General features: G+C 31.9%; 1 long non-coding RNA gene across 1 annotated transcript; it reads right to left on the bottom strand.

Moving 5' to 3' along the window:
* Positions 1-886: 886 nt before the first annotated feature.
* On the bottom strand, positions 887-29,019 carry LOC126875904 (uncharacterized). Its single transcript, XR_007693761.1, has 2 exons — positions 28,630-29,019; positions 887-973 (listed from the first exon to the last, which is right to left on the bottom strand). It is a non-coding gene; the product is annotated as an uncharacterized LOC126875904 (long non-coding RNA).
* Positions 29,020-60,948: the final 31,929 nt, after the last annotated feature.

The raw sequence follows: 60,948 nt of genomic DNA, 5'->3' as shown, positions 1-60,948 counted from the left end.
TATAGATAATTTTAATATATTAATTTATTATTAATGAAAACTTTTATAATTCTATTATTCCTTTTATTTATAAATTTAAATATTAATTTAATTTTAATTTTAAATTATTTCTATTTAAATACCTTTATATCACCTTTAAAACAAATATTATATTCAATTTTTTATATTATTTTTATAAAAATAAATATCATTAACATATAAACAAATAATTTCATTAAACTTATATATCTTATTAATTATTTTTATTAGAGGAATTTTAATTTTATTTTCTTATTTTATTAGTTTAATTAATAAACCATTTACAAAAACCAATTATTTAAATTTATTTTTTACAAATTTAATTTTAATATTAACTTTTTTATTCTTAATTAATCATTATGATATAAATATCAAAATATTAAATTTTAATTATTACAAAAATAATAAAATTTATAATATTAAAACATTATATTTAAATCCCAACTATTATATTCTTTTAATATTTATTATTTTCTTAATTATTATATTATTTATTATAACAAAAATTTGTTATATTAAAAACAAAAACTTACGAGCAAAAAAATGAAAAAAGTAATTTCATCAATTTATAAAATTCATATAATAAATTTACCAATATCATTTATTAATTTACCTACTCCAATTAATATTAATTACTTATGAAATTTTGGATCAATACTTGGAATATTTTTAATAATTCAAATTATCTCAGGATTATTTTTATCAATACATTATTGTCCAAATATTATTATTGCATTTTATAGAATTTCAAATATTATAAAAGATATAAACTCAGGATGATTAATTCGATTAATTAATATAAACGGTGCATCGTTTTATTTTTTCATTATTTATTTACATATTTTATTTAACTTCATTTTATTTACATTAATTAACTTACAAATACCTTACATCTTAGGTGATCCAGATAATTTTAAAATAGCAAATCCAATAATTACACCAATTCATATTAAACCTGAATGATATTCTCTATTTGCATATTCAATTCTACGAACAATTCCAAATAAATTAGGAGGAGTAATTATACTTTTTATATCAATTTTTATTTTATATTTAATTCCATTAATTAATTTAAATAATTTAAAAAATAATACATTTTATTTTATAAATAAAATTTTTTATTGATGATTTATTAACATTTTTATTATACTTACTTGATTAGGAAAACAAATAATTGAATATCCATATACAAATTTAAATATATTATTTACATCAGTATATTTTATATATTTAATTTTATCATTTTTTATAAATAATATTTGAGATATATTATTAAAAAAAAATAATTAGTTAATAAACTTGAATAAGTATATGACTTGAAATCATATTATAGAAATAAAGTTTTCTATTAACTTTAAATAAACAATTATCTAATTATAAATTAAAATTTAATTATATAATTAAATTATTATAATTATTAAACATAAATAATATATTTAATTTAAACCAAAATTAATTATATTTACATTTTTTTTAAATTTTAGATTTATCTAATAAATTTATAATTTATTTAATAAAACCTATAAATAAAAAATAAAAAATTTAATTTATATATATATAATATCTATAAATACATATATATAAATATTATAAAATTTAAATACACAAATTTATGTATATATATTTAATATATTTAAATACACACACAAATTTACTTATTTATATTTATATATATATATAAACACAAACTTACTAATAATATTAATATATTTATATAAATAGATACAAATTTATTAATATACACACATATTTAAATATATATATAAAATACACACACACACACACATATTTAAATATAATTTTTAAAATAAAATTAATTTTTTAATTAATTAAATTTATATAAACAAACTTTTATATATTTAAATATAATAATTAAAAACTTAATCTATATATATATATACATATAAATTTTTATAATTTTTAAATTAATGAAATTAATTTAAAATTAATAATAATTTATTATAAAAAAATTTTATTAAAAATTAAATATTTTTTAAAATACAAATTAAAATACTATCGAAACAATAAATTCTTTTATTAAATAAATTAATATTAAATATATTAAAATTAACACTAATAATTCAACCCAACATATTATTATTAATTTATCATATCGAATACGAGGTAATACACCACGAATTATAATTAATAAAATTAAATGAAATAAATAAACTAAAATAAAACTAAATGATCATCAATTTAATCCAAAAAACATTATTGTTAATAATAATCTTATAAATATAACATTTAAATATTCAGATAAAAAAATTAATACAAATAATCTTCTATAATATTCAACATTAACTCGAGAAACTAATTCTGATTCACCTTCAATCAAATCAAATGAAACTCGATTTAAATCAATTAATGCTCTAATTATAAAAATAATATATAAAGGATATATAAAAAAAATATATATATTATATTGAAATTTTATAAATATAAATAAAGAGTAATTCTCAATTAAAATTATTAGTAAAAAAAAAACCAAAAATAATAAAATTTGAAATGAAATTATTTGAGAAACTGAACGTAATGAACCTAAAATTGAATAATTACATAAAGACACTCAACCAATTATTATAATTGGATAAACCATTAATCTCAAAATTAATATTAAAAAAGTAATTCTATAATCAATAAAAAAAAAAGAATATATTCAAGGATAAATAAATCATAATATTAATGATAAAAAAAATATAATTATTGGACTATATAAATATAAATTATTAAAATTAAAAAAAAAATTCCTTTGATATCAATTTTAAAGCATCTCTAAAAGGTTGAAATAAACCTTTAATTATTAATTTATTTGGACATTTCGTAATTGAATATAACCTAATATTTTACGCTCAAATAAAGTTAAAAAAGCCACTCTAATCAAAATTATAAATATTATTAATAAAAAATTAAAAAAAAAATTATATATTATAATTTTGTTATAATTTATTTAAATTCTAAATTTAATGCACTAATTTGCTAATATAATCAAAATTATTAATTAAAATTAATAATATAATTTAATTAAAAATTATAGTCCCTTCGTACAAATAATTTATTTATTTTTATAGATAGAAACCAATCTGACTCACGTCGATTTGAACTCAAATCATGTAAGATTTTAAAAGTCGAACAAACTTAATTATTAAACTTCTGCATTTAAAATTTATCTTAATTCAACATCGAGGTCGCAATCATCTTTATTAATATGATCTTTAAAAAGATATTACGCTGTTATCCCTAAGGTAATTTATTCTTTCAATTTATAATACAAGATCATTAATTATTCTTTAATTAAAGTTTATATTTAAAATAAAGTTTTATGAATTTACTAATCCTCCCAATTAAATATTTATATTTAAAAAATTTAAAATCTAATATATATAAATATAAAATTCTATAGGGTCTTATCGTCCCATAAATATATTTTAGCATTTTTACTAAAAATTTAAATTAATTATATATATATATATATATATATATATATATATATATATATATATATATATATATATATATATATGAGACAGTATATATCTCATTAATTCTTTCATTCTAGTTTTTAATTAAAAAACAATTGATTATGCTACCTTTGTACAGTCAATTATACTGCAGCCATTAAATAATTAAATCATTGGGCAGATAGACTTAAAATTAAAATCAATAAGCCATGTTTTTGATAAACAGGTGAATATATTTAATTTGCCTAATTCCTTATATATATATATATTTCAAAATTTATTAAAAAATAAAAATTTTAAACATAAAATATTACTAATATAATCATTATACTTAATTTAAATAATTTATAAATTATTTTTTTTTAATAAATATATATTATTCAATTTTATATAAATTTCTTAAATTTTTAAAATAAAATCATTAAATTATTAAGTATTTATTAATAAAAATTATTACTAAATCAATATAATTATAATATAAATTCTTAAATAATAATAATAATTCAATTATATATTTAAATTTATAGATTATCCCATAAATTTTTTATATGAAAATAAAAAAAATTATAAAATAAATTTTTTATATTTTTTATATATTAATTAAATTCATTTAAAAAAAACTAGATATAAAAAAATCGATTAACATTTAATTTCTAAATATATATTATAATTTTTTATTCAACAAAAACATAATTATATATTTAACTCTTTTTCTTTCGAGAATAATAAAATTATTAAATTATATTAACCCTGATACAAAAGGTACAAAATTTATTTTACTTATTTAATTCTTTAAAATTTCATTCACATTACTAAATCTATAAATCATTATATTATTTCATAAATTATTACTTTAACAATTATTTATTATACAACTTTACAAAAATATAATTTAATAAATTTTAAACTAAAATATTAAATTTATTATCTTAAAAAAAAATTCAATTTAAATAATTTTCATTAAAAATGAAATATTATAAAAACTAATTTTTTATCTAAGAACATTTTCCAATATTTTTACTATGTTACGACTTATTCCACAAATGAAATTGACGGGCAATTTGTACACTTTTCAAAACTATTTTCAAATTAATTAATTTATTAATTTTACTTTTGAATCCTCTTTCAAGTTAATATTAAAATATAATTATTAAAAAATTAAATTTATTATAACTCATAAATTCTTAAATATACTACATTTTGATTTGAATTAAAATTTTTTATTAAATTTTTATTAAAATTAATTTTATATAATAATATACAACAATACATAAACATCTACTTCAGTTTATCTTATCGTGGATTATCAAATTAAACTACAAGTTTCTCTAATAAGAATGAAAAGCCGCCATATAATTTAATTTTAATGATTCAACATTTAATAATAACACACACACATTATATATATATATATATATAACACACAATTTTTTTATATATATATATTTATTTAAATATAATTAATTTATATTAAATTATTTTTTTATTAAAATTTTAATTAATAATTAATCTTTTTATTGTAAATAAAATATTTTTACTTAAACTATAATTTTTTAATAAAATTTATATTAATATATATATATATATATTTTTATCCTATTTTTATCTATTTTTTATTCTAATTTAAAACTTATTAACAATATTATTATATATGTTTTATTTATAAAAAATTTAATTTTAATTCAACTTCCGCAAGGAAATGCGTTGCACGTCAAATCAGACACACACGGTGACGAGCAACGTTTCAATTCGCGACAACAAGGTATGCTCGTTCATTGTATTGTCTTTACAATCCGCTATAACATTTTTTTCATCTTTATTTTTACACTGCGATTTAAGGCAAGAAAAATGATTGAAAGTTTCTTTTGTTCTTGTTTCAAATCATTTTTCCTTCTTAAAAAGGATTTTAAGAAAGATAAAAAATATATTTTTCTCAAAGTATGATAGCGTTTGTGATAGATCATGTATGATCTTGTCCTTTCTTTGCAATGCTATATCTAATGTCCTTAAATGTTCCATATCTTTTCATTTACTTATACTCTCATCTTATTCTTCTGGTCTGAAAGTATAACTGTAGCAGCTTTTAATGGTGTTTTGTTTTTATCTCTTCAATATATTCCGCTTCATTTATCACTTTTAATTTATCGTCATCCCTTCGAGTTCATCTATCTTATCTTGTAGTTTCAAGTTTTCTTCTTTTTTCTATCCATTTTATTTCCTTATCTCCCGTTATTTTTCTCTAGCTTAACATCTTGTATTAGGTGTAACTAAATATATTATTTGCCTTTCTTATCTCCTTTAATTTGTCTTTCATATTTCTCATTTCTTCTCAACGCGAGAATTGATTGTAATTTCAACAAATAAATAAAAAAAAAAAAAATTTCTCATTTCCCTAAACATATCTATCTTTTTCAGGATTTCAAATTTCATGCCTTTATTCCCTGTGTTCACAACTATATTTCCTTTGTTTATACTTGTTGTTATCTATTCTTTGTCTTTTGTTGCCATTTTGCTGTTTATGATGTGTTTTTCTAATTTTCCTCTTGTGTTTCTTTCCTCTACCATTTTAGTTGTAACTGTCTACTTTCTTGAGATTTCTTTGTTCCGTTGTAGTTTCCTATTATGTGTTTTATCTTTTTCTGTTTTTTTTTATTTATTTCACTGTTAGAATTTCTTGCTTCTTACAACATTTTATCGTATTGTCTTGTTCTTCTTTTATTACACTCTACATGTGGGATTCAGCCAACTGTGGATATTGACAACTGTATGTGGAAAGTAATGAAATAATTCTGGAAATCAATGTTTCTGAAATTTTCTTTCAGATATTACTCTTTATGCCACATTTAAGTATAACTGTGAAATAAATTTTTATCTTTTCTTGTAAGTGTACTTTTACACATCGTTCCTGGTGATAGTGGTATAACAATATTTTATTGCACACACAAAAACTGGACTTATGCTGCAATAAAATGAAATTATAACACTAACTTTTGTTACAATGATTATAAAAAATTAAATAAACTGCGGAGGTCTATGCAGTAAATATGCAAAGTATATGCGATGTTATACCCGTTGAGTCCAACAAGAACTTCGGGATATTTTGTGGTGGTGTAATATGGTCCAGTGGCAGATAGCGCGGAGACAATGTATCTATGTGCTGAATCAAAAGTAAAACTTTTTTATTTCTAACTTTTCCAAAATTAAACTTTTACTAATATATTTGTGATGTTAGATTTACTTATTGATATGTATTTAATTATCATTTACTCAGTAAGCAAATATGCTCCAAATTATATCGTGGTTGGTCTTATCTGAATGAGAAAAGTGTGACAAATATGTTGGTAAATGATTTCATTTACCACAATGAATCAAAAATAAAAAGAATTTGATTTATGAGTTGAGGGTCTCAGCTTGTGGGAAGTTTTTAATGTTTGCGTAATGTACGCCTAGTATAGGTGCTCACATAAACGTTGCACTTCATACTACCATTTATTGACTTACAATGTAACCATTCCTTAGACTATGAACTTACAAACTAGTATAGGGAGGCCCGATATTGTATTATGGATCGCTGACATTTTAGGAGGGGGAAGAAAGAGAATAAACGTATGAGATATATAATTACGTATATATGATTACACAATTGCAGGGAACATTTTCTTAATTTAACTGTGTTTGTATAACGTCAATTCACATCAGAGACCAGGCCACACACCGCGGGCAGGATGGCGCCCAGATGTCTGCACATTCTTGGCGCGTGCCCTCAGTAGTCCTAAGTACCCACCAGCGGTCTTGGAATTTTCATAGTTAAGGTCCTTCAGGCCAAGCGAGTATCTCTTGTCTTAGATTTCCTTTTACGTTTATTGTTTACTACGGGTTAACAGGGAAAGTAGGTTTTCCTCGCGTCTGGTATGTTGCGTTAGCAACTTTCTCACGAGGGCGGCTAAAACCCTTCCTGGTCCACCAACCGTCTTATTATCCAATCGGAGAAAGATGTCTACTACCCTCACTTCCTTAACCAAAATTATCATCAACAAGTCCGATAGTCCCGTGTCCTTAGACACACCCATCCCTAGCTTTCCCCAGACACAGTATCGTCAGTAAAACTTCACTTATTCCGTATCCTTAGAATAGTCAACATATCTTTACCGGTCTCTATCCTTATAACAGTCGCGTACTTAACGTATCAGTGTAACTAAGTTTTACATAAGGTGATTGGAGTGAATTGTGATTTGTGTGTGTTAATTCAGTGTGTATTTCATTGTGATTGCTGAATTCATAATAAAGATTAATGAAAACAAAATTAATAGTTGTGTTACGACTCAGCTATTTTATTTTATCGTCTAACCCTCAAGTTTACGTGACATTTGCATTGTTCTTTTGTGATCTTTGCTTACAATCTTTGGTTCATTTACTAACTAAACATACGGTTTTCTTATCGCTATAATTTAATTTTCTACGGTGGTTAGCCACCTATATTTATCTTTATTGTCTTTGAGTGTCTCACTTAAATCTACGGTTGACAATTTATACATAAGTCTTATATTGCTATCCTTATGGTCTATGTCGCTATCGTACAGTATTTTTTATTATTACGTTTCTGCTGTAGTGATAGAATAATGCTAAGTTATTATTGTTTTGGATTAATTTCACGCTATCTAAACAGGTGAAGGATTCCGGGGGGAAATAACCTGTTTTTTGAATGTGTTTATGGTATAACGGGTTTGACTATAGATTGTGGGCGACGATGAAGTTTATGATTATTTTGTGTATCTTTGACCAGTGGTCTGACTAATTTAAGAATGAAGAATCGATATGGATTAATTTGGGCTCTTCGTATAGCTTGTGATTTGCTATATTTGCTAAATTTCAATTCTGGCAATCTATATATTCCTAAACATGCTGTGATGTATTTTCTTTCAATGATTCTTAATTTTTCCGTGGCGTTGACACTTACATTGAAACAGATTTAACGACCATACATTAGAATGGTTGGTCTAATTAGTGTTTTGTAGCAGTGAAGTTTCATTGATCTGTGCGAATCTTTCGAGTAAGGTAGTCTTATGAGGTATAAGAAGAATTTATCTGCTTTCTATAACTGTGTCTTTATGTTGTCGTTGTGATTTAACCCGAAGTTTAGATGGACTCCGAAGCATCTAACTTTGTTTGCATCGGAAAATTTTCCGTTGATATTTTCTGTTGTATGGAAGAATATTTTCGAATTTATTCTCACGTCGTACTTTGCTTTTGAAGTTTTTGAAATATATGGACTGAACGAGATTGTTTCACATTTATGGGTGTAGATTCTTAGCTTCCGTGTTGGAAAGCGTAATTTTCTACTTTCTTGACTAGGTCTTGCAGCTGGATTTTTATTTGTCACGGTTTATTGTTTCTGATGTAATTAACATATCATTTACGAATGCTATTGCTGATTTATTATTTTGATTGCCGTTCTTGTTCATGCCATACATTTATAATAGGACACTAAACATGGATATTGAACAGGATAGGCCGGTTTACCGTGTCTTACTGTAGATCTCGATGCGTTTGGTCCTTTTGCTTGATCCCTCTGAGAGGTAGAAGTATCTATCATTTTCTTTTTAATTTTTCCTTTATTAAACGTTCTTATTTGTTTCTACAAATACTTACATTTTTGTATCATTTGCTAATTACTATAGCATGGGGATTTCTGTGCTATTACCCATAATAAAAAAAAAAAACAAAATAAAATAAGGAAGGTTTTTAACGTTTTAATTAGAATGTATGGGTGTGTGATTTGTTAATAATTGAGGATGAGTAAGGATAACTATCATCATCATTATCATTATTATTATTATTATTATTATTATTATTATTATTATTATTATTATTATTTTCTGTGTCCCTTGGTTCTCCTGTTATTTCTCATTCTTCTATTACGTGTCTCAGGTCTTCTTCTTTCTTTTTACATAGCTTGCATCTTTTTTCTCCCTCTTCTTTCCAGTATTCCCTTGATTTAGTCTCGTTTCCGCATCTGAATCTTGCTAATATTTTTCTGTCCTTCCACTTCATCCTCCCTTCTAAGTATTTTGCTAACTCTTCTTTGGCGATTTTTCTATAATGTTTGTCATACTTTGATTCCCTTATCCTTTCCCCCCTCTCTTCTGCTTCTCTCTTTCTCCTTTCTTCTATAATTTGGTCTAGTGTCATCTTTTCTTGCTCTTCTCTTACTTCCATCTGTGTCCCTCCATTTCTCATCCTTTCTAGTCCCTTCTTTCTCTTTCTTGCTCTTTTCCGTTATTGGCCATTTCCCCAGTTTCTCTCTCTTTCCTTTATGCACTTCTTTACTAGTTCCTTTTTTGACTTTATGGCTTTCCCTTCATACCTTGCTGCTCTTCCTAATACTTTTTCTTTGATTTCTGTTAGCTTACATTCTTCTATCGATATATAATTCGGTGTTGTCATATCTAAACCTAAGCTCCATTTCACATATCTTCTTTGTATTCTATCCAGCCTTTCTTCCATGTTCCAGCCTCATACCTATGCTCCAAACAGCGCCACGTTCTCTACCAGCGTTCCAAACATCTTCATTCTCCTCTTGTTGTCCTGTTTGGAAATTTTTTCTTCCACGCCCCATGTTTTCTTCATTGCTATTCTTGCTCTCTTTTTCCTGTCTTCTATGTGTTTCTCATCACTACCGTTTTTTCAGTAGTATGTACCCTAGGTATCTTATCTCGTCCACTTCTTCTAATTCTCGTTCTCCCCATTTCCATTTTCTTTGTCTCCTCTTGTTTTTTCGTTTTTCTCGAAAACTACACTCTTGGCCTTTTTCGTGCTCAGTTCCAATTCGGTTTCCTTTAAAAATATTTCGAATCTCTTTAGCATTTCCTTTAGCTTCTCCTCTCTATCAACCATCAGCACAATATCGTCTGCATATGTCAATGACCATACCTTTCTTTCTCCTACCACTATGCCCCCCCCCGACTTGTCCTTTCCTTAATTCTTCTTCCAGCCCCGCCACGTAGATGTTAAACAACGTAGGGCTCAACGGGCATCCTTGTCTGACTCCCCTCACTGTCCAAAATTCTTTTGTGTTGTTATTCTTGATTCTTACCACATTCTTTGTTTCTGCGTATATCTCTTTAATCCTTCTGGTTAAGTTTTCGTTAATCCCCATGTTTCTCATTTTCTCCTCCAATTTCTTTCTGTTTAGCCTGTCGAACGCCGCTTTTAAGTCCGCAAAGCAGGCATGTAGTTTTTCTTTTTCTCTACTCAACTGTTTGTCTATGATATGGTTTATCACAAATACCGCGTCCTTCTTTTCTGAATCCGAATTGGCTCTCTTTCAGTTTGTTTTCAATCTCTGCCTTCAGTCGTTCGTGCAGTATCCCTGCACAGATCTTGTATGCTGTATCCATTAATGTTACTTTTCTGTAACCCTTCCCTGCTCTCTTGTCCCTCTTTTTATATATCGGACATATTTGCTCCTTTTTTCCAATCTTCTGGTATCCCCACCCCATTCCATATTTTCCTTAACAAAGCCCATAACGCTTCACCCACTTCCTTCGGTGCATACTTCCATACTTCATTTTCTAACCCGCCTTCCCCCATTGCTTTCTTCTCCTTCAAGTTTCTTAGTTTGTATATCCTCTTCCTCTTCCTTCTCTATATATTATCTTCTCTCTCCTCCATTATTTTCTCTTCTGCTCGATGCTCCTCTTTTTTCCTGCCCTCTTTGTGCTCTGTTCCTTCTAAAATTTCCATAAAATGATTTTTCCACTCTTCCTCGCTTATTTCATATAATCTTCATCTATATTCTCTCTTCTTCTTCTGTATTTATTTATGTATTTCCACGCTTCTTGTTCTGTTTTGATCTTCTTGATTTTCACCATTTCTTCTTCTTCGTATCTTTCCTTTCTTTGTTTGCACCTCTATTTGAATGCCTTTTTTCCTCCATAAGAGCTTCTCTACTGTATTTTCCTTTCATAAACTTTGTCACCTTCCTTCTCATCTCTCTTTTACTCTCTTTTCCTCTCTTTCTATTCCTTATCTTTACTTTCTTCTTTTGCATTGCTTCGTTTATCTTCTTGTTGATTTCTGTCCACATTTCCGCTACTGTTCTTCCGTTGCAGGTCCAGTCTTTACATTCGTCCAAGTATTTTTCCACACTTTTGTTTGTCCATTCCCTCTTCTCCTTCTCTTCTTCTTCCTTTTCCTCATTTTTTTTGTAATTCCGCCCCCCCCCCTATTTCTATTTCTAACGGCATGTGGCCTGACTCTGTTCTTTTTCCTATTTTCATGTAAATTATTTCTTCTGTCGCCTCCTGATTGCCAATCACATAGTCTATTACTGAGTTTCCTCTCTCGCCAATATAGGTCCGCTCCTCTCCTTCTTTATCGCTGCCATTGATTATCTTTAGCAGTGTTCTTCCTTCCATGTTTATTGTCTTGTCTTTTGATCGTCTGTTTTTTTCTTTCCCTACGTCCTCGTTTATCGACCCTCCCTCTTCTCCCGTTCTTGCGTTCCAGTCTCCGCCGATGATCACCACTTGCTCTTCTCTTCCGTCTACTCTTTCCTCTATTTTTTTCCATGTCCCTTATGTATCTTGATTATAAACCATCATTATCCTATACGTCTTGTAATTGTATATTATTTTTCTTCCAACTATATTATCACTAATTCCTTGATATCCTATTTCTCTTAGGTTTTTATTTATACCCGTCGTTATTCTTCCCTTTGCTCTTCCTTTTTTCCTTACTGTCATTGCTGCCCTGCATTTCCAGTCGAATTCTTTGGGTAGTCTATATTTTAACTTTTCTCTTTTGTCCTTACTTATTAACCCTGCTACATTTCAGAAGCACGTTTTCATCCCCATTGTAGTCCCCCCTCCTGTTCCTCTTTTTTCATTTTCCTTCCCCTCTCTTTCTTTCTTCCTCCAGCCTCTCTTCGTTTTCGTTCCACCTGTACCATTTGTTTTCTATTGTTAGTTTCTTGTATCCTGTCCTTACATATTCGCCTTGTTCCATTCTTTCTCTGGCTACTCTTCTTATGTGTTGCTTCCCATCCCTTTCTTTTTTTGTCAGCCTTTTCCCCCTTGCTTTTCCCATTTGCTTTTCTCCTTCATTATCCTTATTTTTTCCTCCATTGATTTCATCGTTGCCACTTTTATTGTGTTCTTGCCCCCCCCCCCCCCCCACCCCACCTTTATCATATGTGCTTTTTCTACTTCTGCCCCTATCCTCATTTTTTCGTTTATAAACTCCTTTACTGTCTCTTCATTGCTTCCTTCGTTCCAGTCCACTCCCTTGATTACTATGTTTCTTCTTCTTTCCTCTCTCTCTGCCCTGTCCTGATCCTCTCCAATTCTTCTGATTCTACCCAATAATTCTTTCTTTTCCCATTCCCACTCTCCTTTCTCTCTGTCTGTCTCTCTTTCCCTTCTTTCCCTTCTTTCCCTTTCCTCTTTCATTTCTCTCTTCAGCTCCTCCACTTGCTTTTCCAATATATATATATATATAATTTATTTCCTCGATCATTGCCTCGAATCCTCTTTCCATTTTCTCTATTTTTTCCACCACTGCCTCCATTACTTTCTCTCTGGCTGGTGTCTCTTTTTCTGTCGAGCTGTATTTGTCCAGTGTATTTTTGAAGACTGCTTTACCAGTACTCCTTGGTCTTCCCCTGTTTGTCGCCATCTGCCGTTTCCCTACCTTACTTTGTTTTGCCGCGCTTCTAGCCTCCTAATCTCTTCTTTTCTAGTTTTTCTTATTTGTAGCTTTCTCTCGTTCTTGTCTCCTTTTTCGCTTTTCTTTTGCCTTCTCCTCGTATGCTCACTCTTTATTTTCCCTTCTTCATGCCTCTTTATGCTTCCTGTTCCTTTTTCCCTTCACACTTCACTTTTTCCACAGAGATCTCCGTCCGTGTGTTACCCTCGGCCCGAACCGAACCGAAAGCCCAAGTAAGGATTACTATTTTTGGCAAGCGAGTTTATGTAATTGTCCATTTTGTCGTGATATGCTTTAGAGAATTTTGTGTGTACTTAGTATCGATGTTAGTATAGTTGATTGGAAGGTTTCTGTTTTCTTCATATTTGATTTGGCAACCATGCCCCATTTTTGTAGTTCATAAGACCAGGCTGCATATGTCTGATTTAGATTTTCTTGCTACGAGCTACATGGAATTTCTGATTAGATGTAAGTGTTTAGTTTTTTCTTGTATGTGTTTCTTCCAGTTCAACTTATGACCCAGATGTAACTCCAGATGTATTTAACGAAAGTTGTCTGTTGGATTTCCTGATTTAACAATTTGTTTGAGTTTGGATCTAAGATAAGGTCACTGCAGCAATAGCTTAATGCGTCAACATGTGACATTTTCACATTCAATTTTGTAAGATCACCCATTGCGCAATGCGTGGGTCGACCGTTTGTTTGCTTAACGTGAGACGCGAACTATCGTAATGGGTAACGATCTTAAAATGAATCCCATAAATATCAATATGGAACCTATTGATGGCATGAATAACGGCTAAACGTTCCAGCTCGAAGCTGCAATATTTTGACTCTACGATAGTGGTTCGTTTACTAAAATAAAATATAAGTCGAAAGAAACCGTCCGTTTGTTTTTTAATTAATACCGCGCCGAAATCACTTGCGATGGCATCACAATGCAACTCTGTTTTAAAATCGGGGAATAGATAATCAAAACCGGTTTATCAGCTAATTTACCTTTTTAAACACGTAAAGGCCGTATTTTCTTTCGCGCCAAACTGGAAATTCGCATCGTTTCTTAATAATTCATATAGGGATTTCGTTAAAATAGAAAAATTTGGAATAAAATACCTAAAATAGCTTGCGGGGTTCACAAAATGCAGTACGTCTTTCGCCGTTCGTGGCAGTGGATAGTCTCGGACATATTCAATGCCGTCTCGACTGGAACGAATACTAGATTCATTAAAATTAGTTAGCCAAGATATGTAACTTCGCGGTATGAAAAAAGAAAATCTGTCTAAATGGAATTGTAAATCGTTTTATACAGCTAAATGAAAAATTTCTTCAAACATTCAAAAAATCAAAATATGTTCTTTAAGCGTTTCTGTAGCGACTAAAATATCATCTAAATATAGTACGACTTTATTCTTTTTAACGAGATTGGTAAATACAAAATTAATATATCATTGAAAAACACGCGGGGCATTAGTAAGCTCTAAAGGCAATTTCAGGTGTGCGAACTGTACAAAAGATGTATATTTAATAGATGATTTTGAAACCCTTACGTGATGGAAACCATTCTTTATGTAGTTTCGACCAATCGCGGGGAGACGTAATCGCGAGGAGAGACGTCAACGAGAGTCGTAAATTCCCGTTACGATTATAGCAATCGACGCCACGAATTGACCGATCCCCTGATTTCCGTTGAGATAATAGGGATGATTTAGTTTGTATAACACTGTGATTCACAGAATTGTAAATTATATATTTCCAACACTTAGATTACACTGTTGAGCATAGATAAATAGATAATCACTTATCGCACGAAGATAAGATAGATGTGTACGTTAGAGCAGGGCTCTTATAATTGGATTTAGTGTATTAGTGGACGTAGCACTATAATATATTTAGTAGAGGAGATGTATGTTCGACAATACCGAGAACCGACTAAAATAGTTTACGTGAATTATGCTACTCTAGCGTTATGCTTAGACTGCCACGTTAGGCGTTAGCGTTAAACTGACTAGTTGACTTGACTCTCCCGATGTCGTAAGAGAACGAGGTGACTTTTCCAACGGTGTAGAAGAAGTGAAGTTGAGTGACGATGCTGTGTCGGAGGAAAGCTAGTGATGGGTGTGTCTAGCGCACGGGACCATCGGATTTGTTGATGACGATTTTGGCTAAGAGAGTGAGGGAAATAGGCTTCGTTGTTAATTGGTTAAACGAAGGTTGGCGGACTAAGAAGGGTCTTAGCTGCCCTCGATAGAAAGTTGTTATTAGGAAGCATCGTACGTGGAAAAACCCAACTCTCCCTTGGCAAGCCGTGGTAGATAACAGTCTAAAAGTGATTGAGAAAAATACATTTGTTGAGTCGGAAGGACCTTAGCAAGCAAATTACTCGGATTTATGACGGGTGCTTAAGGCTATTGAGAGTACGCCGTAAGGATGAGCAGTTTTTGTGTGGTATGAGTGCCCCTTTGTTTGCTTTTTCTCTTACTTGGAATTTTCGGCAGTGTTCTCTTTCTGTTGGGTCGATTTCACTTAACTTGGGTCTGAATAGTATGGTTTCGCATTTGCTTGTGTTGATTTTTAGTTTCCACGCGTGGTAATAGTCGTTTATTTTTTCGAAAAGTTCTTGCAGTTCAGTTTTTATTGTCTTAGTTTTGCGGCCTGTTACGTAGATGATTAGATCATCTGCGAAGGCTATGGAGCGCTTGTGGGTGGATGTATTGAAATTAAAGAGGTTTAGAAAGTCACTATTGTAAATACTGAAAAGTAGCGGGGAATTTACTGTACCTTGTTGCAGACCATTTGTTATGGAGAATTCTTTGCTTGATGTGTTTGAACCTTCGGTCATTACGAATGTTCTGCTTGTGATCATGTCCCAGACTATTTTAATTAGATGTTTAGGAAGGTTTATCTTGATCAATTTGTATATGAGATCTGGGATCCAGACTGTGTCAAAAGCTTTTTCGAGGTCTATTAAGCAGGCGGCTACTCGTTGTTTTGCGTTTAGGGCCCAGCAGATGTCCGACGTAAGTTTGTTTATTGCGTGGATTGTGGAGTGGTTGTGCCTGAAGCCAAATTGATTTTCTGCGATTATGTCATTTTTTGTGCAGATGGAAGTTAGGGGGTTGTTTATGATTATTTCAAGTACTTTGCTTATGTTGGGGAGGAGACTTATGGGTCGTAGGTTTGCGGGCGATGAGCCGTCTTTGTCTTTTTTTGTAATAGCTATCAATTTGGCTTTTTTCCATTTTCTGGGGAAATATGTGTTGTTTAGAGCATTGTTGAAGAGTACTGTGTAGTACCATTTTATTTTGTTCGGTAGGCGCTTGAGTAAAACGTTTGGGATGCCGTCGAAGCCGGAGGATTTTTTGTTGTTTAGTTTGGAGAAGATTGTGTTTGGTTGATTGTAATTTGTGAAGTAGTTTATTTCTGGATCTGGTTGTTTGGGGTTGTCTACGGTGTTTTCGTTTGAGAATGTACAGACTGTTTTGTTTAGCGTTTTGTCTTGTTCCATTTCATTTTTAAGTTTGTTTCGGTGATGATAATTCTGTTTAGTTGATCTCGTCCCATGTGTTCGTTTTGTGTGTGTATTTTGGAAAAGTGGGTGCCGATGATGTCTAGTTTTTCCGTTGTTTTAGTTATTATGAAGTTACCCTCGATGTCTTTGGTGGTGTTGTGTATTGTTATACCTGCTTCTTGGATGAGGGAGGTTTCTTCTGGGGGCAATTTGAGAGGTGGGATGGAGCTTTGTCCTTTTGGTCTGAAGATTTGATTTATTTGTGGGAACATGTTGGCTGAGTCGTTTTTGGAGATGTTTCTTATTTTATTTGTCCAGTAATGGTTTATAGCGTTTGCGAATTCTTGTTTCATTTGCGCTTTTATTTTGTATAGTAGGTACTTTAGGAATTCTAATTCTTCTCTTTTGTCGTAAAAGGCACCGGAAAATTGTCTTTCACGGTGATCTTATTTAATTCCCCGTAGATGACGCAGAGATGCATTTTTTATTCTTTTTCCGCACTAATACAACAAGGGATTGCGTATGGTGAATTGCTTGGTCTGATCATTTCTTTCTCGTACAAATCGTCCAAAATTGAAAAATCGGCCGATATGCCGACAGCAATGTCGCCGTTCGGCCCTCTTTACGGAGTAAGACCTGCCTCGCCGTCCGCCACGCTCGTGGGTAGACTCCCTCCCTCAGACATCTCGTGTAGAGGCGCCGAAGTTTGACAACGAGATGGTGGCGTACGGTTTATATATATATATATATATATATATATATATATATATATATATATATATATATATATATATATATATATATATATATATATATATATATACACAAACATATATATAAACATATATACAAACATATATACAAACATATATATAAACATATATACAAACATATATATATATATATGTCGGAGATGAAATGAAAAGCCGGAGCCTTCCCTATGCAATTTTGAGGAAGCCTTTTAATGCTTTAGTTTAGATTTTATTGTAACTGTAATTAAGTAATTGTCATCTGTAATTGTTTGACATTTGTGAAAAGTGAAAGTGGGTTCGAGGTGACAACTGGTCGCTGAACGTAGCCACGGTCACGGGATAAACGTTTTGCTTCATGAAGACAGAAATTGCCTAGTATCGGCGTTTGGATCTTTCTCGATGTTTCCAAAGAGTATACAACAAACTTTTGACAGATATTGCTTAGCAACAACGTTTGGAACCTTCTCGATGTTTCCAGCGAGAACATAACAAACAAATGCAGTCGTATAACGAAAAAGATTTTAATCAGATATTCATTCGTGAGATTGCCTTGGAAAGTGATACATCGAGTAATTTACCGAGTGATTCAGCAAACGTATTCTGTGTTATAAAATTGTTTAAAGTTTTCCCGTTGACCGTGGATTCGTTTGAACCCCGGATCTTTGTTTAAAGCATAAATTAAATTTAATATTTGTAAATTTATCAATCGTTAATTTTCATTATTCGTTAAATTAGTAATTCGTAAGATATATTATTCGTTCCTATTATTGTTTGATAAAACTTATTATTCTTTAATATAATTACTAATTAATTTATCATTTGTTAATTAATCATATCATTTACAAAAATTCATTATTCATAATATTTTGTAAAACCCTGTTTGTTCGTATAAATATATTCTCTGTTTTGTAAAACGATGGCTAATTCAAATGAAGAAACATTTCGTAATACAAATTCTAATGACAACCCGACATATATATATGTATATGTGTATATTAGTTAGTTAGAGGAGGTAGGACAAGAATTTTCGCGTTGATGGATTGGATAAGAATGTGAATTTTCGTTGTTTGATATAAATTTATTCCTACGTTTGCCTTCTTCTCTTTTAATTTCGCTATAGTAGTTTGTCGTTAGAACCAAAGCTCAGTTCATTTACTTCGATGGTTTCTATTGCCACAATTTTCTTGCCCTTCGAGTTTAATAATCGAGGATGATTCCAACGATCCTCTCTGTGTGGGGTTCGTGTGGTTTCGCAAGCCTTGCCCAAAGACGGGCAATGTTTTGCCAACAATGGGAGGAGGAATGCGAAGATCAGTGGGTGTTTGAGTAGCTGAAAACACCGTTCGCACAAGCCGACACAGCGGACAACCCCTTTGTTTAAAGTTTAAACAATGATTCTATCTTCAAAACCGTTCACGAAAATAAAACGAGATCGATGATAGGAAGTTCTAATTCGATTCTCGAGGGCAACGAAATTATCAGTGAAGAAGGAAATTTTCAAAATTAATTTTCTTACCTTGAGGAGTAGGTGCTGTCTGGCGCCATTACCTCAGCTGCTCCGGTGGTCGTCGATGTTTTTGTTGGGTTTATTACTTGAACTCGAATATAGTTTACTATCAATGTTTACTTTATTTATCTATTTCGATACAGACTGAACAATTTACTAACTGGATTAATACCGCAATTACAATGCCCGTTTCTGTCTAAGCGATGAAATGAGGACTTCAAAGATAAAATTTTCTTTTTACTTAGTCGCGGCTCTCTTTTCTTGACCGAAAAACTAAAGACCCCGAAACGCAAAATACTGTACAAAATTTTTAAACGCAATGATGAGCGCAATAACGAACGTAGTAACAATGAACACAAAGAGTGAACAAAATAATAATGAACCGTAATAACAATGATCACTAAGAATGAATACAAAAATAATGAGCACAATATGGTACGTAAATTATAATGAGCACAAAGAATGATTAAAATAATAATGAGCGCTGCGTTATGTTGCTACGCTTATTTATAATGCCATCCCCCACGGAGTGGTGGTCCACTGGGGCTTCACTTCCGTGGGAATCGGGATGTTGCAGTTTGGGTTTCCTGAAATCGTACGTGAGACTGTCTTCTCATATCTATGATTCTTACCTCTGAATGAAAATCGACGCATCATAATAGTGTGATGCTGGTAGTGAACATCTTAAGAGAATCTTAATTAGCCTAGGCCCTGTTTTTAATATTTGATTTCATTCGACTGCATGTGGCCTTCTTTCATCTACTGGCCGTCGGTTTTTCGTAATCGCCACGCAAGCACGTGTTGCCGTACGGGTATATGTGTCGCTATCGAGTTTTACTGCCTCGGCTCCCATTGTTGGCATAACATACGGTCAGCGTTACAGTTACGTAATTATTTCATTCTAACCACTTCTAGTTAATTATGATTGCGACAATAGATCATGGGAGTTGTGGTGTCTTCACAAGAGATACCCTGCTTTCTCCCATGGGTTATTTACATTTTCCATTTCTGCTGCTATATTTTTATTGATTGTAGTATAATTTGACATTAATTGATGTACGGTACAAGGAGAAATGAGAACATTCTCCCATGAGAATATTATATGTTTTACCAGTTTATATTTTTTAAATGTTATATTTTATAAATTATATACATGCAGAAAAGATATGAAAGTTATAGAAGGAAATCTAAATAGAATCTTGTTATATTTTTTATCGATTACTATTAAGGTGTTTTGAAAGCAAAATGATAGCTTATACGCAATATTTTATTGTTTTACTTCTCATTAAATTATGCAAGTAAATCAGTTTGTCAATCAAAGTAAGACTATATATACATTACAAATAACTGTAACGTCTTAAAAATTACAAAATTCATTAATGGATATTGAAACATGGTAACATAATCCTTAGAAAGGTCTGTGAAATATAACACAAGGGTGAGCAGAGAGCAATCGCCGGTATCAACGAATGCCAAAGGATATGCCAAAATAGTAGGTCTTATTAAACGATCTTTTATTAAACGATCAACGCTTTTGCAACGATGTAAACATTTGAAACATCCAACATTGAAACGCTGGATATTTCTCGCCTCTCGCCGTAGAGAAAAGCTATAGAAATTACGAAAGTACGTATGCAGTGTAGGAAGTATCGAAGAAAGGATGTATTTAGTGATGGAAAATAATTTGACTCGAATGCGTTAGATGTTCCTAAGAATCATGCAGTACTAAACCATTATTCAGATAAAAGAAAAGGAGAAGAAAAGTGGAAAGATTAGAAATGATATACTTGCGTTGCGAACTTTGGGACGGAAACGGAAAGAAGATGCGCATGATACGTTTAGAATATGAACATGTTGAGTAGTGGAGAAATAACACTTATAGATATATGGAAGGAAAAAAATAATAACGGATGGATTCTTTCGTTCGTGCACTTAAATCAGATGATCATGTGGTTAGTATGAATTTCTGTAATAACGTCATTGGAAGAAATGGAGTTAATTATTCCTGCGCGATATAAAACGCAGCATACGCCAACCTCCTAATTATGGAAATTTTCATCGCTTTATAGACGAATATATTTGTATGATTTGAATGTACAACTATCTCTAAAGAAATTACATGTAGAATTTTAGCATGTTTCTCTTGGCATAAAAATTGTGCAATATGATCAAGCAACAGTGATATAAAATAATATCACGTTGCAGTTTATCTGAACGAAAAAACGAAATATTTACTTGTGTAATATTCACAAATAAAACTATGCAATTACCAGAGATATCGCAATCGATCGAAAATGTTGCACGATTCAAAACAGTTTCTTAAAAAAAGTGGAAAGAAGTGTTGGTTTATTAGATCATGTGAAACAAGAAAGTATTCACATAATGACAACTCCGAGGCTCTACTTCCTAGGATTATAGGATTTGGAGGTGCAGTTCTACCCCAGAAATGCTTGTAGAGCCTCTTCACCTCCCTTGCCTCTGGCGGTTGCCTGCCTGGTTCTAAGTAAGCCAAGTCATTGTTAACAATTACATCGGCCAACATCCTTGGACACATTTTAAAGATCTCCTGACAGCATGCGTTGACCCAAGATGACGGCATGCAGATAGGTTGTGTTCGCGTCGCTTCGTACACTGTCCGTGTGTACAAACAGTACGCCACGAATGTAATCCAGATGTCTTCACGTGGGCAGATGCCACCCGCCACCCGCCACCCGCCAGGAATGCAAGCATGGTTTTGCAACCCTTGAAAACGCAAAAGCCTGAAAAAGGGGCAGAGTGGTCAACCCCTAAAGATACTAATATAAGCGCTACATCGATAAAGCAAAACAGCCCAGAAATCAAGAAGCGGTCTGATGAAGAGAACGAGGATACTAAAGCAGAATCGCGGCCAATACCCGACATAAGGGAACGAGCTAGCGATATGGAAAAGAGGGTCCTACCATTCTGCCACGACCCGAGCAACAAAGTTAACAAGGGCAAACCGCAACGATAATGCGTTACTTTAAGGATATGGGAGGATTTGTGGAGAATCTCCTGCCCCACAACTGTCATCTAGCCGGAAGGCTAGAACAAGCTAAAAGCTAAGAATAAGGAAACTGCGATATTAAGCGCTGTGAGTAAGTCGCTGGAAGCCAGCAAGCGGCTTAAAACGGCCGTTAAGAAAACAACGAAGGCCGAGCCAAAACAGCTCTCGTACGCGGAAAAAGTGAAGATGGCCAGCAATAAAGCGGACAAATGGCGGTAAAACCACCGAGAAATGTGGTTATAATCCGGTCGGAAGTTGAGGATGGTGAAATAAGAACCAGCGGAGAAGCGAGCGACGCGCTATTCACGCTAGTAATCCCCCGTAAAGGGGGAATACAAGACACAGCAGTTGAAAAAAAAATAAGCGACACCGGCCTAATCGTGGAAACGACGAAGGACTGAAGCCGGAAGGACTGAAAGCGTTCACAGAGGATGTACAGAATACACACATAACGTACGGACATTCGGAGAAAAAATAAAATAATCAGATGACTCATGCGAAAAATCGTTCTTCACATAAGTGGATGAATATCTGAAAAATATTCGAAATTCGAACATCTTACACATGTTCGCACATTTATCGAGAAGTGAGTTGTGTATTATACAATTTTTCTAGATGTATATGTTTTTTTGTCACATAAATGTTATTAGGCCGGTTGCTGAACAAGAGCATAAAGATTCATCACTTTGAGCAGAGGCATATGCTTGTACGAGTTTAAAATAATCTTCTTACCATTGAAATCTATCCATAGTTACGCTATAAATTATAATACAATTTGTATATTGTATTTGTATTCAACGGTACATCTCAACTGAACAAATGTATTGCGTAACAACTAAAGCGAAGATGTCTAACCCAATCGAATTTTATTGTCAATGTTAGTATTATTTTAGAAATGATATAAATAGTAAAAATGAAAAGGAAACAACTTTTAATTCTCTGATAATTTAATAAGAGGAGCATCTAACGCTCCTTTTCTCTCGATCTGTTTAGCAATAATTTTATTCACTAATTTTTCGAGAGCTTCAAATATGATCTCACTGCGCTCAAGACTGTCAATAGACAACGTGCAGAGAAAACTTTGGTGCCTCATCTGTGAAATGCTGTCAAAAAGGCTTTAAGTGAAAACATACATACATGCCTGTATGAAAACTGCAACTGCTCATGAATTCAATTTCGACTCGGATTTGAGAATCCTATAAGATATCATTTTAAACTATACTAAATATATAGAGTACGCTGTCCCGCGTATCCTGAAGATATCTTTAAAATGACGGTCCTACCAAATTAAATTCAGACTGTTTTCTGAAACTGCTTAATCAAATGATGCATTGATTTATTTATAGTAGTAAATGTGGGCATCAGAAATTTGCTCCGTCCATTTGAAAGTCCATCGAACTCGGTCTATTTATCACCGTTACGAAACATATATACTCTAGTAGGAACATTCCTAACACGATAATGCTTAGAGGAAAGCACGCCAGAATCGCTGTCTCTCAAATCCATTCAATGAATAAGAGACGAATGAAGATGCGTATTATAGTTATATGCAAGTATCCGTAAAGTGGTGTGAGACGTTCGAACAGGTTTGTTCGATGAAAATCAGCTACATACTCTGTTCCGGGTGAAGAAATGAGCCGCAAGTGGAAAATGGTGAAAAGGGAAGGGGAAATAAGGAGAATACAAAGAGTTGATGAATGTAAGGAATGGAAGCTGAATCTCAAAATAAAGAACAAGAAAAAACAAGCTACTTACGATAACACGATTGCTAGTCATCTGTTCTCGATGACGATTGCCTATACCACCGCCCTTGTTGAATATTTTAGCAGTTCTAGTATATTTGAGCATATTATATTTATATTTCGATGCACACTACCACTTCGACCATTTATTTCCGTGATTATGACTGAGGAACAAACAGAAGATACTTATCGTAAATGAAATTTAAGCAAGAAGGAACTTTTTGCGATGTTAACTCCAAATGAGAAAATATGTATATATCAGTATGGATCATGACCTGCCTATTTTTACATTAAATGTTTTGAAAAGTTGTATTTCAAAGCATGGCGTGGTTTTCGTCGAAGGAAATCGTTTCGTGGAAGGAAATAGTTTCAAATAGTGAAAGAGCAAAATTATATAACTCTGAAAGAATAATATAATTTAACATGAAAATATTAAAAAACTGAGTACATCGAAATATAATAGATATTTTACAAGGGAAGTAAAAATATAGGTAAATAAATATAAGTAAAAAAGTATAAGAAATCATTTATTTTTTCTAAAATATATTTTGTATGGCGCGTGCTATCATTTTGTTATCTCAAATTTATCTTCTATTTATATTTCTTTACATAATTTTCACAATATATTTATGAATTAGATGTATTTTCATAACCTACTACTAGCGTTCTACTAGCGAGTTTTCGCATGCTCAATGAGATATTGAGTAGTATAGGAAGTGCATAAATATGTATTTTTTATGTATCTTCAAACACGAACTAGAATATCGAGCATGTTATCATTTTCCTGTGGATTGTAAAATGATCAACCGTGGTTGATAAATTAACAAATTGTAAAAATTTGTCGATTTGTAGTACGAGTGCGGAGTGCGAGTAGTAACGATAGTGAACACACAATTGAATACCCAAACGACAAACTCCTGAGCTTTATACTTATTTTTACGTGGGTCCAAACTTTATCGATTCGATATAGGTTCCGACCGCTCTGGGTTATTTAAAATATATGTCGGGTTAAGATCGGAATTTTGGGCGCGTGACAACTCTTTGCGTGGACTAGCCAATGTATGTCCCATTGTATCGGCACCTCCGAGGTAACCTCACACGTGGCTAGGCCCGCTCTCGAGGCCGCATGCCGCCACAATCACACTTCTCGGAAAACCCATACAACCACTCGTCAGACCTCCGTTAGGCAAAACGTTTATCTCGTGACCGTGGCTACGTTCGGCGACCAATTGTCACCTCGAAGCCAATCTCGCTATCACTAATTTTAAACAATTACAGCTATAATAAAATCTAGGCTAAAGTACTAGAGGATGTTTCGAAAATTTCCAAGGAAAGGCTTCGGCTTTCCTTTCATCTCCGACATATAGGTAGAGAAATAGGAAAGGATAGGGGAAGACGTTTGGATATAGTGGATTTGAAGTACAATTTCATTCGCAAAATATAATGAACCAAGAAAGAACCGTGGAAAGATTTGGACATTTGTGCGCTTCATGTGACGCTGGAGAGAAGAAAAGAAAAAAGAAACGAGAGGGAAGAGACCAAAAGAATGAAAAATAAAACCTTTCTTCACAAAAGACAGAAAAGATTCACTATGCATATTATTCGCTTCGCCTTATCGTTATCCACGTACGCACGCACGCACGCACGCACATTCACGGTTTCACCTTATACACTTGTTGTGTACTATCGTATCATTTTACCGACCAGTAGCGGTTGAAAATCCTATGTACTGTCTACCTCTCACTCGGTCGCAGATACATCGTTGAAGCCAGTTTAGACTCTAGCTCTGTTTAGACTCTAGGATATCGCGCGGGAATATACGCGCTTTTTCTCATACCTATAGAAATGTTAACTCAAATTTGGCGAAATTACTTATAATATTTATATTGATATTTATTTGATCTATTAGAATCGTTTTTAGATTAATATTTATATAATATTCCATAATCCATACAATGATTTTCCTCAAGCAAATAATAATTTAATATTTTTTTAAAAGTGTGATATCGTCCAAAACAATCGCTTCTGTGTAATGGAACATTGCAAAATTTACAGACAAAACATATTCTACTTCTTTTCTTTTTTAATTGTGCAAATTCTACATTGGGGTTTTGGGGCTTTTTTACTCCGACGACTAGACACTATGTTTATAAGTTTATGTTTTCCGAAATTTGATAGTCTTTGTGGGTGATCTAGTCTGGATGATCTGCTTGTCAGCTCATAAGTGTTTGCTGTACTAGATATTTCTTCGTCGTTTTCCTTTGATCCACAATCTTCTATCCACGAAATTATCACTTTTTGCAGGAAATTTTTTATATGTATTCTTATTCTATGGCCCATAATCATTCCCGTTGGGGCCCCGGGAGCATCTCCTTTCGTCCCCTCGTAGTGGTGATCCCCACCGCTTGCCCTTCACCGTCGTTACTTCGGAGGTGATGGGCGTGATAGGTATTGAAGGAACACTCGAATATGTTTAACAATAAGTATTTATTAACAAAATATATTCGATGAGTATACTTGACGTAAAACTCGCGGTTATTAATTTTGGTTCGCGGTTCGCGGTTCGCGATTACAAGTTCGAACTCGGGTAGATTCGGGTAGATACGATTCGATATGCGCTACGAGTTCGGACGATGATTGCCTGAGATGTCGAGCAACTCGGATCAGTGATTGCTGCCAACTATCAACTATCAATTCGGACAGGCGTCTCGCGACTGACTTTCCGTCACGATGATGCTGGATAGGAAAAACTATGATGGGGTGTGTCTAAGGATACGAGATCATCGGATTCGTTTAGGAAAGCGTTGGTTCGGAAAGTGAGGGAAGTGGACGTCGTTGTTAATTGGCTAAATTTTGACTTGGTGGTTGGAAAAGGATACTAACCATCCTTGAGAGAAAGATGCTAGTAGGAAGCGTCGTACGTGAGAAAAGCAGATTTCCCGTATCTTCCCGTAGTAGGTGGTAGATTTAGGGACTATTGGGATAAAGACTGTTTGTCCGTTTGAAGGACCTTAATTAACAAAATCCTAAGATTGGGGTTAGGTTGGGGTTAGGTTTAATTAATTAATTTAAATAATTTAAAAAATAATAAATTTTATTTTTTAAATAAAATTTTTTATTGATCATTTATTAATATTTTTATTATACTTACTTGATTAGGAAAACAAATAATTGAATACCCATATACTAATTTAAATATATTATTTACATCATTATATTTTATATATTTAATTTTCTCATTTTTTATAAATAATATTTGAGATACATTGAATACGAATTAGTTTGAACTTATTAACTACGAAAATAGGAATGGGGAAATATGAAAGAAAGTAGGAAACTAAGAAGTATGTTTTCATGCGGTCATAAAATTTGCTAGGGTATAAAGCCAGGTATAATTCCGTAGGAAATTTTGAAAACATTTGAGGGGGTGCAAACCCTTGGAGGCGGAGCAAAAGACAATTTTGCAATGTCCGTCTGTTGCGATTCTGTCCTGCTTCTGTCGTCCTGTTTCTTAAAAACTCTATAATTTTCACTGCTTTAATACTTTTCTTGAACTATCAATATTATACAGCAGTGCACTATATCCAATTAATAATAATAGCAGGATACTCTGAATTGAAATTAATACGTACGGTACATTGAGTACATAAAAAATAAATATTATTGTTTAATAAAATAATTAAAATTAATAAAATTAAATTCACAATAACAAATTCTAAAATAAATTTAATATTAACCAACTTAAAAAAAATTAAATTACTTAATTTAATATTAAATTTCAAAAAAATTTTATAAAAATATCTATAATTCCCAATATTATTATTTTAATTTAAACTATATTTTGTTAAATTAATATTTTTAGTTATATAGTTTAATAAAAACATTAATTTTGTAAATTAAAAATTTAAAAATATTAATATAACTATAGATAATTTTAATATATTAATCTATTATTAATGAAAACTTTTATAATTCTATTCTTCCTGATATTTATAAATTTAAATATTAATTTAATTTAAATATTAATTTAATTTTAATTTTAAATTATTTTTATATAAATACCTTTATATCACCTTTAAAACAAATATATTTAATTTTTTATATTATTTTTATAACAATAAATATCATTAACATATAAACAAATAATTTCATTAAACTTATATATCTTATTAATTATTTTTATTAGAGGAATTTTAATTTTATTTTCTTATTTTATTAGTTTAATTAATAAACCATTTAAAAAAACCAATTATTTAAATTTATTTTTTACAAATTTAATTTTAATATTAACTTTTTTATTCTTAATTAATCATTATGATATAAATATTAAAATATTAAATTTTAATTATTACAAAAATAATAAAATTTATAATATTAAAACATTATATTTAAATCCCAACTATTATATTCTTTTAATATTCATTATTTTCTTAATTATTATATTATTTATTATAACAAAAATTTGTTATATTAAAAACAAAAACTTACGAGCTAAAAAATGAAAAAAGTAATTTCATCAATTTATAAAATTCATATAATAAATTTACCAATATCATTTATTAATTTACCTACTCCAATTAATATTAATTACTTATGAAATTTTGGATCAATACTTGGAATATTTTTAATAATTCAAATTATTCTCAGGATTATTTTTATCAATACATTATTGTCCAAATATTAATATTGCATTTTATAGAATTTCAAATATTATAAAAGATATAAACTCAGGATGATTAATTCGATTAATTCATATAAACGGTGCATCGTTTTATTTTTTCATTATATATTTACATATTTTATTTAACTTTATTTTATTTACATTAATTAACTTACAAATACCTTACATCTTAGGTGATCCAGATAATTTTAAAATAGCAAATCCAATAATTACACTAATTCATATTAAACCTGAATGATATTTTCTATTTACATATTCAATTCTACGAACAATTCCAAATAAATTAGAAGGAGTAATTATACTTTTTATATCAATTTTTATTTTATATTTAATTCCATTAATTAATTCAAATAATTTAAAAAATAATACATATTATTTTATAAATAAAATTTTTTATTGATGATTTATTAACATTTTTATTATACTTACTTGATTAGGAAAACAAATAATTGAATATCCATATACAAATTTAAATATATTATTTACATCATTATATTTTATATATTTAATTTTATCATTTTTTATAAATAATATTTGAGATATATTATTAAAAAAAAATTAGTTAATGAACTTGAATAAGTATATGACTTGAAATCATATTATAGAAATAAAATTTTCTATTAACCTTAAGTAAACAATTATCTAATTATAAATTAAAATTTAATTATATAATTAAATTATTATAATTATTAAACATAAATAATTTATTTAATTTAAATCAAAATTAATTATATTTACATTTTTTTTTAAATTTTAGATTTATCTAATAAATTTATAATTTATTTAATAAAACCTATAAATAAATTAAATATAAAAAATAAAAAATTTAATTTATATATATATATATCTATAAATACATATATATATATAAATATAATGAAATTTAAATACACATAAATTTATATATATATATATTTAATATATTTAAATACACACACAAATTTACTTATTTATATTTATATATATATATATATATATTAATATATAAAATAATATATAAAATAATAATATATAAAATTTCATTCACATTACTAAATCTATAAATCATTATATTATTTCATAAATTATTACTTTAACAATTATTTATTATACAACTTTACAAAAATATAATTTAATAAATTTTAAACTAAAATATTAAATTTATTATCTTAAAAAAAAATTCAATTTAAATAATTTTCATTAAAAATGAAATATTATAAAAACTAATTTTTTATCTAAAAACATTTTCCAATATTTTTACTATGTTACGACTCATTCCACAAATGAAATTGACGGGCAATTTGTACACTTTTCAAAACTATTTTCAAATTAATTAATTTATTAATTTTACTTTTGAATCCTCTTTCAAGTTAATATTAAAATATAATTATTAAAAAATTAAATTTATTATAACTCATAAATTCTTAAATATACTACATTTTGATTTGAATTAAAATTTTTTATTAAATTTTTATTAAAATTAATTTTATATGATAATATACAACAATACATAAACATCTACTTCAGTTTATCTTATCGTGGATTATCAAATTAAGCTACAAGTTTCTCTAATAAGAATGAAAAGCCGCCATATAATTTAATTTTAATGATTCAACATTTAATAATAACACACACACATTATATATATATATATATAACACACAATTTTTTTATATATATATATTTATTTAAATATAATTAATTTATATTAAATTATTTTTTTATTAAAATTTTAATTAATAATTAATCTTTTTATTGTAAATAAAATATTTTTACTTAAACTATAATTTTTTAATAAAATTTATATTAATATATATATATATATATTTTTATCCTATTTTTATCTATTTTTTATTCTAATTTAAAACTTATTAACAATATTATTATATATGTTTTATTTATAAAAAATTTAATTTTAATTCAACTTCCGCAAGGAAATGCGTTGCACGTCAAATCAGACACACACGGTGACGAGCAACGTTTCAATTCGCGACAACAAGGTATGCTCGTTCATTGTATTGTCTTTACAATCCGCTATAACATTTTTTTCATCTTTATTTTTACACTGCGATTTAAGGCAAGAAAAATGATTGAAAGTTTCTTTTGTTCTTGTTTCAAATCATTTTTCCTTCTTAAAAAGGATTTTAAGAAAGATAAAAAATATATTTTTCTCAAAGTATGATAGCGTTTGTGATAGATCATGTATGATCTTGTCCTTTCTTTGCAATGCTATATCTAATGTCCTTAAATGTTCCATATCTTTTCATTTACTTATACTCTCATCTTATTCTTCTGGTCTGAAAGTATAACTGTAGCAGCTTTTAATGGTGTTTTGTTTTTATCTCTTCAATATATTCCGCTTCATTTATCACTTTTAATTTATCGTCATCCCTTCGAGTTCATCTATCTTATCTTGTAGTTTCAAGTTTTCTTCTTTTTTCTATCCATTTTATTTCCTTATCTCCCGTTATTTTTCTCTAGCTTAACATCTTGTATTAGGTGTAACTAAATATATTATTTGCCTTTCTTATCTCCTTTAATTTGTCTTTCATATTTCTCATTTCTTCTCAACGCGAGAATTGATTGTAATTTCAACAAATAAATAAAAAAAAAAAAAATTTCTCATTTCCCTAAACATATCTATCTTTTTCAGGATTTCAAATTTCATGCCTTTATTCCCTGTGTTCACAACTATATTTCCTTTGTTTATACTTGTTGTTATCTATTCTTTGTCTTTTGTTGCCATTTTGCTGTTTATGATGTGTTTTTCTAATTTTCCTCTTGTGTTTCTTTCCTCTACCATTTTAGTTGTAACTGTCTACTTTCTTGAGATTTCTTTGTTCCGTTGTAGTTTCCTATTATGTGTTTTATCTTTTTCTGTTTTTTTTTATTTATTTCACTGTTAGAATTTCTTGCTTCTTACAACATTTTATCGTATTGTCTTGTTCTTCTTTTATTACACTCTACATGTGGGATTCAGCCAACTGTGGATATTGACAACTGTATGTGGAAAGTAATGAAATAATTCTGGAAATCAATGTTTCTGAAATTTTCTTTCAGATATTACTCTTTATGCCACATTTAAGTATAACTGTGAAATAAATTTTTATCTTTTCTTGTAAGTGTACTTTTACACATCGTTCCTGGTGATAGTGGTATAACAATATTTTATTGCACACACAAAAACTGGACTTATGCTGCAATAAAATGAAATTATAACACTAACTTTTGTTACAATGATTATAAAAAATTAAATAAACTGCGGAGGTCTATGCAGTAAATATGCAAAGTATATGCGATGTTATACCCGTTGAGTCCAACAAGAACTTCGGGATATTTTGTGGTGGTGTAATATGGTCCAGTGGCAGATAGCGCGGAGACAATGTATCTATGTGCTGAATCAAAAGTAAAACTTTTTTATTTCTAACTTTTCCAAAATTAAACTTTTACTAATATATTTGTGATGTTAGATTTACTTATTGATATGTATTTAATTATCATTTACTCAGTAAGCAAATATGCTCCAAATTATATCGTGGTTGGTCTTATCTGAATGAGAAAAGTGTGACAAATATGTTGGTAAATGATTTCATTTACCACAATGAATCAAAAATAAAAAGAATTTGATTTATGAGTTGAGGGTCTCAGCTTGTGGGAAGTTTTTAATGTTTGCGTAATGTACGCCTAGTATAGGTGCTCACATAAACGTTGCACTTCATACTACCATTTATTGACTTACAATGTAACCATTCCTTAGACTATGAACTTACAAACTAGTATAGGGAGGCCCGATATTGTATTATGGATCGCTGACATTTTAGGAGGGGGAAGAAAGAGAATAAACGTATGAGATATATAATTACGTATATATGATTACACAATTGCAGGGAACATTTTCTTAATTTAACTGTGTTTGTATAACGTCAATTCACATCAGAGACCAGGCCACACACCGCGGGCAGGATGGCGCCCAGATGTCTGCACATTCTTGGCGCGTGCCCTCAGTAGTCCTAAGTACCCACCAGCGGTCTTGGAATTTTCATAGTTAAGGTCCTTCAGGCCAAGCGAGTATCTCTTGTCTTAGATTTCCTTTTACGTTTATTGTTTACTACGGGTTAACAGGGAAAGTAGGTTTTCCTCGCGTCTGGTATGTTGCGTTAGCAACTTTCTCACGAGGGCGGCTAAAACCCTTCCTGGTCCACCAACCGTCTTATTATCCAATCGGAGAAAGATGTCTACTACCCTCACTTCCTTAACCAAAATTATCATCAACAAGTCCGATAGTCCCGTGTCCTTAGACACACCCATCCCTAGCTTTCCCCAGACACAGTATCGTCAGTAAAACTTCACTTATTCCGTATCCTTAGAATAGTCAACATATCTTTACCGGTCTCTATCCTTATAACAGTCGCGTACTTAACGTATCAGTGTAACTAAGTTTTACATAAGGTGATTGGAGTGAATTGTGATTTGTGTGTGTTAATTCAGTGTGTATTTCATTGTGATTGCTGAATTCATAATAAAGATTAATGAAAACAAAATTAATAGTTGTGTTACGACTCAGCTATTTTATTTTATCGTCTAACCCTCAAGTTTACGTGACATTTGCATTGTTCTTTTGTGATCTTTGCTTACAATCTTTGGTTCATTTACTAACTAAACATACGGTTTTCTTATCGCTATAATTTAATTTTCTACGGTGGTTAGCCACCTATATTTATCTTTATTGTCTTTGAGTGTCTCACTTAAATCTACGGTTGACAATTTATACATAAGTCTTATATTGCTATCCTTATGGTCTATGTCGCTATCGTACAGTATTTTTTATTATTACGTTTCTGCTGTAGTGATAGAATAATGCTAAGTTATTATTGTTTTGGATTAATTTCACGCTATCTAAACAGGTGAAGGATTCCGGGGGGAAATAACCTGTTTTTTGAATGTGTTTATGGTATAACGGGTTTGACTATAGATTGTGGGCGACGATGAAGTTTATGATTATTTTGTGTATCTTTGACCAGTGGTCTGACTAATTTAAGAATGAAGAATCGATATGGATTAATTTGGGCTCTTCGTATAGCTTGTGATTTGCTATATTTGCTAAATTTCAATTCTGGCAATCTATATATTCCTAAACATGCTGTGATGTATTTTCTTTCAATGATTCTTAATTTTTCCGTGGCGTTGACACTTACATTGAAACAGATTTAACGACCATACATTAGAATGGTTGGTCTAATTAGTGTTTTGTAGCAGTGAAGTTTCATTGATCTGTGCGAATCTTTCGAGTAAGGTAGTCTTATGAGGTATAAGAAGAATTTATCTGCTTTCTATAACTGTGTCTTTATGTTGTCGTTGTGATTTAACCCGAAGTTTAGATGGACTCCGAAGCATCTAACTTTGTTTGCATCGGAAAATTTTCCGTTGATATTTTCTGTTGTATGGAAGAATATTTTCGAATTTATTCTCACGTCGTACTTTGCTTTTGAAGTTTTTGAAATATATGGACTGAACGAGATTGTTTCACATTTATGGGTGTAGATTCTTAGCTTCCGTGTTGGAAAGCGTAATTTTCTACTTTCTTGACTAGGTCTTGCAGCTGGATTTTTATTTGTCACGGTTTATTGTTTCTGATGTAATTAACATATCATTTACGAATGCTATTGCTGATTTATTATTTTGATTGCCGTTCTTGTTCATGCCATACATTTATAATAGGACACTAAACATGGATATTGAACAGGATAGGCCGGTTTACCGTGTCTTACTGTAGATCTCGATGCGTTTGGTCCTTTTGCTTGATCCCTCTGAGAGGTAGAAGTATCTATCATTTTCTTTTTAATTTTTCCTTTATTAAACGTTCTTATTTGTTTCTACAAATACTTACATTTTTGTATCATTTGCTAATTACTATAGCATGGGGATTTCTGTGCTATTACCCATAATAAAAAAAAAAAACAAAATAAAATAAGGAAGGTTTTTAACGTTTTAATTAGAATGTATGGGTGTGTGATTTGTTAATAATTGAGGATGAGTAAGGATAACTATCATCATCATTATCATTATTATTATTATTATTATTATTATTATTATTATTATTATTATTATTTTCTGTGTCCCTTGGTTCTCCTGTTATTTCTCATTCTTCTATTACGTGTCTCAGGTCTTCTTCTTTCTTTTTACATAGCTTGCATCTTTTTTCTCCCTCTTCTTTCCAGTATTCCCTTGATTTAGTCTCGTTTCCGCATCTGAATCTTGCTAATATTTTTCTGTCCTTCCACTTCATCCTCCCTTCTAAGTATTTTGCTAACTCTTCTTTGGCGATTTTTCTATAATGTTTGTCATACTTTGATTCCCTTATCCTTTCCCCCCTCTCTTCTGCTTCTCTCTTTCTCCTTTCTTCTATAATTTGGTCTAGTGTCATCTTTTCTTGCTCTTCTCTTACTTCCATCTGTGTCCCTCCATTTCTCATCCTTTCTAGTCCCTTCTTTCTCTTTCTTGCTCTTTTCCGTTATTGGCCATTTCCCCAGTTTCTCTCTCTTTCCTTTATGCACTTCTTTACTAGTTCCTTTTTTGACTTTATGGCTTTCCCTTCATACCTTGCTGCTCTTCCTAATACTTTTTCTTTGATTTCTGTTAGCTTACATTCTTCTATCGATATATAATTCGGTGTTGTCATATCTAAACCTAAGCTCCATTTCACATATCTTCTTTGTATTCTATCCAGCCTTTCTTCCATGTTCCAGCCTCATACCTATGCTCCAAACAGCGCCACGTTCTCTACCAGCGTTCCAAACATCTTCATTCTCCTCTTGTTGTCCTGTTTGGAAATTTTTTCTTCCACGCCCCATGTTTTCTTCATTGCTATTCTTGCTCTCTTTTTCCTGTCTTCTATGTGTTTCTCATCACTACCGTTTTTTCAGTAGTATGTACCCTAGGTATCTTATCTCGTCCACTTCTTCTAATTCTCGTTCTCCCCATTTCCATTTTCTTTGTCTCCTCTTGTTTTTTCGTTTTTCTCGAAAACTACACTCTTGGCCTTTTTCGTGCTCAGTTCCAATTCGGTTTCCTTTAAAAATATTTCGAATCTCTTTAGCATTTCCTTTAGCTTCTCCTCTCTATCAACCATCAGCACAATATCGTCTGCATATGTCAATGACCATACCTTTCTTTCTCCTACCACTATGCCCCCCCCCCCCCGACTTGTCCTTTCCTTAATTCTTCTTCCAGCCCCGCCACGTAGATGTTAAACAACGTAGGGCTCAACGGGCATCCTTGTCTGACTCCCCTCACTGTCCAAAATTCTTTTGTGTTGTTATTCTTGATTCTTACCACATTCTTTGTTTCTGCGTATATCTCTTTAATCCTTCTGGTTAAGTTTTCGTTAATCCCCATGTTTCTCATTTTCTCCTCCAATTTCTTTCTGTTTAGCCTGTCGAACGCCGCTTTTAAGTCCGCAAAGCAGGCATGTAGTTTTTCTTTTTCTCTACTCAACTGTTTGTCTATGATATGGTTTATCACAAATACCGCGTCCTTCTTTTCTGAATCCGAATTGGCTCTCTTTCAGTTTGTTTTCAATCTCTGCCTTCAGTCGTTCGTGCAGTATCCCTGCACAGATCTTGTATGCTGTATCCATTAATGTTACTTTTCTGTAACCCTTCCCTGCTCTCTTGTCCCTCTTTTTATATATCGGACATATTTGCTCCTTTTTTCCAATCTTCTGGTATCCCCACCCCATTCCATATTTTCCTTAACAGAGCCCATAACGCTTCACCCACTTCCTTCGGTGCATACTTCCATACTTCATTTTCTAACCCGCCTTCCCCCATTGCTTTCTTCTCCTTCAAGTTTCTTAGTTTGTATATCCTCTTCCTCTTCCTTCTCTATATATTATCTTCTCTCTCCTCCATTATTTTCTCTTCTGCTCGATGCTCCTCTTTTTTCCTGCCCTCTTTGTGCTCTGTTCCTTCTAAAATTTCCATAAAATGATTTTTCCACTCTTCCTCGCTTATTTCATATAATCTTCATCTATATTCTCTCTTCTTCTTCTGTATTTATTTATGTATTTCCACGCTTCTTGTTCTGTTTTGATCTTCTTGATTTTCACCATTTCTTCTTCTTCGTATCTTTCCTTTCTTTGTTTGCACCTCTATTTGAATGCCTTTTTTCCTCCATAAGAGCTTCTCTACTGTATTTTCCTTTCATAAACTTTGTCACCTTCCTTCTCATCTCTCTTTTACTCTCTTTTCCTCTCTTTCTATTCCTTATCTTTACTTTCTTCTTTTGCATTGCTTCGTTTATCTTCTTGTTGATTTCTGTCCACATTTCCGCTACTGTTCTTCCGTTGCAGGTCCAGTCTTTACATTCGTCCAAGTATTTTTCCACACTTTTGTTTGTCCATTCCCTCTTCTCCTTCTCTTCTTCTTCCTTTTCCTCATTTTTTTTGTAATTCCGCCCCCCCCCCCCCCTATTTCTATTTCTAACGGCATGTGGCCTGACTCTGTTCTTTTTCCTATTTTCATGTAAATTATTTCTTCTGTCGCCTCCTGATTGCCAATCACATAGTCTATTACTGAGTTTCCTCTCTCGCCAATATAGGTCCGCTCCTCTCCTTCTTTATCGCTGCCATTGATTATCTTTAGCAGTGTTCTTCCTTCCATGTTTATTGTCTTGTCTTTTGATCGTCTGTTTTTTTCTTTCCCTACGTCCTCGTTTATCGACCCTCCCTCTTCTCCCGTTCTTGCGTTCCAGTCTCCGCCGATGATCACCACTTGCTCTTCTCTTCCGTCTACTCTTTCCTCTATTTTTTTCCATGTCCCTTATGTATCTTGATTATAAACCATCATTATCCTATACGTCTTGTAATTGTATATTATTTTTCTTCCAACTATATTATCACTAATTCCTTGATATCCTATTTCTCTTAGGTTTTTATTTATACCCGTCGTTATTCTTCCCTTTGCTCTTCCTTTTTTCCTTACTGTCATTGCTGCCCTGCATTTCCAGTCGAATTCTTTGGGTAGTCTATATTTTAACTTTTCTCTTTTGTCCTTACTTATTAACCCTGCTACATTTCAGAAGCACGTTTTCATCCCCATTGTAGTCCCCCCTCCTGTTCCTCTTTTTTCATTTTCCTTCCCCTCTCTTTCTTTCTTCCTCCAGCCTCTCTTCGTTTTCGTTCCACCTGTACCATTTGTTTTCTATTGTTAGTTTCTTGTATCCTGTCCTTACATATTCGCCTTGTTCCATTCTTTCTCTGGCTACTCTTCTTATGTGTTGCTTCCCATCCCTTTCTTTTTTTGTCAGCCTTTTCCCCCTTGCTTTTCCCATTTGCTTTTCTCCTTCATTATCCTTATTTTTTCCTCCATTGATTTCATCGTTGCCACTTTTATTGTGTTCTTGCCCCCCCCCCCCCCCCACCCCACCTTTATCATATGTGCTTTTTCTACTTCTGCCCCTATCCTCATTTTTTCGTTTATAAACTCCTTTACTGTCTCTTCATTGCTTCCTTCGTTCCAGTCCACTCCCTTGATTACTATGTTTCTTCTTCTTTCCTCTCTCTCTGCCCTGTCCTGATCCTCTCCAATTCTTCTGATTCTACCCAATAATTCTTTCTTTTCCCATTCCCACTCTCCTTTCTCTCTGTCTGTCTCTCTTTCCCTTCTTTCCCTTCTTTCCCTTTCCTCTTTCATTTCTCTCTTCAGCTCCTCCACTTGCTTTTCCAATATATATATATATATAATTTATTTCCTCGATCATTGCCTCGAATCCTCTTTCCATTTTCTCTATTTTTTCCACCACTGCCTCCATTACTTTCTCTCTGGCTGGTGTCTCTTTTTCTGTCGAGCTGTATTTGTCCAGTGTATTTTTGAAGACTGCTTTACCAGTACTCCTTGGTCTTCCCCTGTTTGTCGCCATCTGCCGTTTCCCTACCTTACTTTGTTTTGCCGCGCTTCTAGCCTCCTAATCTCTTCTTTTCTAGTTTTTCTTATTTGTAGCTTTCTCTCGTTCTTGTCTCCTTTTTCGCTTTTCTTTTGCCTTCTCCTCGTATGCTCACTCTTTATTTTCCCTTCTTCATGCCTCTTTATGCTTCCTGTTCCTTTTTCCCTTCACACTTCACTTTTTCCACAGAGATCTCCGTCCGTGTGTTACCCTCGGCCCGAACCGAACCGAAAGCCCAAGTAAGGATTACTATTTTTGGCAAGCGAGTTTATGTAATTGTCCATTTTGTCGTGATATGCTTTAGAGAATTTTGTGTGTACTTAGTATCGATGTTAGTATAGTTGATTGGAAGGTTTCTGTTTTCTTCATATTTGATTTGGCAACCATGCCCCATTTTTGTAGTTCATAAGACCAGGCTGCATATGTCTGATTTAGATTTTCTTGCTACGAGCTACATGGAATTTCTGATTAGATGTAAGTGTTTAGTTTTTTCTTGTATGTGTTTCTTCCAGTTCAACTTATGACCCAGATGTAACTCCAGATGTATTTAACGAAAGTTGTCTGTTGGATTTCCTGATTTAACAATTTGTTTGAGTTTGGATCTAAGATAAGGTCACTGCAGCAATAGCTTAATGCGTCAACATGTGACATTTTCACATTCAATTTTGTAAGATCACCCATTGCGCAATGCGTGGGTCGACCGTTTGTTTGCTTAACGTGAGACGCGAACTATCGTAATGGGTAACGATCTTAAAATGAATCCCATAAATATCAATATGGAACCTATTGATGGCATGAATAACGGCTAAACGTTCCAGCTCGAAGCTGCAATATTTTGACTCTACGATAGTGGTTCGTTTACTAAAATAAAATATAAGTCGAAAGAAACCGTCCGTTTGTTTTTTAATTAATACCGCGCCGAAATCACTTGCGATGGCATCACAATGCAACTCTGTTTTAAAATCGGGGAATAGATAATCAAAACCGGTTTATCAGCTAATTTACCTTTTTAAACACGTAAAGGCCGTATTTTCTTTCGCGCCAAACTGGAAATTCGCATCGTTTCTTAATAATTCATATAGGGATTTCGTTAAAATAGAAAAATTTGGAATAAAATACCTAAAATAGCTTGCGGGGTTCACAAAATGCAGTACGTCTTTCGCCGTTCGTGGCAGTGGATAGTCTCGGACATATTCAATGCCGTCTCGACTGGAACGAATACTAGATTCATTAAAATTAGTTAGCCAAGATATGTAACTTCGCGGTATGAAAAAAGAAAATCTGTCTAAATGGAATTGTAAATCGTTTTATACAGCTAAATGAAAAATTTCTTCAAACATTCAAAAAATCAAAATATGTTCTTTAAGCGTTTCTGTAGCGACTAAAATATCATCTAAATATAGTACGACTTTATTCTTTTTAACGAGATTGGTAAATACAAAATTAATATATCATTGAAAAACACGCGGGGCATTAGTAAGCTCTAAAGGCAATTTCAGGTGTGCGAACTGTACAAAAGATGTATATTTAATAGATGATTTTGAAACCCTTACGTGATGGAAACCATTCTTTATGTAGTTTCGACCAATCGCGGGGAGACGTAATCGCGAGGAGAGACGTCAACGAGAGTCGTAAATTCCCGTTACGATTATAGCAATCGACGCCACGAATTGACCGATCCCCTGATTTCCGTTGAGATAATAGGGATGATTTAGTTTGTATAACACTGTGATTCACAGAATTGTAAATTATATATTTCCAACACTTAGATTACACTGTTGAGCATAGATAAATAGATAATCACTTATCGCACGAAGATAAGATAGATGTGTACGTTAGAGCAGGGCTCTTATAATTGGATTTAGTGTATTAGTGGACGTAGCACTATAATATATTTAGTAGAGGAGATGTATGTTCGACAATACCGAGAACCGACTAAAATAGTTTACGTGAATTATGCTACTCTAGCGTTATGCTTAGACTGCCACGTTAGGCGTTAGCGTTAAACTGACTAGTTGACTTGACTCTCCCGATGTCGTAAGAGAACGAGGTGACTTTTCCAACGGTGTAGAAGAAGTGAAGTTGAGTGACGATGCTGTGTCGGAGGAAAGCTAGTGATGGGTGTGTCTAGCGCACGGGACCATCGGATTTGTTGATGACGATTTTGGCTAAGAGAGTGAGGGAAATAGGCTTCGTTGTTAATTGGTTAAACGAAGGTTGGCGGACTAAGAAGGGTCTTAGCTGCCCTCGATAGAAAGTTGTTATTAGGAAGCATCGTACGTGGAAAAACCCAACTCTCCCTTGGCAAGCCGTGGTAGATAACAGTCTAAAAGTGATTGAGAAAAATACATTTGTTGAGTCGGAAGGACCTTAGCAAGCAAATTACTCGGATTTATGACGGGTGCTTAAGGCTATTGAGAGTACGCCGTAAGGATGAGCAGTTTTTGTGTGGTATGAGTGCCCCTTTGTTTGCTTTTTCTCTTACTTGGAATTTTCGGCAGTGTTCTCTTTCTGTTGGGTCGATTTCACTTAACTTGGGTCTGAATAGTATGGTTTCGCATTTGCTTGTGTTGATTTTTAGTTTCCACGTGTGGTAATAGTCGTTTATTTTTTCGAAAAGTTCTTGCAGTTCAGTTTTTATTGTCTTAGTTTTGCGGCCTGTTACGTAGATGATTAGATCATCTGCGAAGGCTATGGAGCGCCTGTGGGTGGATGTATTGAAATTAAAGAGGTTTAGAAAGTCACTATTGTAAATACTGAAAAGTAGCGGGGAATTTACTGTACCTTGTTGCAGACCATTTGTTATGGAGAATTCTTTGCTTGATGTGTTTGAACCTTCGGTCATTACGAATGTTCTGCTTGTGATCATGTCCCAGACTATTTTAATTAGATGTTTAGGAAGGTTTATCTTGATCAATTTGTATATGAGATCTGGGATCCAGACTGTGTCAAAAGCTTTTTCGAGGTCTATTAAGCAGGCGGCTACTCGTTGTTTTGCGTTTAGGGCCCAGCAGATGTCCGACGTAAGTTTGTTTATTGCGTGGATTGTGGAGTGGTTGTGCCTGAAGCCAAATTGATTTTCTGCGATTATGTCATTTTTTGTGCAGATGGAAGTTAGGGGGTTGTTTATGATTATTTCAAGTACTTTGCTTATGTTGGGGAGGAGACTTATGGGTCGTAGGTTTGCGGGCGATGAGCCGTCTTTGTCTTTTTTTGTAATAGCTATCAATTTGGCTTTTTTCCATTTTCTGGGGAAATATGTGTTGTTTAGAGCATTGTTGAAGAGTACTGTGTAGTACCATTTTATTTTGTTCGGTAGGCGCTTGAGTAAAACGTTTGGGATGCCGTCGAAGCCGGAGGATTTTTTGTTGTTTAGTTTGGAGAAGATTGTGTTTGGTTGATTGTAATTTGTGAAGTAGTTTATTTCTGGATCTGGTTGTTTGGGGTTGTCTACGGTGTTTTCGTTTGAGAATGTACAGACTGTTTTGTTTAGCGTTTTGTCTTGTTCCATTTCATTTTTAAGTTTGTTTCGGTGATGATAATTCTGTTTAGTTGATCTCGTCCCATGTGTTCGTTTTGTGTGTGTATTTTGGAAAAGTGGGTGCCGATGATGTCTAGTTTTTCCGTTGTTTTAGTTATTATGAAGTTACCCTCGATGTCTTTGGTGGTGTTGTGTATTGTTATACCTGCTTCTTGGATGAGGGAGGTTTCTTCTGGGGGCAATTTGAGAGGTGGGATGGAGCTTTGTCCTTTTGGTCTGAAGATTTGATTTATTTGTGGGAACATGTTGGCTGAGTCGTTTTTGGAGATGTTTCTTATTTTATTTGTCCAGTAATGGTTTATAGCGTTTGCGAATTCTTGTTTCATTTGCGCTTTTATTTTGTATAGTAGGTACTTTAGGAATTCTAATTCTTCTCTTTTGTCGTAAAAGGCACCGGAAAATTGTCTTTCACGGTGATCTTATTTAATTCCCCGTAGATGACGCAGAGATGCATTTTTTATTCTTTTTCCGCACTAATACAACAAGGGATTGCGTATGGTGAATTGCTTGGTCTGATCATTTCTTTCTCGTACAAATCGTCCAAAATTGAAAAATCGGCCGATATGCCGACAGCAATGTCGCCGTTCGGCCCTCTTTACGGAGTAAGACCTGCCTCGCCGTCCGCCACGCTCGTGGGTAGACTCCCTCCCTCAGACATCTCGTGTAGAGGCGCCGAAGTTTGACAACGAGATGGTGGCGTACGGTTTATATATATATATATATATATATATATATATATATATATATATATATATATATATATATATATATATATATATATATATATATATATATATATATACACACAAACATATATATAAACATATATACAAACATATATACAAACATATATATAAACATATATACAAACATATATATATATATATGTCGGAGATGAAATGAAAAGCCGGAGCCTTCCCTATGCAATTTTGAGGAAGCCTTTTAATGCTTTAGTTTAGATTTTATTGTAACTGTAATTAAGTAATTGTCATCTGTAATTGTTTGACATTTGTGAAAAGTGAAAGTGGGTTCGAGGTGACAACTGGTCGCTGAACGTAGCCACGGTCACGGGATAAACGTTTTGCTTCATGAAGACAGAAATTGCCTAGTATCGGCGTTTGGATCTTTCTCGATGTTTCCAAAGAGTATACAACAAACTTTTGACAGATATTGCTTAGCAACAACGTTTGGAACCTTCTCGATGTTTCCAGCGAGAACATAACAAACAAATGCAGTCGTATAACGAAAAAGATTTTAATCAGATATTCATTCGTGAGATTGCCTTGGAAAGTGATACATCGAGTAATTTACCGAGTGATTCAGCAAACGTATTCTGTGTTATAAAATTGTTTAAAGTTTTCCCGTTGACCGTGGATTCGTTTGAACCCCGGATCTTTGTTTAAAGCATAAATTAAATTTAATATTTGTAAATTTATCAATCGTTAATTTTCATTATTCGTTAAATTAGTAATTCGTAAGATATATTATTCGTTCCTATTATTGTTTGATAAAACTTATTATTCTTTAATATAATTACTAATTAATTTATCATTTGTTAATTAATCATATCATTTACAAAAATTCATTATTCATAATATTTTGTAAAACCCTGTTTGTTCGTATAAATATATTCTCTGTTTTGTAAAACGATGGCTAATTCAAATGAAGAAACATTTCGTAATACAAATTCTAATGACAACCCGACATATATATATGTATATGTGTATATTAGTTAGTTAGAGGAGGTAGGACAAGAATTTTCGCGTTGATGGATTGGATAAGAATGTGAATTTTCGTTGTTTGATATAAATTTATTCCTACGTTTGCCTTCTTCTCTTTTAATTTCGCTATAGTAGTTTGTCGTTAGAACCAAAGCTCAGTTCATTTACTTCGATGGTTTCTATTGCCACAATTTTCTTGCCCTTCGAGTTTAATAATCGAGGATGATTCCAACGATCCTCTCTGTGTGGGGTTCGTGTGGTTTCGCAAGCCTTGCCCAAAGACGGGCAATGTTTTGCCAACAATGGGAGGAGGAATGCGAAGATCAGTGGGTGTTTGAGTAGCTGAAAACACCGTTCGCACAAGCCGACACAGCGGACAACCCCTTTGTTTAAAGTTTAAACAATGATTCTATCTTCAAAACCGTTCACGAAAATAAAACGAGATCGATGATAGGAAGTTCTAATTCGATTCTCGAGGGCAACGAAATTATCAGTGAAGAAGGAAATTTTCAAAATTAATTTTCTTACCTTGAGGAGTAGGTGCTGTCTGGCGCCATTACCTCAGCTGCTCCGGTGGTCGTCGATGTTTTTGTTGGGTTTATTACTTGAACTCGAATATAGTTTACTATCAATGTTTACTTTATTTATCTATTTCGATACAGACTGAACAATTTACTAACTGGATTAATACCGCAATTACAATGCCCGTTTCTGTCTAAGCGATGAAATGAGGACTTCAAAGATAAAATTTTCTTTTTACTTAGTCGCGGCTCTCTTTTCTTGACCGAAAAACTAAAGACCCCGAAACGCAAAATACTGTACAAAATTTTTAAACGCAATGATGAGCGCAATAACGAACGTAGTAACAATGAACACAAAGAGTGAACAAAATAATAATGAACCGTAATAACAATGATCACTAAGAATGAATACAAAAATAATGAGCACAATATGGTACGTAAATTATAATGAGCACAAAGAATGATTAAAATAATAATGAGCGCTGCGTTATGTTGCTACGCTTATTTATAATGCCATCCCCCACGGAGTGGTGGTCCACTGGGGCTTCACTTCCGTGGGAATCGGGATGTTGCAGTTTGGGTTTCCTGAAATCGTACGTGAGACTGTCTTCTCATATCTATGATTCTTACCTCTGAATGAAAATCGACGCATCATAATAGTGTGATGCTGGTAGTGAACATCTTAAGAGAATCTTAATTAGCCTAGGCCCTGTTTTTAATATTTGATTTCATTCGACTGCATGTGGCCTTCTTTCATCTACTGGCCGTCGGTTTTTCGTAATCGCCACGCAAGCACGTGTTGCCGTACGGGTATATGTGTCGCTATCGAGTTTTACTGCCTCGGCTCCCATTGTTGGCATAACATACGGTCAGCGTTACAGTTACGTAATTATTTCATTCTAACCACTTCTAGTTAATTATGATTGCGACAATAGATCATGGGAGTTGTGGTGTCTTCACAAGAGATACCCTGCTTTCTCCCATGGGTTATTTACATTTTCCATTTCTGCTGCTATATTTTTATTGATTGTAGTATAATTTGACATTAATTGATGTACGGTACAAGGAGAAATGAGAACATTCTCCCATGAGAATATTATATGTTTTACCAGTTTATATTTTTTAAATGTTATATTTTATAAATTATATACATGCAGAAAAGATATGAAAGTTATAGAAGGAAATCTAAATAGAATCTTGTTATATTTTTTATCGATTACTATTAAGGTGTTTTGAAAGCAAAATGATAGCTTATACGCAATATTTTATTGTTTTACTTCTCATTAAATTATGCAAGTAAATCAGTTTGTCAATCAAAGTAAGACTATATATACATTACAAATAACTGTAACGTCTTAAAAATTACAAAATTCATTAATGGATATTGAAACATGGTAACATAATCCTTAGAAAGGTCTGTGAAATATAACACAAGGGTGAGCAGAGAGCAATCGCCGGTATCAACGAATGCCAAAGGATATGCCAAAATAGTAGGTCTTATTAAACGATCTTTTATTAAACGATCAACGCTTTTGCAACGATGTAAACATTTGAAACATCCAACATTGAAACGCTGGATATTTCTCGCCTCTCGCCGTAGAGAAAAGCTATAGAAATTACGAAAGTACGTATGCAGTGTAGGAAGTATCGAAGAAAGGATGTATTTAGTGATGGAAAATAATTTGACTCGAATGCGTTAGATGTTCCTAAGAATCATGCAGTACTAAACCATTATTCAGATAAAAGAAAAGGAGAAGAAAAGTGGAAAGATTAGAAATGATATACTTGCGTTGCGAACTTTGGGACGGAAACGGAAAGAAGATGCGCATGATACGTTTAGAATATGAACATGTTGAGTAGTGGAGAAATAACACTTATAGATATATGGAAGGAAAAAAATAATAACGGATGGATTCTTTCGTTCGTGCACTTAAATCAGATGATCATGTGGTTAGTATGAATTTCTGTAATAACGTCATTGGAAGAAATGGAGTTAATTATTCCTGCGCGATATAAAACGCAGCATACGCCAACCTCCTAATTATGGAAATTTTCATCGCTTTATAGACGAATATATTTGTATGATTTGAATGTACAACTATCTCTAAAGAAATTACATGTAGAATTTTAGCATGTTTCTCTTGGCATAAAAATTGTGCAATATGATCAAGCAACAGTGATATAAAATAATATCACGTTGCAGTTTATCTGAACGAAAAAACGAAATATTTACTTGTGTAATATTCACAAATAAAACTATGCAATTACCAGAGATATCGCAATCGATCGAAAATGTTGCACGATTCAAAACAGTTTCTTAAAAAAAGTGGAAAGAAGTGTTGGTTTATTAGATCATGTGAAACAAGAAAGTATTCACATAATGACAACTCCGAGGCTCTACTTCCTAGGATTATAGGATTTGGAGGTGCAGTTCTACCCCAGAAATGCTTGTAGAGCCTCTTCACCTCCCTTGCCTCTGGCGGTTGCCTGCCTGGTTCTAAGTAAGCCAAGTCATTGTTAACAATTACATCGGCCAACATCCTTGGACACATTTTAAAGATCTCCTGACAGCATGCGTTGACCCAAGATGACGGCATGCAGATAGGTTGTGTTCGCGTCGCTTCGTACACTGTCCGTGTGTACAAACAGTACGCCACGAATGTAATCCAGATGTCTTCACGTGGGCAGATGCCACCCGCCACCCGCCACCCGCCAGGAATGCAAGCATGGTTTTGCAACCCTTGAAAACGCAAAAGCCTGAAAAAGGGGCAGAGTGGTCAACCCCTAAAGATACTAATATAAGCGCTACATCGATAAAGCAAAACAGCCCAGAAATCAAGAAGCGGTCTGATGAAGAGAACGAGGATACTAAAGCAGAATCGCCGCCAATACCCGACATAAGGGAACGAGCTAGCGATATGGAAAAGAGGGTCCTACCATTCTGCCACGACCCGAGCAACAAAGTTAACAAGGGCAAACCGCAACGATAATGCGTTACTTTAAGGATATGGGAGGATTTGTGGAGAATCTCCTGCCCCACAACTGTCATCTAGCCGGAAGGCTAGAACAAGCTAAAAGCTAAGAATAAGGAAACTGCGATATTAAGCGCTGTGAGTAAGTCGCTGGAAGCCAGCAAGCGGCTTAAAACGGCCGTTAAGAAAACAACGAAGGCCGAGCCAAAACAGCTCTCGTACGCGGAAAAAGTGAAGATGGCCAGCAATAAAGCGGACAAATGGCGGTAAAACCACCGAGAAATGTGGTTATAATCCGGTCGGAAGTTGAGGATGGTGAAATAAGAACCAGCGGAGAAGCGAGCGACGCGCTATTCACGCTAGTAATCCCCCGTAAAGGGGGAATACAAGACACAGCAGTTGAAAAAAAAATAAGCGACACCGGCCTAATCGTGGAAACGACGAAGGACTGAAGCCGGAAGGACTGAAAGCGTTCACAGAGGATGTACAGAATACACACATAACGTACGGACATTCGGAGAAAAAATAAAATAATCAGATGACTCATGCGAAAAATCGTTCTTCACATAAGTGGATGAATATCTGAAAAATATTCGAAATTCGAACATCTTACACATGTTCGCACATTTATCGAGAAGTGAGTTGTGTATTATACAATTTTTCTAGATGTATATGTTTTTTTGTCACATAAATGTTATTAGGCCGGTTGCTGAACAAGAGCATAAAGATTCATCACTTTGAGCAGAGGCATATGCTTGTACGAGTTTAAAATAATCTTCTTACCATTGAAATCTATCCATAGTTACGCTATAAATTATAATACAATTTGTATATTGTATTTGTATTCAACGGTACATCTCAACTGAACAAATGTATTGCGTAACAACTAAAGCGAAGATGTCTAACCCAATCGAATTTTATTGTCAATGTTAGTATTATTTTAGAAATGATATAAATAGTAAAAATGAAAAGGAAACAACTTTTAATTCTCTGATAATTTAATAAGAGGAGCATCTAACGCTCCTTTTCTCTCGATCTGTTTAGCAATAATTTTATTCACTAATTTTTCGAGAGCTTCAAATATGATCTCACTGCGCTCAAGACTGTCAATAGACAACGTGCAGAGAAAACTTTGGTGCCTCATCTGTGAAATGCTGTCAAAAAGGCTTTAAGTGAAAACATACATACATGCCTGTATGAAAACTGCAACTGCTCATGAATTCAATTTCGACTCGGATTTGAGAATCCTATAAGATATCATTTTAAACTATACTAAATATATAGAGTACGCTGTCCCGCGTATCCTGAAGATATCTTTAAAATGACGGTCCTACCAAATTAAATTCAGACTGTTTTCTGAAACTGCTTAATCAAATGATGCATTGATTTATTTATAGTAGTAAATGTGGGCATCAGAAATTTGCTCCGTCCATTTGAAAGTCCATCGAACTCGGTCTATTTATCACCGTTACGAAACATATATACTCTAGTAGGAACATTCCTAACACGATAATGCTTAGAGGAAAGCACGCCAGAATCGCTGTCTCTCAAATCCATTCAATGAATAAGAGACGAATGAAGATGCGTATTATAGTTATATGCAAGTATCCGTAAAGTGGTGTGAGACGTTCGAACAGGTTTGTTCGATGAAAATCAGCTACATACTCTGTTCCGGGTGAAGAAATGAGCCGCAAGTGGAAAATGGTGAAAAGGGAAGGGGAAATAAGGAGAATACAAAGAGTTGATGAATGTAAGGAATGGAAGCTGAATCTCAAAATAAAGAACAAGAAAAAACAAGCTACTTACGATAACACGATTGCTAGTCATCTGTTCTCGATGACGATTGCCTATACCACCGCCCTTGTTGAATATTTTAGCAGTTCTAGTATATTTGAGCATATTATATTTATATTTCGATGCACACTACCACTTCGACCATTTATTTCCGTGATTATGACTGAGGAACAAACAGAAGATACTTATCGTAAATGAAATTTAAGCAAGAAGGAACTTTTTGCGATGTTAACTCCAAATGAGAAAATATGTATATATCAGTATGGATCATGACCTGCCTATTTTTACATTAAATGTTTTGAAAAGTTGTATTTCAAAGCATGGCGTGGTTTTCGTCGAAGGAAATCGTTTCGTGGAAGGAAATAGTTTCAAATAGTGAAAGAGCAAAATTATATAACTCTGAAAGAATAATATAATTTAACATGAAAATATTAAAAAACTGAGTACATCGAAATATAATAGATATTTTACAAGGGAAGTAAAAATATAGGTAAATAAATATAAGTAAAAAAGTATAAGAAATCATTTATTTTTTCTAAAATATATTTTGTATGGCGCGTGCTATCATTTTGTTATCTCAAATTTATCTTCTATTTATATTTCTTTACATAATTTTCACAATATATTTATGAATTAGATGTATTTTCATAACCTACTACTAGCGTTCTACTAGCGAGTTTTCGCATGCTCAATGAGATATTGAGTAGTATAGGAAGTGCATAAATATGTATTTTTTATGTATCTTCAAACACGAACTAGAATATCGAGCATGTTATCATTTTCCTGTGGATTGTAAAATGATCAACCGTGGTTGATAAATTAACAAATTGTAAAAATTTGTCGATTTGTAGTACGAGTGCGGAGTGCGAGTAGTAACGATAGTGAACACACAATTGAATACCCAAACGACAAACTCCTGAGCTTTATACTTATTTTTACGTGGGTCCAAACTTTATCGATTCGATATAGGTTCCGACCGCTCTGGGTTATTTAAAATATATGTCGGGTTAAGATCGGAATTTTGGGCGCGTGACAACTCTTTGCGTGGACTAGCCAATGTATGTCCCATTGTATCGGCACCTCCGAGGTAACCTCACACGTGGCTAGGCCCGCTCTCGAGGCCGCATGCCGCCACAATCACACTTCTCGGAAAACCCATACAACCACTCGTCAGACCTCCGTTAGGCAAAACGTTTATCTCGTGACCGTGGCTACGTTCGGCGACCAATTGTCACCTCGAAGCCAATCTCGCTATCACTAATTTTAAACAATTACAGCTATAATAAAATCTAGGCTAAAGTACTAGAGGATGTTTCGAAAATTTCCAAGGAAAGGCTTCGGCTTTCCTTTCATCTCCGACATATAGGTAGAGAAATAGGAAAGGATAGGGGAAGACGTTTGGATATAGTGGATTTGAAGTACAATTTCATTCGCAAAATATAATGAACCAAGAAAGAACCGTGGAAAGATTTGGACATTTGTGCGCTTCATGTGACGCTGGAGAGAAGAAAAGAAAAAAGAAACGAGAGGGAAGAGACCAAAAGAATGAAAAATAAAACCTTTCTTCACAAAAGACAGAAAAGATTCACTATGCATATTATTCGCTTCGCCTTATCGTTATCCACGTACGCACGCACGCACGCACGCACATTCACGGTTTCACCTTATACACTTGTTGTGTACTATCGTATCATTTTACCGACCAGTAGCGGTTGAAAATCCTATGTACTGTCTACCTCTCACTCGGTCGCAGATACATCGTTGAAGCCAGTTTAGACTCTAGCTCTGTTTAGACTCTAGGATATCGCGCGGGAATATAGGCGCTTTTTCTCATACCTATAGAAATGTTAACTCAAATTTGGCGAAATTACTTATAATATTTATATTGATATTTATTTGATCTATTAGAATCGTTTTTAGATTAATATTTATATAATATTCCATAATCCATACAATGATTTTCCTCAAGCAAATAATAATTTAATATTTTTTTAAAAGTGTGATATCGTCCAAAACAATCGCTTCTGTGTAATGGAACATTGCAAAATTTACAGACAAAACATATTCTACTTCTTTTCTTTTTTAATTGTGCAAATTCTACATTGGGGTTTTGGGGCTTTTTTACTCCGACGACTAGACACTATGTTTATAAGTTTATGTTTTCCGAAATTTGATAGTCTTTGTGGGTGATCTAGTCTGGATGATCTGCTTGTCAGCTCATAAGTGTTTGCTGTACTAGATATTTCTTCGTCGTTTTCCTTTGATCCACAATCTTCTATCCACGAAATTATCACTTTTTGCAGGAAATTTTTTATATGTATTCTTATTCTATGGCCCATAATCATTCCCGTTGGGGCCCCGGGAGCATCTCCTTTCGTCCCCTCGTAGTGGTGATCCCCACCGCTTGCCCTTCACCGTCGTTACTTCGGAGGTGATGGGCGTGATAGGTATTGAAGGAACACTCGAATATGTTTAACAATAAGTATTTATTAACAAAATATATTCGATGAGTATACTTGACGTAAAACTCGCGGTTATTAATTTTGGTTCGCGGTTCGCGGTTCGCGATTACAAGTTCGAACTCGGGTAGATTCGGGTAGATACGATTCGATATGCGCTACGAGTTCGGACGATGATTGCCTGAGATGTCGAGCAACTCGGATCAGTGATTGCTGCCAACTATCAACTATCAATTCGGACAGGCGTCTCGCGACTGACTTTCCGTCACGATGATGCTGGATAGGAAAAACTATGATGGGGTGTGTCTAAGGATACGAGATCATCGGATTCGTTTAGGAAAGCGTTGGTTCGGAAAGTGAGGGAAGTGGACGTCGTTGTTAATTGGCTAAATTTTGACTTGGTGGTTGGAAAAGGATACTAACCATCCTTGAGAGAAAGATGCTAGTAGGAAGCGTCGTACGTGAGAAAAGCAGATTTCCCGTATCTTCCCGTAGTAGGTGGTAGATTTAGGGACTATTGGGATAAAGACTGTTTGTCCGTTTGAAGGACCTTAATTAACAAAATCCTAAGATTGGGGTTAGGTTGGGGTTAGGTTTAATTAATTAATTTAAATAATTTAAAAAATAATAAATTTTATTTTTTAAATAAAATTTTTTATTGATCATTTATTAATATTTTTATTATACTTACTTGATTAGGAAAACAAATAATTGAATACCCATATACTAATTTAAATATATTATTTACATCATTATATTTTATATATTTAATTTTCTCATTTTTTATAAATAATATTTGAGATACATTGAATACGAATTAGTTTGAACTTATTAACTACGAAAATAGGAATGGGGAAATATGAAAGAAAGTAGGAAACTAAGAAGTATGTTTTCATGCGGTCATAAAATTTGCTAGGGTATAAAGCCAGGTATAATTCCGTAGGAAATTTTGAAAACATTTGAGGGGGTGCAAACCCTTGGAGGCGGAGCAAAAGACAATTTTGCAATGTCCGTCTGTTGCGATTCTGTCCTGCTTCTGTCGTCCTGTTTCTTAAAAACTCTATAATTTTCACTGCTTTAATACTTTTCTTGAACTATCAATATTATACAGCAGTGCACTATATCCAATTAATAATAATAGCAGGATACTCTGAATTGAAATTAATACGTACGGTACATTGAGTACATAAAAAATAAATATTATTGTTTAATAAAATAATTAAAATTAATAAAATTAAATTCACAATAACAAATTCTAAAATAAATTTAATATTAACCAACTTAAAAAAAATTAAATTACTTAATTTAATATTAAATTTCAAAAAAATTTTATAAAAATATCTATAATTCCCAATATTATTATTTTAATTTAAACTATATTTTGTTAAATTAATATTTTTAGTTATATAGTTTAATAAAAACATTAATTTTGTAAATTAAAAATTTAAAAATATTAATATAACTATAGATAATTTTAATATATTAATCTATTATTAATGAAAACTTTTATAATTCTATTCTTCCTGATATTTATAAATTTAAATATTAATTTAATTTAAATATTAATTTAATTTTAATTTTAAATTATTTTTATATAAATACCTTTATATCACCTTTAAAACAAATATATTTAATTTTTTATATTATTTTTATAACAATAAATATCATTAACATATAAACAAATAATTTCATTAAACTTATATATCTTATTAATTATTTTTATTAGAGGAATTTTAATTTTATTTTCTTATTTTATTAGTTTAATTAATAAACCATTTAAAAAAACCAATTATTTAAATTTATTTTTTACAAATTTAATTTTAATATTAACTTTTTTATTCTTAATTAATCATTATGATATAAATATTAAAATATTAAATTTTAATTATTACAAAAATAATAAAATTTATAATATTAAAACATTATATTTAAATCCCAACTATTATATTCTTTTAATATTCATTATTTTCTTAATTATTATATTATTTATTATAACAAAAATTTGTTATATTAAAAACAAAAACTTACGAGCTAAAAAATGAAAAAAGTAATTTCATCAATTTATAAAATTCATATAATAAATTTACCAATATCATTTATTAATTTACCTACTCCAATTAATATTAATTACTTATGAAATTTTGGATCAATACTTGGAATATTTTTAATAATTCAAATTATTCTCAGGATTATTTTTATCAATACATTATTGTCCAAATATTAATATTGCATTTTATAGAATTTCAAATATTATAAAAGATATAAACTCAGGATGATTAATTCGATTAATTCATATAAACGGTGCATCGTTTTATTTTTTCATTATATATTTACATATTTTATTTAACTTTATTTTATTTACATTAATTAACTTACAAATACCTTACATCTTAGGTGATCCAGATAATTTTAAAATAGCAAATCCAATAATTACACTAATTCATATTAAACCTGAATGATATTTTCTATTTACATATTCAATTCTACGAACAATTCCAAATAAATTAGAAGGAGTAATTATACTTTTTATATCAATTTTTATTTTATATTTAATTCCATTAATTAATTCAAATAATTTAAAAAATAATACATATTATTTTATAAATAAAATTTTTTATTGATGATTTATTAACATTTTTATTATACTTACTTGATTAGGAAAACAAATAATTGAATATCCATATACAAATTTAAATATATTATTTACATCATTATATTTTATATATTTAATTTTATCATTTTTTATAAATAATATTTGAGATATATTATTAAAAAAAAATTAGTTAATGAACTTGAATAAGTATATGACTTGAAATCATATTATAGAAATAAAATTTTCTATTAACCTTAAGTAAACAATTATCTAATTATAAATTAAAATTTAATTATATAATTAAATTATTATAATTATTAAACATAAATAATTTATTTAATTTAAATCAAAATTAATTATATTTACATTTTTTTTTAAATTTTAGATTTATCTAATAAATTTATAATTTATTTAATAAAACCTATAAATAAATTAAATATAAAAAATAAAAAATTTAATTTATATATATATATATCTATAAATACATATATATATATAAATATAATGAAATTTAAATACACATAAATTTATATATATATATATTTAATATATTTAAATACACACACAAATTTACTTATTTATATTTATATATATATATATATATATTAATATATAAAATAATATATAAAATAATAATATATAAAATTTCATTCACATTACTAAATCTATAAATCATTATATTATTTCATAAATTATTACTTTAACAATTATTTATTATACAACTTTACAAAAATATAATTTAATAAATTTTAAACTAAAATATTAAATTTATTATCTTAAAAAAAAATTCAATTTAAATAATTTTCATTAAAAATGAAATATTATAAAAACTAATTTTTTATCTAAAAACATTTTCCAATATTTTTACTATGTTACGACTCATTCCACAAATGAAATTGACGGGCAATTTGTACACTTTTCAAAACTATTTTCAAATTAATTAATTTATTAATTTTACTTTTGAATCCTCTTTCAAGTTAATATTAAAATATAATTATTAAAAAATTAAATTTATTATAACTCATAAATTCTTAAATATACTACATTTTGATTTGAATTAAAATTTTTTATTAAATTTTTATTAAAATTAATTTTATATGATAATATACAACAATACATAAACATCTACTTCAGTTTATCTTATCGTGGATTATCAAATTAAGCTACAAGTTTCTCTAATAAGAATGAAAAGCCGCCATATAATTTAATTTTAATGATTCAACATTTAATAATAACACACACACATTATATATATATATATATAACACACAATTTTTTTATATATATATATTTATTTAAATATAATTAATTTATATTAAATTATTTTTTTATTAAAATTTTAATTAATAATTAATCTTTTTATTGTAAATAAAATATTTTTACTTAAACTATAATTTTTTAATAAAATTTATATTAATATATATATATATATATTTTTATCCTATTTTTATCTATTTTTTATTCTAATTTAAAACTTATTAACAATATTATTATATATGTTTTATTTATAAAAAATTTAATTTTAATTCAACTTCCGCAAGGAAATGCGTTGCACGTCAAATCAGACACACACGGTGACGAGCAACGTTTCAATTCGCGACAACAAGGTATGCTCGTTCATTGTATTGTCTTTACAATCCGCTATAACATTTTTTTCATCTTTATTTTTACACTGCGATTTAAGGCAAGAAAAATGATTGAAAGTTTCTTTTGTTCTTGTTTCAAATCATTTTTCCTTCTTAAAAAGGATTTTAAGAAAGATAAAAAATATATTTTTCTCAAAGTATGATAGCGTTTGTGATAGATCATGTATGATCTTGTCCTTTCTTTGCAATGCTATATCTAATGTCCTTAAATGTTCCATATCTTTTCATTTACTTATACTCTCATCTTATTCTTCTGGTCTGAAAGTATAACTGTAGCAGCTTTTAATGGTGTTTTGTTTTTATCTCTTCAATATATTCCGCTTCATTTATCACTTTTAATTTATCGTCATCCCTTCGAGTTCATCTATCTTATCTTGTAGTTTCAAGTTTTCTTCTTTTTTCTATCCATTTTATTTCCTTATCTCCCGTTATTTTTCTCTAGCTTAACATCTTGTATTAGGTGTAACTAAATATATTATTTGCCTTTCTTATCTCCTTTAATTTGTCTTTCATATTTCTCATTTCTTCTCAACGCGAGAATTGATTGTAATTTCAACAAATAAATAAAAAAAAAAAAAATTTCTCATTTCCCTAAACATATCTATCTTTTTCAGGATTTCAAATTTCATGCCTTTATTCCCTGTGTTCACAACTATATTTCCTTTGTTTATACTTGTTGTTATCTATTCTTTGTCTTTTGTTGCCATTTTGCTGTTTATGATGTGTTTTTCTAATTTTCCTCTTGTGTTTCTTTCCTCTACCATTTTAGTTGTAACTGTCTACTTTCTTGAGATTTCTTTGTTCCGTTGTAGTTTCCTATTATGTGTTTTATCTTTTTCTGTTTTTTTTTATTTATTTCACTGTTAGAATTTCTTGCTTCTTACAACATTTTATCGTATTGTCTTGTTCTTCTTTTATTACACTCTACATGTGGGATTCAGCCAACTGTGGATATTGACAACTGTATGTGGAAAGTAATGAAATAATTCTGGAAATCAATGTTTCTGAAATTTTCTTTCAGATATTACTCTTTATGCCACATTTAAGTATAACTGTGAAATAAATTTTTATCTTTTCTTGTAAGTGTACTTTTACACATCGTTCCTGGTGATAGTGGTATAACAATATTTTATTGCACACACAAAAACTGGACTTATGCTGCAATAAAATGAAATTATAACACTAACTTTTGTTACAATGATTATAAAAAATTAAATAAACTGCGGAGGTCTATGCAGTAAATATGCAAAGTATATTCGATGTTATACCCGTTGAGTCCAACAAGAACTTCGGGATATTTTGTGGTGGTGTAATATGGTCCAGTGGCAGATAGCGCGGAGACAATGTATCTATGTGCTGAATCAAAAGTAAAACTTTTTTATTTCTAACTTTTCCAAAATTAAACTTTTACTAATATATTTGTGATGTTAGATTTACTTATTGATATGTATTTAATTATCATTTACTCAGTAAGCAAATATGCTCCAAATTATATCGTGGTTGGTCTTATCTGAATGAGAAAAGTGTGACAAATATGTTGGTAAATGATTTCATTTACCACAATGAATCAAAAATAAAAAGAATTTGATTTATGAGTTGAGGGTCTCAGCTTGTGGGAAGTTTTTAATGTTTGCGTAATGTACGCCTAGTATAGGTGCTCACATAAACGTTGCACTTCATACTACCATTTATTGACTTACAATGTAACCATTCCTTAGACTATGAACTTACAAACTAGTATAGGGAGGCCCGATATTGTATTATGGATCGCTGACATTTTAGGAGGGGGAAGAAAGAGAATAAACGTATGAGATATATAATTACGTATATATGATTACACAATTGCAGGGAACATTTTCTTAATTTAACTGTGTTTGTATAACGTCAATTCACATCAGAGACCAGGCCACACACCGCGGGCAGGATGGCGCCCAGATGTCTGCACATTCTTGGCGCGTGCCCTCAGTAGTCCTAAGTACCCACCAGCGGTCTTGGAATTTTCATAGTTAAGGTCCTTCAGGCCAAGCGAGTATCTCTTGTCTTAGATTTCCTTTTACGTTTATTGTTTACTACGGGTTAACAGGGAAAGTAGGTTTTCCTCGCGTCTGGTATGTTGCGTTAGCAACTTTCTCACGAGGGCGGCTAAAACCCTTCCTGGTCCACCAACCGTCTTATTATCCAATCGGAGAAAGATGTCTACTACCCTCACTTCCTTAACCAAAATTATCATCAACAAGTCCGATAGTCCCGTGTCCTTAGACACACCCATCCCTAGCTTTCCCCAGACACAGTATCGTCAGTAAAACTTCACTTATTCCGTATCCTTAGAATAGTCAACATATCTTTACCGGTCTCTATCCTTATAACAGTCGCGTACTTAACGTATCAGTGTAACTAAGTTTTACATAAGGTGATTGGAGTGAATTGTGATTTGTGTGTGTTAATTCAGTGTGTATTTCATTGTGATTGCTGAATTCATAATAAAGATTAATGAAAACAAAATTAATAGTTGTGTTACGACTCAGCTATTTTATTTTATCGTCTAACCCTCAAGTTTACGTGACATTTGCATTGTTCTTTTGTGATCTTTGCTTACAATCTTTGGTTCATTTACTAACTAAACATACGGTTTTCTTATCGCTATAATTTAATTTTCTACGGTGGTTAGCCACCTATATTTATCTTTATTGTCTTTGAGTGTCTCACTTAAATCTACGGTTGACAATTTATACATAAGTCTTATATTGCTATCCTTATGGTCTATGTCGCTATCGTACAGTATTTTTTATTATTACGTTTCTGCTGTAGTGATAGAATAATGCTAAGTTATTATTGTTTTGGATTAATTTCACGCTATCTAAACAGGTGAAGGATTCCGGGGGGAAATAACCTGTTTTTTGAATGTGTTTATGGTATAACGGGTTTGACTATAGATTGTGGGCGACGATGAAGTTTATGATTATTTTGTGTATCTTTGACCAGTGGTCTGACTAATTTAAGAATGAAGAATCGATATGGATTAATTTGGGCTCTTCGTATAGCTTGTGATTTGCTATATTTGCTAAATTTCAATTCTGGCAATCTATATATTCCTAAACATGCTGTGATGTATTTTCTTTCAATGATTCTTAATTTTTCCGTGGCGTTGACACTTACATTGAAACAGATTTAACGACCATACATTAGAATGGTTGGTCTAATTAGTGTTTTGTAGCAGTGAAGTTTCATTGATCTGTGCGAATCTTTCGAGTAAGGTAGTCTTATGAGGTATAAGAAGAATTTATCTGCTTTCTATAACTGTGTCTTTATGTTGTCGTTGTGATTTAACCCGAAGTTTAGATGGACTCCGAAGCATCTAACTTTGTTTGCATCGGAAAATTTTCCGTTGATATTTTCTGTTGTATGGAAGAATATTTTCGAATTTATTCTCACGTCGTACTTTGCTTTTGAAGTTTTTGAAATATATGGACTGAACGAGATTGTTTCACATTTATGGGTGTAGATTCTTAGCTTCCGTGTTGGAAAGCGTAATTTTCTACTTTCTTGACTAGGTCTTGCAGCTGGATTTTTATTTGTCACGGTTTATTGTTTCTGATGTAATTAACATATCATTTACGAATGCTATTGCTGATTTATTATTTTGATTGCCGTTCTTGTTCATGCCATACATTTATAATAGGACACTAAACATGGATATTGAACAGGATAGGCCGGTTTACCGTGTCTTACTGTAGATCTCGATGCGTTTGGTCCTTTTGCTTGATCCCTCTGAGAGGTAGAAGTATCTATCATTTTCTTTTTAATTTTTCCTTTATTAAACGTTCTTATTTGTTTCTACAAATACTTACATTTTTGTATCATTTGCTAATTACTATAGCATGGGGATTTCTGTGCTATTACCCATAATAAAAAAAAAAAACAAAATAAAATAAGGAAGGTTTTTAACGTTTTAATTAGAATGTATGGGTGTGTGATTTGTTAATAATTGAGGATGAGTAAGGATAACTATCATCATCATTATCATTATCATTATCATTATTGTTGTTGTTGTTGTTGTTGTTGTTGTTGTTGTTGTTGTTGTTGTTGTTGTTGTTGTTGTTGTTGTTGTTGTTATTTTCTGTGTCCCTTGGTTCTCCTGTTATTTCTCATTCTTCTATTACGTGTCTCAGGTCTTCTTCTTTCTTTTTACATAGCTTGCATCTTTTTTCTCCCTCTTCTTTCCAGTATTCCCTTGATTTAGTCTCGTTTCCGCATCTGAATCTTGCTAATATTTTTCTGTCCTTCCACTTCATCCTCCCTTCTAAGTATTTTGCTAACTCTCCTTTGGCGATTTTTCTATAATGTTTGTCATACTTTGATTCCCTTATCCTTTCCCCCCTCTCTTCTGCTTCTCTCTTTCTCCTTTCTTCTATAATTTGGTCTAGTGTCATCTTTTCTTGCTCTTCTCTTACTTCCATCTGTGTCCCTCCATTTCTCATCCTTTCTAGTCCCTTCTTTCTCTTTCTTGCTCTTTTCCGTTATTGGCCATTTCCCCAGTTTCTCTCTCTTTCCTTTATGCACTTCTTTACTAGTTCCTTTTTTGACTTTATGGCTTTCCCTTCATACCTTGCTGCTCTTCCTAATACTTTTTCTTTGATTTCTGTTAGCTTACATTCTTCTATCGATATATAATTCGGTGTTGTCATATCTAAACCTAAGCTCCATTTCACATATCTTCTTTGTATTCTATCCAGCCTTTCTTCCATGTTCCAGCCTCATACCTATGCTCCAAACAGCGCCACGTTCTCTACCAGCGTTCCAAACATCTTCATTCTCCTCTTGTTGTCCTGTTTGGAAATTTTTTCTTCCACGCCCCATGTTTTCTTCATTGCTATTCTTGCTCTCTTTTTCCTGTCTTCCATGTGTTTCTCATCACTACCGTTTTTTCAGTAGTATGTACCCTAGGTATCTTATCTCGTCCACTTCTTCTAATTCTCGTTCTCCCCATTTCCATTTTCTTTGTCTCCTCTTGTTTTTTCGTTTTTCTCGAAAACTACACTCTTGGCCTTTTTCGTGCTCAGTTCCAATTCGGTTTCCTTTAAAAATATTTCGAATCTCTTTAGCATTTCCTTTAGCTTCTCCTCTCTATCAACCATCAGCACAATATCGTCTGCATATGTCAATGACCATACCTTTCTTTCTCCTACCACTATGCCCCCCCCCCCGACTTGTCCTTTCCTTAATTCTTCTTCCAGCCCCGCCACGTAGATGTTAAACAACGTAGGGCTCAACGGGCATCCTTGTCTGACTCCCCTCACTGTCCAAAATTCTTTTGTGTTGTTATTCTTGATTCTTACCACATTCTTTGTTTCTGCGTATATCTCTTTAATCCTTCTGGTTAA

Source organism: Bombus huntii, unplaced genomic scaffold (genome assembly GCF_024542735.1).
Source record: "Bombus huntii isolate Logan2020A unplaced genomic scaffold, iyBomHunt1.1 ctg00000059.1, whole genome shotgun sequence".
Lineage (NCBI taxonomy): Eukaryota > Metazoa > Arthropoda > Insecta > Hymenoptera > Apidae > Bombus > Bombus huntii.
Note: the sequence above shows the minus strand (reverse complement) of the source record. Positions and strands in the feature narration are given on the sequence as shown.